Source organism: Tauraco erythrolophus, chromosome 1 (genome assembly GCF_009769465.1).
Source record: "Tauraco erythrolophus isolate bTauEry1 chromosome 1, bTauEry1.pri, whole genome shotgun sequence".
NCBI classification, from domain to species: domain Eukaryota; kingdom Metazoa; phylum Chordata; class Aves; order Musophagiformes; family Musophagidae; genus Tauraco; species Tauraco erythrolophus.
In genome coordinates, this window is record NC_141465.1 from 10,000,784 (window position 1) to 10,072,872 (window position 72,089).

The 72,089-nt window shown below is 41.2% G+C and overlaps 1 protein-coding gene across 1 annotated transcript; it reads left to right on the top strand.

The window, feature by feature from the left end:
• The first annotated feature begins 8,770 nt into the window (after positions 1 to 8,770).
• On the top strand, positions 8,771 to 30,612 carry ZPLD1 (zona pellucida like domain containing 1). The gene is made up of 10 exons (XM_086625457.1): positions 8,771 to 8,876; positions 14,128 to 14,348; positions 18,114 to 18,295; positions 18,952 to 19,024; positions 22,215 to 22,312; positions 22,939 to 23,019; positions 23,855 to 24,026; positions 25,419 to 25,527; positions 28,444 to 28,473; positions 30,437 to 30,612. Exons 1-10 carry the CDS (start codon positions 8,771 to 8,773, stop codon positions 30,610 to 30,612), a joined length of 1,248 nt encoding a protein of 415 aa, XP_086481583.1.
• The last annotated feature ends 41,477 nt before the right edge of the window (positions 30,613 to 72,089 follow it).

A 72,089-nucleotide genomic window follows, 5' to 3' on the forward strand; every position in this document is an offset into this window, starting at 1 on the left:
CTGAAATGATCTTTTCAGATCATTGCAATGGTCTCCGAATCTTGTACTGAATTTTTTTCCTCAGGTCTCTTGCTGATGTCAAAGATTTTCTGATGCAGTAGACAATATGTAGAGTGTGAAAGTGGGAGGAGAATTTGTCCAAAATTCTTTAATTCAAGCCCAAAGCTTTGACCATAAATCCCTTCCTTCAAACCTGTTTTCCTCTCAATTCTGCTCTCAATGACAACATTCTACACTTCATATCTGCACGAATGTCCTGTGAGAAACAGTATTTAGTTCATACAGGCTGGAAGAACAGAGTAGAAATGCATCTTTCCTGTGAAGCTCAGGAGATGTGATTTTTGTGCATTTTTGTGTCTGGAACTTTAAACTGATTTGTGTTTTCACATTTTATTGAGGTATCTGTGAACCATGGAGTCAGAAACATCATTTCAAACATAAAATTTTTAGCTTATCTGTCAGATACAGATTTAGGTACTTTCATTGTATAATATGATGGGCATGATTTGGAAAACACTAGTATTCCCTTAGGTTATTAAAATAAGTGTCTGGAAGAGTTTTGGCAATATTTTCTGTGAAATGAAGAAAGATAGATCTAAATATCCTATCGAAGTTATCTTTGAGACAGCAAAGCAAGTATTCTGGCAATAATTAAAGTAAAACCCAACTGTTCCATCACTAAGCATAACTACATAAAAAGAATATGGAACGGGGTGTGGGGAAAGTAGCACCTGAAGAATGTTAGTATTTCACTAGTGGATGTAGGAAAAGCTAGAATAACTGATATTTAGCACAGAATAGCAGGTAAACAGTTTACTTCATGATTTCAACAGTCTTAAGTGAAAAAGTTTAAATAAATCTAGTAAGTCAAGATCACTGACTTGGTCAACAAATAGTTGTTCAGGTTTTTTATGCTTTAATAACGGTATTTCCCTTATAGTCTGTCTCCTTGGAAGAAAGTATTACGCCACTTCGTTTAAATCTCTTGGAAATTTTTCATATAGTCACATTCTTCATTTGAGCAATGTTTCTTTTACCTTCTAAATACGCAGTTAAGTTCCTTTCTTTTCAGACCAGATTAAAAAAAATCTTAGTGTGTCCAGGGATTTCTTGTAACAATGAAGAAAAACACGTATACTAAAGTTTAATGTTTAAAAGATTATAATGAATGTTTTAAAGTGTTAAAATGTAGATTTTTGTTTTTTTAAACAGCTCGCTGGCAGCATGGTACACCAATTAAATTTCCCTAGTCTTTAAGAAGGCAAAAAACCAGTCTCAGCTAGAATTTTGCATCTCTAATTCTGTGAGCTGAAGCTCCTGATGGACCTATGCTAGTGCATATCTCTTAAACACACCTTTTGCTGATTTATAGGTCAAAGAGCACTGCATGGCTGCAAAGTTTCTATTATTTACTCAACATGCACATTTATTTCTCGCTACTTGTAGTAAGATTCACAAAAAAAGGCTGAGCTGTGTCTTTGGGAACTAGATCTGTGTTTTCAGCCTTTTGTGTTCAGCGGGATTTAGACTAGTTATTTCATTTTAATTCATAAGCAAGTTATGGATTTCTTCCATATAAATATTTTATGGTCTTGAATTTCAGTTGCTCATGTAGCATGCTGGTCAAAATTTGAAGTCTTTCAGATTTAAGTCTAGTGATTTTGGTCTGGCTTTCTTTTGTAGAAAATAATGTTTCTTTCTTCGTCCCTTTTACTTTTTTATCCTGTGAAAGATTCTTGCAAAAGGACTGGAAAATAACCCAGAATTTTTTAAACTTTATAACCAAATCAAAAGCTTAGTATATTATTTTGTGCAAAAAGTTGTTCCCCAGTCTCGTTTTCCTTGAACACTGTAGGCACCTACTTGATTCGCAAAACGTATTGGCATTTGAGACTTTAGCTATTATTTAGTCTTTGCCAGGTAAAGCTCCTGTTTGGTTCTAGTGGAAGTTTAATTAAGGAGGGGTTCCAAGCTTTGACCCAACATTTAATGACAAAACTGGTGTAGTATGGAGCTATTCCAGGACTTTTGTTTTTAAATCTCGAGAATTGAGTGAAAATATGACTAGCAAATAAACATAGGCCGTTCTAGGACCAAATAATTGATGCTGAAGGCAACTCCATGCCTGACTACGTGTGTGCGTTTAATGCATGGTCTGTCTTGTGTAGTCCACAACTGTTCTTTGTGTTCTGTATAGCTATGAGAGAGAGATTAGTTTACCTATTTAAAACAATGCTATTTTCCCATTTTGTGGGGAAAAAAGCATATCAGCTGTTTTTGTACATTCTAGGGTGCACTGATCTCTGATGTTCTTAGTTTTATTATTTCCTCATATGTGTTAAATTATTACATTTGCTGCATTTCCATGCTGCGTGTCCTCAAATACTGTAATTTTGGGAACATACAGCCTGTTCATAGCTTTAGCTCTGAGACTAGCTTTAGTCTTCCATTTAGGAAACTGCTGACCTTCAAGACATACATGTGTGCCTCTGTGTGTGTATGTTTGTCATGTATATGTGTGTGTGCATGTCTACATGCATATATTTTTTCAGCTTTGCAGGTTTTGCTTGGTGTCAGAAATGGGATGGCACTATGGAGTCTGAAATCAGAGAAATCTGTAAGAAAAGAATTGCTGTGTTTCAAAGTCTCAGTACCACATATTGTCCACAAGCAGAAGGAAATTTTATAGTTGAAACATGTCTTGAAGTTCTTCGCATCAGATGCCATTTTTTTCTATAACAGCCCTTTTGAAAAAAACGGAATTATCACTGTTCGGTAGGCTTGTCTTCAAAACAGATACTGTAAACATCCAAGTCCTATTTTATCTGCTTCAGAAGAGCCAAGGAGATAAAGTGGAAAGCAATAGTGAAAACATGATCTGGATAATTTGTTACAATGGGATGTACAATTTAAAAGAGAAAGTTCCATGGAAGAACTTGAGATAGGGAGGTATTCTTCTGGTTTTGTTCACTGGGTTACTTTTAAATGACGGCAAATGATCTAGTACATGGCTAGAAGAAAAGTGGTTCTGGAAGACCTGACAGCAGTACGGCTAATATACTTCACAACTATTCACAACTCGAGTGCAGATGCAGAAGCAAGTGTGACAGTAAGATAAATGTAAACCAAAAAGACATCCTTGTCTTTTTGTCATGAGATGACTGAGAAGTACTCATCGAGCTATATGATGATAATTTGAGAAGATTTTTATGAGTAATAGTAGTAATGTTTCTATTCCGTTACTTGTGGAGACTTAATGTACAATGGTAGAGAGCATTTAGGCAGTTGCTAGGTATGTATGAAAACACTTACAAATGTTCCACCAGCTTTATTATGTGCTTATCACATCTATACTTTTCTTTCAGAAGTTTTCATTGTTACTGTTAACTGGGTTTTTTGAAAGACTTATCCAGTCAGAAGGCATAAAGATCACCGTATTATTTTGCAGAACTGCCACACCCTATAAATGAAAAGTAGAGAGCAAGCAGTAGATTATGGGATGTTCTCATAAAATAGAGGATGAATATTTGAAATAAATGATATACTCAGAAGTCAGAACTGGCTCACAAATTAATTTCAATAAAAATGTAGGGCTGAATCTGTGTATGCTGTTCACAATGGAAAATTTCTGAATATCTTTTTAGAGAGGATGGGTGAAGAAGAGAAATTAATGTCAGTGGGTAAGAGTGGAAAGAAGAGGAACTCTAGATAGGTTAAACCACTGCTGCTCCATGAAACTAAATTCCTGAATTGACTGCAAAATGGCTTTTGTTTAAATCATAAACATCTTTATTTTGAAATTTTGTGTGAGTTTTCTGACATAGTGAAGTTTATAAAAGCAGGGATAAGGGCCTTGTAAAATGGTAAAAATTGATTTAAAGGACTGTGGGTTGAAACTTTTACCTCTTTGTACTCTTCAGTGATATGGAGCACAGAACAGCAAGACTTGCAGTTATGACTCAGTACTGAATATATAGACAACTCTGGTTCAGCAGAGATTCATACCCTGACTATTTAAGCGTTCTGAAAATTTACTTTAATTTTATTACATTGAAACCTGGATATATTGGGCTGTTTGCCCTTTGAATTTATTGTTTTAGAAGTCTACGTGAACCATGGTCTCTGAAATGATTTAATTAACCATATTTGTTGGTCTTTAAATCCCTGACTGTCTCTTTGTACCTGGCCTTTAATGCTCTTTTGTTGTAGTAATGCTTGAGATAGTTGTCATGTGAACTTTTCTTGTTAATGGAAGTCCTGCACATGGATTTTTACCTCCACCCTCAAGTCAAGGCCAAGAATGGTTCCCTTGCTAAATAGAAAATACCAGACCTTGTTTGAAGAGATCCTTAGGTGGATGGGTGGAGGCAGAAACTTTTGGAAGTAAAATTAAATTACTATGACAGGATTTTTTGAGGTGATTTGGGCATTTCAGTGAGAGTACGCACTACACTGTGAATATCATAGACAAAACATGGTAAATCATGCAAACATTAAAAACCTTGAAGATGCTTATGCAAGAAATCTAGAGCTGAGGTCTGAAGAACATGAATTGTAGAATCGTTAGGGTTGGAAGGGACCTTAAAGATCATCTAGTTCCAACCCCCCTGCCACCGGCAGAGAAATCCTCCACTACACCAGGTTGCCCAAAGCCTCATCTCACCTGGCCTTGAACACTTCCAGGGATGGGGCATCCGCAACTTCTCTGGGAAATCTGTTCCACTGCCTCACCACCCTCAATGTAAAAAATTTCTTCCTTATATCTAATCGAAATCTCCCCTCTTTCAGTTTAAAGCCATTGCCCCTTGTCCTATCACTACATGCTCTTGTAAAGAGTCCCTCTCCAGCTTTTCTGTAGGCTCCCTTTAGGTACTGGAAAGCTGCTATAAGATCACCTTGGAGCCTTCTCTTCTCCAGGCTGAACAGCCCCAACTCTCTCAGCCTGTCTTCATACCAGAGGTGCTCCAGCCCTCTGATCATCTTCGTGGCCCTTCGCTGGACTCGCTCCAGTAGCTCCATGTCCTTCTTGTGTTAGGGACTCCAGAGCTGAACACAGTATTCTAGGTGGGGTCTCACGAGAGCTGAGTAGAGGGGCAGAATCACTTCCCTCAACCTGCTGGCCACACTTCTTTCGATACAGCCCAGGATACGGTTAGCTTTCTGGGCTGCCAGTGCGCATTGCCGGCTCATGTTGAGCTTCTCATCCACCAGCACTCCCAAGTCCTTTTCCTCAGGGCTGCTCTCAATCCATTCTCTGCCCAGCCTGTACTTGTGCATGGGATTGCCCCGACCCACGTGCAGGACTTTGCACTTGGCCTTGTTGAACTTCATGAGGTTCTCACAGGCCCACCTCTCCAGCCTGTCAAGGTCCCTCTGAATGGCATCCCTTCCCTCCAGCATGTCCGCAACACCACACAACTTGGTGTCATCTGCAAACTTGCTGAGGGTGCACTTGATCCCACTGTCCATGTCTCCAACAAAGATGTTAAATAGCACTGGTCCCAGTACTGACCCCTGAGGAACACCACTCGTTACAGGCCTCCATGTGGACATTGAACCATTGACCACAACTCTTCGAGTGTGACCATCCAGCCAATTCCTTATCCACCGAGTGGTCCATCCATCAAATCCATGTCTTTCCAGTTTAGAGAGAAGGATGTTGTGTGGGACAGTATCAAATGCTTTGGATAAGTCCAGGTAGACGATGTCAGTTGCTCTTTCCCTATCCATCAATGCTGTAATCTCATCATAGAAGGCCACCAAGTACGTCAGGCAGGATTTGCCCTTAGTTGAAGCCATGTTGGCTGTCACCAATCACCTCCTTATTTTCTATGTGAGGTATGTGTTGGCATCTTTGGAATCATGAAAGTTGTCCCAACAACCAAACACGTTTGTTACTAGACCAAAGAAGCACTTTTTTTTTTGAAATCACCAAGAGCTGTATTCCTCAAAAGGCTTGAAAAATTGCATATTAAGTTGAAGAAAAAAGGCAAATATCTTTCACATAAATTTGATTCCTGGATTATAAATCACCCTATTCTTGACACTTGTATATTACCTTCCTTTTTTTTGTACCTGGAATTTTCATTTCATATTCATGTACAGGCTATAAGATTTATGATGTTTCTGTTACTATTTTGATAAAAGTTTTATGCTTCTTTAGTTGGATGAAATGTTCAACAGTATCAGTATGATACAAATATTTCAGTTAGGACACCTTATATGTTTGGGGGACTGAAGTTTTAGACATTTCTGTAGAGAAATAAATTACCAGAGGCCTTTAAGAACCAGCTGGAAAAGCAAGAATGGCTGCCTTGATTCTTGGTGGGGTGGGGAGATAGGTGAGGTTGTCCTCTCAGGGTGCTTTCTAGCCTTGCAATTCTCTCGAGAAATGAATAATAATGCATGCTCCTAACTTGTTTAACTGAAGTCAGCGTTAGTCAGCTCAACTGGTGATGTGGATCTGCATGTTGATCCATACGCGGATGAGTCAATAGCCAGAAAGCAAGTAGGACATTATTGGTTGTGTTAAAATCTGATTTGTTCTGAATACAGCTAGAGAACTAATGCTATAAATACTTAATGCCTTAATTCAGTTTTATTCCTTAGCAATCATCTCTCCTTCCTCTGAAACACAGCAGCAGAAGTTAAGTTTAATAATTAAGATTTTAGAATTTATTTTAAGTTCTGCTTTTCATCTAAAATAACAGATACAGCTTTGTCAGTGTCATCTTTCATTAAATTCTTTTCAAACATTTTTTTTTTTGGTGGCAAAAAGTTAGAAAATTGAAGTCAGATTTAGGTCTTGGTAAATTGCCCTTGATTTATACCATTGTAGCGGACATCAGAAACCAGCTTATATACAACAGAACAGTAATAGCCGTTTTATTGATGTAACTGTTGTACAAGCAGAGGTAAGGCTCCGGTACACTGGAGAAGTGCCAGTTTTCCAAAGGGAAAAAATATTTCTTTCAAAATAAAGTATGAATTTTCATAGTAAACAAACAAAACACCGCCTTACTTCTCCATCTGAGTAATGGAGAGGGTGAGGAGATCATGAAAACACAGAGGTTTCATAGCAACCCAGTTAGAAATTTTATTTTCTTTCATATGTTTTCACAATACTTCATCGGCATTAGCGGCAAGTGCTGTTGACCTCCACAGGAATCTAATGGAAAAGGAGTAAGAGGGTCAAAGAGTGCTTCCATTTAGGGTTTTGTATCCACTTGAAACTAAAAGGAGGTTATATTGTTGCTATAGGGCACACTTTGAAGAAGCTGTGCAGAACTTGCCAGCGAAAGTGCTTTTGGATATGATAGCAAAAGTTATACCTGGCTTACAAAACACACATGCTTAGCAGGAAGCTAATGGTTCCAATTCTCCATTTTTATTGCATGTACTTCCAAGCAGAATCACACAGGAGAGAATGGCTGGACATTTGGACATGCTTTTGACTTCTTAGTAGAATTTGGCTCAGTGTTTTGCTGTGGTTGGTTTGTTTACTGACAAAGAGCACTTGAGAGTGTCCTCTATGGGTCTGTCTTTCAACACGAGGCTTTAAATCCCAAGTTTGTGTACTCTGTAAGCTTGGTTTGAAAACTAGTGGAAACCTTTCTATTAATTTGCACAGACTTTAGCTCAGACTGCTTTGCAGCTGTGAAAGATCCAGTTAAGAGTGAGGGTTTGTCTCAAATGTTCTCTCCGTGTGCTGTTGCCAGCTCTTCTCAGCGATGCGTGACAGCCGCTTGCCATGCCAGATATGGCTGCGTTTTGGTGTGCTGCTTCTATGGAGTTTACAAATGTTCATTGTCCCCTTGGAGAAAGGTGACGATCAGCCTCTCTGTGTTTATAGAGAACGCAAACCTCGTAAACCTTAGAATTGCTCAGTTCCTGTCTGGGAAAATGGAAGACATTGCTGCATTTGAGGTCCACATCAGCAGAGATATCTTCTAGGATTACAAAACCTTTTATATATCTATACACATATGTGTATATGTATTAAAAAAAATAACCAGTGATTCTTGTATTCATGGACAAAAATTTAAGTATTTTGGGATGTTTTTGACAAAAGCATGAATTGGATTATTTTTTTTTTATTGTGCTAAATACCACAAGTATTAGACCTTGGAGTTTTCCTCCTAAGAGGAATAATTTCTCAAGACACTAGAAATTCATGTGTTTTGATCTTCTGGTCTGGTTGCCAGATACAATTCAAATAGATGCAAGTGTCTGTGCCAACTCTGTACATAAGCTCAATGCAATTGCATGTGTGCTTCAAAGAACAGTTTTTTGGCAAATAGATATGAACTGATCTTTATTCTAGGACCTCGAGCCTGAGAATTGCTCAGCAAGCCATTTATCTGTACGGTTTTCACGGACTTGGCTAAAATAAAACTATTGTTCAAAGATGTCTTTCTCAAAGAATTTTTACACTGAAATGTCAAAAAACCTGTTGGAGTTTAAATATTTAAGCAATCTTAATCTATGTTTTAGAGATTTTTTTTTCTCTTTTATTTTATATCATCCTTGAGTACCCTTTTCTTTTTCCACAAGTTTATGATTAAAAGCTGTGGAAGTTAATAGAAATTACACTTTACTCAGAAGTCAAGAAATGTGCCGTGCTGCCTGTGGCCTCTTTCCCATAAGCTTTATCCCCACTTCCCTTGCTGGAGACCATCACCTCCCGAGTGGTTAAATGTCTGCAGTAAGCATTTTTAACACGATGAACAGATGTGTGTAATAACCACCTAATGTTTTGCTAGGTTTTGCAATGGAACAGGTATGGTTACTGCTCCTGCTGACGATCAAAGTGCTTTCAGTGACGGCTCAGTTCAATGGATACAACTGTGACGCTAACCTCCATAGCAGGTTTCCTGGTAAGTGTTTAATAGACTTTTTTCTAATGGCTTCTTTATTATCTTGGTTCGAAGCAGTGCTTATTTTTAAATACAGAACTTGAAATCTGTCTGAAGCCTGGGGGTAGGACTCCACTTTAAGTGAGCGGTAACTATCTTGGTGACAATGAAACTCCTCTAATGTTGCACTTTACTTTCTTCTTAATTGCACAATGGGTCAAATTCAGCCTAGTAGTGACGAATACAATTCCCCTTATATCAGTGGGGTTTGACCTGCATTTGCCAGGGCTCTATCCTGTCCAAGAAAATCACCACAGATTGTCTTGTTGGAAATGTTCTCTATAGGTTTAAGAGTTTGAAACTTCTAACTGGGTTTTCTTTCATGTTTTATCTGGGTAAGAGAATATAATTACGTCCTTTTAGTGAAATACAGAAATATATATCTGTTTTTGAGCAAAATGATGTTGATGGCAAAATTCAGTGCCTTGCTTCAATGTTAAGTGCTTGATTAGGGACAGGTGAAACAATGGGACCTATCTATCTATGCATGAGGTACACTCATGCCTCCAAGAAAACGGGAATTGAGTAATTTTGAGGACATCAGATGTCCAGAGCTGTTAATATAATGAGAAATAGAAACGAAATTTCAGTCTTACTAATATGTATCAGGGTTTACTCAACTAAAGAATGTTTTTAGTCTCTGTTATGTTGCTTATCCTTCTTGCCTCAGTTGTGTCTTGGACAGAATAATAATAATAATAAAGGCTGTGAATACTGGCTCGCTCACATCTTGTGATTCTGAGGTAGCTATTGAATTGAACAGTATAGTGATGAACTCCCAGTATAGTATTATGCTGTAATACCTTTCAGTGTTGGTGCTTTCTGACTAATAATAGCTTTGACGTTTTTCAGGATCAGCTCTTTTATTAAACTTAAGTCAGCAGAAAGCCCACAGTCTGTTTATTGCTTCCTGTGTTACCACTGCACTGCTAGGTGCTTTGTTGACAAAGACCAACAGTGGGTTTGATCCTTTTTCACTTAATCGGTGTGAATATGGAGAGCAGGGAAATAAGACATGCAAAGAAGAGGAAATATGTTGCCTCCATCCCTGACAAAATCACTGTTTAACTGAGTATTTCACAAACTACTTCTATCTTCCCGTTCTTAGGTAAAAGTTTTACAGGCTTGCCTCAAAAGCGTGGATGAATTGTGCCTACCTGCATCATATCTACCCTTTGTAGTTTTTCTTGTAATTGTTTTTCTGTTTCAGGCTTCTTGAGAGGATTGCAGCAGCTAGAGGGAAGTTTAAATTCCTCCTTCTGTGCTTTTTAAATTTTTCTCTGGTCATTTTTTGCACGAGCCCTGTGTCAAGGTTTTATATTTGCAATGTGATACCCGTGAATTAAATCCAGCTTATTGTGGGTATTTAGGGGCCACTTGCAGTTCTACCTTGTAAAAAAAGAGTCGTATCAGATTCCATGTCTGCCAAATCTCAGGGACTCAGGAGAAAACCTGTTTAGGTTACAAGTAAACAGGTTTTTTAAAAGTAAATGTTAATCACCCTGCACTGCCTGTAGGAGCTGAGAGTTGAGTCCTGCTCATTCTTGTTTGTGATCTCAGGCAGTAAAGATTCAAAGGTTGGAATTTAATCAACAGTCTTAGTGCTGATTTTTCGAGCTAGAAAAGAAAAATAATTCTGCTTGTTAGCTGTGCATTTGAGAGAGAGGTGAAAACTAGAAAACCCTTTTGTCCTACAATTTGGCAGGTATTATTTTCAGTATGCAGAAGAGACTGCTGTGTAATGGGTTGGGGCTAGTGGAGTTGCGTGAGGCAGCTGGAGCTCTGTTTTCTGAGGTCAAGAATCCCCGAAGATGGGTGAGAGAGGAGAAGGGGCTTGCCCTCACTACGCTTGATTCCACAGTGCTTGGCTCAGGCTGTGGCTTTGAGGGTGCTGGCTTCACTGCCTTCAGAGTTCAAATAGAAGGGCAGTAGTGAGAGACAGAGGTCAAAAAGGAGAGCGTTTCAAAACAAGCATCCTCCAGGCTGAGATACTGCTTACAGAGCCCGGGTAATGGATGTGACTTTATTCCTGTTTCTTGTTTGTTCCACACAAGAAATCTTCACTGTTGTCAGCTGAAATTCCAAACATGGGGTGAGAATGGACTTTCTTGCTGAGGTCTGTGGTGTGCAGATGCCAGAGAAGCCGTTGGGTTTTGAAGTTGTCTGCTCTTTTTATTTAAATGCTGCAAAGAACAGAAGTTGTCTTCAGCAAAGATGAGAATTCAGCCTTCCTAAAGGAACCTTGGAGCTCATCCATTTTTCATTTGTTTGTGCTTTTGTCATTCATTGCTTAGGTGACTCTTGCATGGGGATAGTGCTGCATAAATCAGATGATAAATAATCAGGCAGGACTTTTGTTTCTGCAGTTTGTAGATTTATTTTGGAGTGTAGGTATGCAATAGTCAGCAGGGATGAAGGAAAAAAAAAACATATTTGGTAGATTAAAAGTTCTGTGACGTTTTATACCAAAAGCAAGATGTGTTCTAGAGAGTATGTAATAAGGTCAGATCCTGTGGTCCTTCAGAGAGTTGCCTGGAGAAAAAGCTTTAGTTCTGCATTGCAGTAAAACACAGCTTTTAGAAGGCTTTTGGGGGATGGAGCCACAGCAGTCTGGCTATCTTCAGATGGGAAACACACAGTTTTGATTCAAGGGACTCTTGCTGTAAACACATACTGAGAACTTGGTAGAAGCTAAGAAAATATTGCAGCTTTTTCATGTACACTATGCGTTTTAATTCACTATCAAAGCAGTGATTTGATCAAAGAGAAGGCTCATGCAGAGAAGCTGATTTTGAACTATAAATGTCTTTGCATGCCTCTTCTGGTGGAATGACTTTTGTCAATGGTGTTCTGTGGCAAACTTGTCCTTTACAGGTTTATCGCTGTCTGCTCTGGGGTGAGTCTTGGCAATGTGTGGAAGGGTGTCAGAGCAGAAGGAGGCAGTGGAGCTGTCAGCATGTGGCTCGTGTTGCCATGGGTCTGTCCTTGACTCGAGATGGTCTCTGTTACTGTAGTATCTATGTACCTCTAGAGCTTTACTCCGTTTTGCATGTGACGCCTCTGTGAGTGCTGTTGGATATAGGTAGTTTGTGTGATTTGAGTCAGAAAGAGGCCAAATGCTTTGTCTGCATGGAAACTGAGTAACAGAGGTCCTTATATTTAAGGCCTCATCGGCTGGGTGATGTAACCGTCAAAGCATTGCTCCTGCCTTACTCAGAAAACTAGAAGCTTTTACTGCAGGAATGCAAATATTTTTTTCTTTACACTTATACATATATAGGAATAATATTTACCTTTCTAAATTCACAGGAAATGAGCTAGATGTTTAGCATCTAAAGGAACATTAGGTCTGTTTGCACCTGGTTTCAGATTAATTTCTGGGCAAATAATGTTGTTTTAATTCCAGAATGGACTAATTTGGCAACAATACTTCCTTGTAAAGTAGTGGGCAGAAAAGGTTCAATCTGGAAAGGTCGTTTATCCTCCTGTTTAGCACAAAGGTTGTTTTTGTACTGTACAGTCTCATTTCCCAACGTGTCAAATGAGAATTTTGCAAGTGGGAATGGTACCTTAACAGGTGAAGTGATATCCTGCTTTTTAAAGGCTTGAAGTGAGTTATAAAATTAACTGAGCTACTTTATATTATATCCTGCAATTTGTTACAATCTGGCTGTTTGTGCATTGGTCCAAGTAAGTGTAAGGACGCACTTTCCCATTTGCCTTTTTGTACTGTTCCCTCTACCTTAGTAGATCCATTAAATGGATCATAACAGTCCTCATGTAGTGAATCCCAAGGCGTGCTGCTTCGTGATCTTTATATGCTATGTTAGTGGAATTATGTATATGTACAAACCTGGAGAATTTCATGCCAAATCACTTCAACTCCTGTCTTGCCTCCAATACCTTTCTGCCCAAATTTACACCCAGTGAGTAACATTTATCATCACATTAGCTCAGGACTGAGTTTAGCCTGTTATTTCCTGCACTCGATTGTTTTGGCTTTAAAGCCACCATTAAAGCTGTCTAAATTAAACTGCTTGTGCTCCTGTACCATGGGGGAAGAGCTAGTTCATTGTAATGGAGATTTCATTTCCTCTCTGTTGTGACAATGCAGTGAAACAATTCATTTCAGCAGGCTTAATGGTATAGTATCGACTAAAGTTGTTTTTTTCAGTTTTTAATAGCATTTAATCTTTAAGCAGATGTAATAAACGAGTTGTTGTATAAAGGAGCAATGTCTGTTTAACACGATGCACTATATCTTTTTGTAAAGCACTAGAGGAAAAAAACAGAATAGTCCCCCAATCATCTACGGGTGAAGAAGAGCTTCTAAAAAAGTTATGTTTTGGCTCTAAAGCAGAACAAACTGTTGCTTGTGCCTATATCCTAACCTGATGCCTTTCCATTCAAGTACATAAAAATCTTCAGAACTTTCAAATAGAAGGTCAAATTCATCCGAGAAGGTTTTTTGCTCTTGTTCAAAAATTGATCAGTTGCAACAATCGCTGTTTTCTAGGTCTTTTGTATTGTCATAACATACAGAATGAAAGATTGTAAGATGCTTTGTAGTATCGATCATCGTCTTTCAAGAGCCAACTGATTTTTCATTAAAGCTAAAGTTGATGATTCTTAAAAAAAAAACCCCAACTTCAACGATATCATAATAAATTGCTCTGACATGCTGTTGATAGTACTTCAAAGTCTGCACAGCCTGAGACTGCAGTCTCGTACAAAGCAGACTCCAGACAACCTCAGACAAGCACACCCAACTTTCGTGCCAAAGGTGGGCTGGAAGGCAGAGCTTGGCCTCCTGAGTTTCTCAAAATCGCTGGAAATTTCTGTTCCAGAAGGGGACTGTTTAATCAGACTCCAAGTATTTAAGCACTTGCTGTTTTCCACTTCATTACAGCGCTTTAGTTTATAAATGTACCACTGAATGATTTGCTGGGGAATTTTGGAATAATAGTTTTGTTGCATGGTAGACTGTGTTACCATATTAGTTCTTGTTTTCTCTTTAGTGATGTTGTAGAGTCAAACCTTTTCTTCAGAATAATGCAATTCCAACCTTTATATTCCAATATTTTGCTGTGATTAGGATTTAAAAATTGATTTCATCAGAAGTTGCCACAGTAGACTAACTGCTACAATAATTGCATGTAGATTAGTTGAAATATGTCTTCTTACAATGTCTTTTCCTGTATCTTTCTTGCAGCTGAACGAGATATCAATGTTTTCTGTGGAGTACAGACAATTACTATGAAGATAAATTTTTGCACAGTTCTTTTCTCTGGTTATTCTGAGACAGATCTGGCACTGAATGGGAAACATGGGGATGCCCACTGCAGGGGTTTCATCAATAACAACACCTTTCCAGCAGTGGTCATTTTCATCATCAATCTGAGTACTTTGGAATCCTGTGGAAACACTTTAGTGGTAAGAGAAAGTCAAAGTGAAAAGGTAGCATGGCTGTTTATGCATAGGATCAGTGAATGGCCTTGACAGCGTTGTATGTTTTACACATAATGTTTACATTGTCTTGCCCAGCTAGCAATGTACTGCATACATCTAAGAAAACTAAAGAAAGTCGGTAATTTATAATCTTGATTAGTAATGAGAAAATGTTGTGGGATACATATTTGTCCTCTGATTAGAAGGTGTATTTTTCATTGTAATATTTTTTTTTCAGCAGGAAAATGAGATTTTTCCAAGCCATTTTTAAAACTCTTGATGAAATGCCTTTAATTTTGCTGAAACTTTGAAAATACCCACTTTGAAAATGAAAGAAATATTTTTATGACTGGTTTAGATAGATGAGTGTTACAGTGTAGGCACCTACTTCTCTGGTCTTATATTGAGAGGCTTGCTGACTGATTGACTGATCTTAAATGTTCTGCGATAAGGCAGTGACTGAATGTCTTAGTGGAGATAGTCTGGCTGGTGGACCTGACTCACAATAAACACCTCTGCTGGCAGTGTCTTGAGGTCTTGCACCTCCTTGGAAGTTCTCAGCTCAATAAGGAGCTGCCTGGCAACAAGCTGAAGTTTTCAAGCAAATTTGAATGTTTGACATGCGGGGGAAAAAAAAAAGGTTACCTGACCTATTACACTCAGTTAACGACAAAAAAGTCAAGATGTGGGACTGAAGTTCAGGTTTATATGTTCAGCACTGATCTCTTACTGCAGAGCTGCTCTGTGCCATGAGATGTTTTGCCTGGTTGTGTAACTTCAGTGTCTACATTTTATGTTGCTGTTTCATGCATGGATAATTCACATCTTTGTACAGCTAATGACTAAATCTAACCCTTGGCTGTGAGTGAGATTTTTAGAACCAGAATCTGATTCAGGAGCTCATTTGAAGTCTGTTTTGTACTGGTATGATTTCATTTTCTTCAATTAAGCTGTCTCACTGAATAGAGGAGGGGGAAAGTCAAACCTTCTAAACCAAGGGAAAGTTTGTGTGTATATAACACTGTACAAGCAGTGATCACAGTATCTATGAATAACTTAAAAAACCAAGCATTAAAATGTATTATTTTTAAGGTGCTTATTCTATCTGGAATTTGTGCTTGGATTTGATGATACCTGCCAGTTTTTATAACAAACTCCGTTTTCTGTTGCTAACAACTTTGTGGAACTGGGCTGAAATGTTCGATGTGCTCTGAGCTATTTGCCTCAGGCTGAGTTTTCTTTTAAAATTTCAACAAAAAACAGTCCAGCAAATTCAAGATTTTCTTCTCCCATTTTTCCTGAAAAGCTGTGGCACCTCCATGACTTGCAGTAGAAGAATTTGCCAGGAAGCAACTTTTTCCTGTGGAGTCAGTCACATTGTAAACTCCCTGAACTTGCTATTTGATTATAATTGTAAAAGCTTGATGTTTTTTTAAAAAACAAAACAAACAAAAAAAACAAAACCATGAACCAATACACACACACACTCTGGTAAGTAAATAATTGGAGCTCCCTGTGAAGCCCTCTACAAGGCTGTACAGGATACAAAGACAAAGTAGCAGCTGCTAAAAATATAACCAAAAATTCCCCTCATTGTCTCAGTTTATGCAAGCTGTGCCACAAAGAAAGAGGATAAAGGAGCAGGGAACGTTTCTTATCGTGTTCCCCACGAGCAATCCCATGCATTTCTGGGCTGTGTTTCACAGCAAAGACCTTCAAACATTTTCAATAAAAGTAAAAGATAGACAGCAGTTCAGGCACAACTCGAATAAAACCCAGGTCTGTCTGTAACAGGCAGACACAACTTACTATTTTTTGGGGGTGGGATGGTGAGGAAGCTAAACAAAGCTGTATTTAGCTATTCTACCTTAGTGCTCTAGCCTGTGCTTTTTAGGCAAGGAATAGACCTAGGAAACTTGATTTTCATGATTTTCCTGCCGTTTAGTGGGTGATTAGGTATGTGTTGTGGGTTAGGTTGAACCGCCCCCCCCCCCCCCCCCCCCCCCCCCCCCCAGCCGGTCACTCCCCCTCCCCCACCCCCAGGAATGAGGGAGAGAATTAAAGGATAAACGTGAAACCCGTGGGTTGAGATAAGAGTGATTTAATACAGATGATTTAATACAATGTAGGTGCTCACCACCCCCTCGTATGCGAAGCCCGTCTCGTCCCGAAGCTGCAATCCCGGATGAACGCGAGGCCCCGAAATAGAGAGGGGCAGAGAGGGAGAGATAGTACTCCAAGAGTGGGAGTGCTGGGAGAGAGAGAGGAAAGAAAAAAAAGAAAGAAAAGCAATAGAGCGAAAAAACACAGCAAGCACAAAAGAGCAAAAGCGGCAAAAGCCAAAGCGCAAAAAGCCCTTCTTCCCGGCTGACCCTCACTTTTATACTGGGCATGACGCTGCATGATATGGAATACTAATTGGCCAGTTTGGCCCTCAATCTTAAGTTCGCCACAAATCACAAGGGGAATCGTGTCCCCCTTGTCCCAACTATGCTCCCCCCTTATCCTGCCGTGTTTTTGCACTCCGGCACACTGAAAAGTCCTTGGCAGCTTGCTATCAGCGTTCTTCTCAGAGTGAGCCTCTGAGTAAAACCAAAACACGGAGCTCTTCTAGCTGTTAAAAAAAAAAAAAAAAAGAAGAGCTAACACTGTCCCAGCTAAAACTGGAACAGTATGCTATTGGCAAAGTGTGTGGCTGCATCTGTCTTTTAGCTGGTTTTTCTGTAGCCAAAGGAATCAAAATACCTGCTGTATATCCTGCTGTGTATATGTTACAACTTATGTGCACCTCAGGATGATTCTTCCATAAGAAAATGTCTTTTTAAGAGGCTGTGTCTTCTAAAGCTATTGAAAGCATCTGTTTTGCTAATCCAGTTATACAGAAGAAACGCTAGAGTGGAAGTCCAGTGCCATATTAATTGGCCCATTGTGTACGTGCCTACTGAGGAAGTAATTTGTGAAACTTATCTGCTGTTTCCAAGCCACTCCCTTATTCAGATCAGTAGCTGCAGATGGAGTGGGACTGGGCTGCTACCAGCAGGAAAGGATGTCCTTCAGTTTCTGGGAGAGCTGCATGTTATTGCTGGCTCTGCACACTCTCTGAGCTGGAGCAACACAGGGTAGCACTTGTCCAGGGACTCAATTAAGGTTGCTTTGGCATTAAGGTTGTATTACTTTTTAGCTCCTGCGTTTCTGACTACTTCTTGGCACACAGTTTATAACTTAGATTGAGATGTATAATGTAGACAAAAAACAGACTCAAGCTGTTTGACGCGTACCCGCTTATGAAGTATATTGGTTTTGACGTGTCAAAAACAAAGCTCAAGAGTGAGTGTTGTTTCTGTGAATGAAATCGCTTGTGTGTTGACTTTATTATTGTATATGGAAGCTCATTTTAAGCTAATATTTTTTAACTGTAATAGAAAAGTTCCCAGTAAGTCATGTGAATTCACTGGGAATGCCCAGAAAAGTACCGACTGAAAAAATGCTTCCAGGACTCATCAGGATTTTTCAAATGTTGCTGAAGTCTGCGTTTTAAGAACAGGGATATCACTTGTGAACTGTGTATGTGTGATTTTGAGGAGGTGAAAAACAGAACACAAGGAATATGTTACTAAACTAAATGAAATTTTGAAAGATTTCCTGAAGATATCTCTGGCTACTTTATGGGCTAAAGCATCAGTGTCCTTAGGTATCTTTTGTTCAACAGTCAACTTTCTGGTAATAGTTGTTTTCTGTCTCCCTCAATAGGTATCCTCAGCTCAAGGTATCAATGCTTATGGAAATACCTCAGTGGTGCAGATAGGTAATGTTTCAGGCTACATTGATACACCAGACCCACCAACGATTATCAGCTATTTGCCTGGACTTCTGTACAAATTTAGCTGTAGCTATCCACTGGAATACTTGGTTAACAATACCCAGCTTGCTTCGTAAGTGTGCTTTTCATTTCTGTTTCATTCCCATGTTTATATACGTCCATGTATATGTGTATATACGTATACACATCTAAATAGATGTACGCTATAGCAGTGCTGTCAGCACAGTGATTTTTAGCTGTGCAAGAGTTAAAGGGAAAGTAAAAAGCAAGGAAAGAAGAGATGATGCAAAGAAAAAGAGTTTTGTAACATCATCGTATGAGATAAAATAGTTTATGAAGAGAGCCTTAGATAATGTAAAACTTCCCTTAAAATCCACGTGTTCTGATGACAAAATGGTAGCAGCAAAAGAAGGGAAATCCTTCATTAAATAGTTTGTAAACGTGTGAATATACAGTGCAAGAGAAAATATTTCAGTGACTAAACCTTGTACCTCATGAAAAGTGGGTTACTTTTTGTCGCTTTACCTCTCTGCTAATTATTTTTCTGATTCATGTTTTTCAACAGTATCCACTACTTTCTCCATAGTTAAAGTTCTGTCAGTGTTTCCACTTATAAATTCCTATTTCTGAAGTTTATAACCCAAATGCATAGATTAACTCCTCATGACATCACTCAAGTTTTTTAATGATAAAAACCACCGAAGTATGTAAACACAAAAATAAGATATCGTTTTTCGTGATGGTTTTTGCTTTCCGGTTCTATTGTAGGTCATCGGCTGCTATTTCTGTAAGAGAGAACAATGGTACTTTTATCAGCACTTTGAATTTGTTGCTTTACAATGTGAGTATGAAACACCGTAGTATGACCTGAACTAAATCCACCTCTGCATTATGTGAGCGCAAACTGGATTAGCAGAGCAAAGTATGGACTCTTCTTCATTATTTGCTGTTCCCTTCCCAATCTTCCCATAAAGAACCAGGCCTTTCACCTGGACATCTTTCATCTCCGAGTTCCCTTGTCCTTTTCATTTGCATGTGCCTGTTGTCTTGTACTTATATGGCTGGTCTTTGAGAACACACAGAGTCTTTTTGTCCTGTGTTTATACAGTTCCTCAGTTTACAGCTCCGGCTTTCTGGTTGTGGTGCCATGTGAATAATCAGTTGTAGTAATAACAATAATACTACTCCAGAGTGCATACTACTGTTTGCATTTATTAAGTATATGCGCATGCACGTGTATTTCCATATATATGTATATGTGTATAGGTACATTGTACTGATACGGAGAGTACTCTAGAATTCTGTAAAAATATTCTAGACCTGTTCTACTAGCAACAAACTGTAGCACTTTTGCTGGGGTATTTTTATGTTTAAGCCTCATGAGAGAATTTTGATCATCTGTAATCATAGTGAGGGATATGGGATGTGTTCCAAGTCTATAGCCCACTGTACTTGTTGCCTCATTGTGGGGATTTTCAAGATCTTAAGGGTTAATTTTAACAGCTTTCGACTCACACTTTTTCCATATGTTTTAGATAATTTAACTTAAATATGCATTATTGTATAAACTTTTACTGTGTAAATATGGATAGTGACAGTAAAATGTGAAAAATGCAAGGACCTCTGCTTAACAACATTAATCCCTGAAACGATGTTTTCGTGTTGATTAAAATTTTTATTCATACATTTTAAATACCTGATTTAAATATCAATTTTTCAATCTATCAAGCAACATTTTTGTAAATTATGAATCTGATTTTTTTGCATTATTATTCATGCCATCATGATGTTGAGTTATAATTCATGCAACTGATTTAAAAGTCAATGCTTTATGCTTTGAACATAATGAGCTATAAATATTGTAACAGGACATTTTCCAAAGGCATGCCTTAAAAAAATCATGTTTATTCGACAGAGCAGAGCTCCAAATAACAACTTATCTGTTAAAATGAAGATTATACTTCTCTCAATTTTAAATAAAGCTATGACCAAAAGGATGGGGCAGAGTGAGAGTAGCCAAAGTCCTCAGTCAGGACAAGCATTGACCACCACGTTTGCTGCCTGTCAGAGCCCAGTTCTGCACACAGTCAGGTATAAATGCTACTGATGCTTATACTGAGCACGTTTTTTTTCTCAAATACCACATGCTAAGCTGGGCTTTCATTCTCCCTATCCCAATGAGTTTGCAAGTCAACCATGCGCAGTGGTGTCTTATCCTTCTGATTTCAGTTGTGTTACTCCCTCTAGTGAGTAGCACTAGCATGAATAGTACTGCAAAGGCTGGCAGATTCAAGTGATGGATGCGCTCTTCTGATTCACATCCTGGAGCTGGGTGTGTACAGACACCTTGTGCATTGCCTGCAGTCTGCCTGGTTGGGAGCACCTCTTGGGACCCTCTGGTCTTGGGAGCTCTGATCCTGTGGGCTCACTTGGTCCCTGTTAGAGAGTCCTGGTTTTGGGAGGGGCCTTGAGGCTTCTGCCCACCCTTGGTATTGGTGAAGAGTCGTGTGCACATGTGCCTCTTGACTGTGAGCGGCCACACTTTCAAACTTCAGCTGTAGTGTTATTTCCTAATGTTGACTCTTCATCTTCTCAGCTTGCTTCCATCTTCCCTCACAAAGCGGTGTTTACTATGATTTTTACCTTTACTTTGTGGTGTCAGTGTTAGGAAAGACAAGAGGAGCCATTAGGATAGACTCAGAAAAATTTTAATAGCAAAATGTTTAATGTGCTTTCAGAGAGCCTAAGTGGCTATGTGCTTTTAGGCCTTCCTGTAAATGTCTGTCTAAATGAATAAAAACTACTCTTTAAGAAAAAATGAACAACTATGGAACGTAATAGTTAGGGACTTGCTGTAGACTTTTTAATCAGTTTGTAAAATGTGACAGAGCTATGTCTTAGAGAAATATAATTAATTCTAAAGAAGGCAGACTTACCTAATCTCACTTGAATGGATCTTCAAGGACTTGCTCTGTGTGTGTCACTGAGCTGGTCTGCGTGTCCGTGTGGACCTCCCAAGGCCTCCGATGCTGCAGAGATTGAATATTGGGTGTGCTGTGAATTTCAGGGGTGTTCCCTCTGGAAAAAATACACAATTTATGTGTTTAATCCTTCTTGTTGCTGTCAGCTGCTGCTCTTGGTCTTGCCTGCCACACTGAACCTTGTCAAAATTCTGTTTAACAAAATTTTTCTTACATGTTGAGTGTTTCAGCCTCTCACAAGAGGTCTCAATATGCTGAGTCCCTGTGCTTTGTGGATTAGCAACCTATGTGACATAGGTGAGGTTACCAGTAAATCCGTTTTGATGTGCCAAATCAACGTCTGTCACTCAGATCTATTTTGTGACATTGTTCGTGAAGTGACATTAATGGTTCAGCCTTTGAAGAAGAAATCAATAAAACAGTTATACATATGTATTAGTATGTGGGGAATTCCCAACTTTTGTATTATGTATAGCTTTCTTGAAACAGCATTTTTTACGTATTAGAATTTAAATTAAAATGTTTGTTACTTGAAGCCTTCAACAAGCCAACTTCCATAGAAACTACGTTTTGGGTAGCAGAATGTGTCTGTTCTCCCAGACTCCAGCTTAAGACATATAAAATCTAGTGGCACTGCTATTTGCACTAAATCAAGTAACCTTAACAGCCTTTCCTGGGAAAAGGTGCACTATGGCAACCCAGTTAAGCTTCTCCTTTAGAAAACCACAGTAGGTGCTATGTTTCCTCGTAGGTGCTGGGAGATGTACTGAGGTGTCAATGAATGATACTTTTTCTTTAATCACCGATCCAGCCACTCCATAAAATCACAGATTCCCCAAAATAGCTGCATGGATAAGGCCAGTCAAGTGTTGTTGATCTTTACAGACAAATGCTCTGGCACTGCTTTTTGCTTCTTCCCTTACAGAGGACAAAGTAAATGACTGTCCTACGTAGAAAGGTTAGAAAAATTAGATGGAAATTTAGTCTGTGGATGCAGATGAGTTGTTACAGTGGGATTTCTGGTACACTGAGGCAATGTTTGTTTTTCAGGATTCAACCTACAGCCAGCAGCTCCTTATTCCAAGTACAGGTTTACCTTTGAAAACCAAAATATATGCAGCTGTAAGAGCAACCAACCTCGATGGCAGGTACATAAAGAATGTTATTTCTTGTCTTGCTATTTGGCTCTTGGTGTTGCAAGTTTTTCTCATTCAGAAGCAACTGTTTTTCCTCATAGCCTTTTGTGTGTTAGAATAATGGTTGGTGTTTGATAATCACTGCCCCCAGCTGGAGGGTATCAGGTCCTTGGTGGCAAATGCGTACCTTGTTACTGTCACCATTATGGCAGTTTTCCGGAATTATACTTTAAATCCTATATTGCTGTTATTTAAGAAAGGGCCTCTGTATGATCAAGTGAGAAACTTCAGGGCTTTTAAGAGTGAGATGGTTTTGATTTCTAGTCCTATGTGGTCATGACTTCTGAAAGGAGGTATATAACGTGTGTTGGCATGGTGGTTGACTTGCATGAAACCAAATGATTTTATACAATTATGCTACTGTGCCATGCTGCTTAATTTTGTAAGTCATGGGAAGAAACAGGTGATTTATTGGGAATGCAGGGGCGCTTGTACATGACCTGTTAAATACAGTAACTGAGCTTCAGTGTAGCAGTCTGCATTATCAGTTTGTATACTTGCCTATACTGTCTTTTAATCTTATCTCACTACTCTTACATTGCCCATTCCTCTCATCTATCATTTTGCTCCCTGTGCAGGTGGAATGTTTTGATGGACTACTGTTACACCACGCCATCTGGTAATCCCAGTGATGATCTTCGATACGATCTTTTTTTCAGGTAGGTCCTGTGCAAACCCAGTACTTTGTGGGTCCTTCCTTTAAAAAACAGTTATAAATCTCTCCAGTAGTTGTGTTTTAAACTGCCTGGAAAGTCTAAGCACTATTAGCAGGGAGGACTAAGGGCTGGGCTTACAGATAACATGCCAGGACTATCTTGTTTGTGAACATAAACATAGAACGAAGTGCAAAGTCTTCAGAATTATGAAGGAAGACAAGCATATATCTAAATTGGCTCTACTAGAGATACCGTAAACACCTGAACTGAGTGGCTAAACTGGCCTTTGTTCTACCAAAAGTACCCTTGTGGTGAATGGCAGTGATAGAAAACATCACAGACTACAGTTCAGGAAAGTAGTTAAGCAAATGATTAAAGATAAATAGATGCTCCTCCTGCGACTCCCAGTAATAACATTTATTTGAATTGGAACTTTGAAAAATATCTTGGCAGTATCTCAGATTAAATTTTATCAGTGATGGTTGCTGAAGAGATACTGTCTTTGTTTGGAGTTACCTGTCTATACTGGTTAACGTACCTGATTATTTTTTGCTTCAGGTCTCAAGTTTCTTTGGGCATTGGACTTAAAGGATACTTTGGTTATCGCTGCGATGTTGCAAAACAAAACATAATGTTTTTGTAGGAATGCATTTCAGCACAGGACTGTGCCTAACAGGCAGACTGTGGCTGCCCATGTTGGACGTTAGGGTGCTCTGCTCTTTTCCAAGGAGCTAAATAGTGAACTTGCTGCTTCAGTTACCTTATTCTGAGCTAAGAGCTTCAAAATGCTAATCATACAGCTGCTCATCCTAGTTTTAATTTTCTCTACAAAAACTAGCTGTGACAAGGACCCACAGACAACTATAATTGAAAATGGCAAGAGCCAAATGGGCCGGTTTTCTTTTGAGGTGTTTCGCTTTGTGAAGCACAAGAACCAGAAGATGTCTACGGTCTTCCTTCACTGCGTGACAAAGCTGTGCAGAGCAGATGACTGTCCCTTTCTTGTGCCAGTAAGTTTCAGTGGGCGGAAGTTACTGTTAATTATCTGGATGTAAAATAGACACACTGCATCCAAATGCTATGGAAATTTGGATGGCACAGAATGAAGTTGACTTGTAGAGTCTCAAGTAAGAATGCTTTTTATGTCTGAAGGAATGTAAAACAACTGATGAAGAATAGGGCAATGAATATTGTCACCTGGAGAGAGAATAATACTAGACCTGCAAAGCATAGATTGTTGAACGTGTAAGAAATGACCTCTTCGCCTTTTGGACCTTAATTCATTTTTAACAGTAATAACTCTGAGACAGCTTCAAAGCTGATATTCTTAGTATAGCATCTAAGAAAAAAGGTATCAACAGTCACAGTGGATGAATATAAATATCTTAGAATAGAATTTATGGAAAAATTAAAGCTATAGTAAGTGCAGTTATAGCGACAAGGGAAACGTGAAAGAGTGACTGATAGTGAAAAAAACCCAATGTACTACATCTCTTATAATGTATTACTGCCTGCTTTATGGTTTGGAAGATGCTGTTTTGAAGTTCATGAAGTTGTGACAATTCAAAAATTATTTCATTTTAGGCATGTTAAGAACAACAAATATATTTTGGAAATTGAAACATTTAAATAAACATATAAACACAGAATGTTCTGTGTTGATATCTTCAGAATGCAGGATCCTTTCCTATTGAATGACTTTCCATTAGAATTTTAAAATGCTATCAGTTCAGCATACTTCTGACATGTTGTACATTGTTTCGTATTTTTATGTTACAATTTTAAATAATTCATTCTTTCTATTTATGTATTTATGTTCTGAGGTTTTTGAAGTTCTTTTACAAGAAGTTGAAATTAAAGAAAGGCTCTTGGTTGAAGCATACTTGAGTAGCCAAGATTGAGGTAGATGATAAGTTAGATGTTAAAGGTGGATTCGAGATGACAGAGTGCTGGGAGTTGTTTTAACGTGGGTCATTGCTATTTAGAACTCCATGGAAAATGTGCGAACTTTAACTTGAGAAGCTTGCTAGAATAGGGATTGTAGCATGTTGTCTATCCCTAGTCATGCAAAACACATTTGTTGGGGAAAAACTGTCTGTAAACAAAGCTTTGGGAAATTAACTACTGAAAATTTAATATCCTATAAGATGGATCTTGTACACAACAGCAGTGTAGTTCTGCAGACGAAGTGAGGCAAAATACAACAGGAAGCCAAGCATTTATAAGATACACTTCTAGCGAATATTGCAGATGTTTTTATTGTGAAGTAATTTAATGCATACTAAGAAATAAAATCAAAGTTGTAGATTGCTTATAAAAGAGTTTACATTAAAGCAGGAAACACAGAAGGGCAATAATTCCATTCCACTCTGAAGCTGTGATTGTTTTGATTAACCGCTCAGATTTGCAGTAACAGAGAAAGAAGAGATGCTGGTGGGAGGACAACTTGGAGCCCTCAGAGTGCCTCTGGCAATGCTGTAATCTCTGCTGGCCCCATCATTACAAGGAGCGGTAGGAATGAGCAACTTTTTTCTCTGGACTGATGGAATTTCAGAAGCCTGGGGAAATGTTTTGCAGTTTAATGTAAATTTGCAGTGACTTAGAGAAAGGGTGGATCCTCCATGAATTTGGGTATTTTTTCCCATACTGTTGGAGTCTTTGGCAAAACTTTTGAGCTAATGTTTTTGTTCGGCTCACATGCTTCCTCCCTACTCCAGTGGGAGGAAGTTATCACTGTGGTATACTGTAATGCATATAAGGCCATTATAAAAGCCCACACTCAGTGGGTTGACTTCATTTTTTTGTTTAATTTCACTGAAGATACTGGAATTTAAGGTGCTGTGTTCAGTGTTGCAGTTTAATTTGGACAGCTAATGAATATTCACTGTCACTTTCTATTCACCATTTCTTCCAGCTTCACCTATGGGTTTTTATCTAAGTGTTACATAAAATTAATACATGCTATGCTTAGCCTTCAGCTGTAGGAAAGAACTAGGACAAACACATTGTAAATTCTAAACTGTGGACCAAAATCTGCTCTTTTAAATCCAAGGTGAAACTCCATGATTTCCATTTTTGTTGCCAAAGCGTGGTTTGGTTTTTGGTTTGTTGTGGTTTTGTTTGTTTGTTGTGTTTTGTTTGTTTTTTTTTTTAAAAAAAAGCTCTAAATGAAACCTGCAATCTCTGAAAAGAATTTATGTGGCTGGCTGTTGACAAAATAATAAAAATAAAATATTTGAAAAATGTTTAAGAAAATCCATGTACAGATATTTGTAAGAAGCTGCTGTTAAGCAACTGATTTCAGCAGTCTTAGATTTAGGAAGCAGAGAGCAGGACTGAATCCTGTCCAGGAAAAATAATTGAAAGAGAATAAAATCCTTTTTTATGTGCAAAGTGATTATGCCTGCACATACAAAAAGGACAGCTGACCCTCCGGAATAGGGAACCATCTAGCAATAGACCATTTTTAGAACAAATACTCTGTTGTATGCAACACTTCTGCTATGAAAATGAGTATTTTTTTTTCACATTGTACATAGTCTCAATTGAGTTGCTCCTGTCTGATTAGTCAAGAAAAAGTGAAAAGAACTAACTTCAAAGTTGCATGCGTAAGTGCTTATGGGAAACGAATGACAGATTTGCTCAAACATGTATGCTAGCGAAATGCTGCCTTAGGCAGGGAATGGAAACTAGATAAAACTTGTTATATGAGCAACCCCTATTAGGTAATATAGTTTGTTTCAAATGCTGTGAATGCCATTTTTACAATTAATCTCAACAAACTCATTACCTTTAAATACTGCATAACTTCAAGCAAACAAAGATCTGTCCATGGATGTTTAATGACCGCAAAGAAAGGATAAATTACTTTATAATTTCTTGACAACTCTTGAGGTTCTGTTTTAAAATGAAAACATGAATAAGGCTGGAAAAGGAAAATAATAAATTTTTAGGTGTCTTCTACTTGAGATATGTGGATAAAGCTTTTTAGATTAGACATATTTCTACATCTCCATAGTCCGCTTTTGGAGCATCCCACTGCTGCTGACAGAAGGATGATTTGGTGGAAAGTACTCTGAGAAAAATGGAATTCAGTTCTGAACTCTGCCACGAATTTCCTGAGTGGCAATGAGCAAGTTACTTCATCTGACTTGCACCTTGCTTTTCCTTCTGGAGCAGAAAGAGGGAATTAATATTTCCTCCCACTGTCCCTTCCCATTGTGAAAATAAGTGCATTAAAAATGTGAGGTTCATGAACACTATAGTCAAGGAATCAAAAAGGGGAAGGTTGTGAGAGAATTTGAAGAGAAGTATCTGTTTTTGAGTGCTGTGGTGCAGTGCTGGGTTACTCTGGTGCGGTGCTGCCTGGAGGCACTTACACTGTTTTCAAGGCCAACTCCGGTCTGACTTCAGTACAGATACATTTGTACAGAGCCCATCAAACCTGCTGCACCTGATTCCCCTTGAGTTAGCCAGGTCTCCCTGTCACTCTGCTCACCAGCTGTTCTGGAAACAGAGCTGGTTATGCAGTTACCTTCATAGGAGCTGAATGGTGCTACTGCAAATGAGTAATGGTCCTTCTCCTGTGTGCTTCTGAACTCTTATTTCTAACGTTTTGTTCTTTTTAGAGAAACTTTATTCTTTGTCAATCTAAAACAAATCATTACAGGAGACATACACAGAAGAAAATGTTTTAGTCTCTGTGTATAAAACCAAAGCAAGTACCTACTTTTGAAGGTGAAATTGTGTAGCTTTTGATGGATGTCTCACTTAAACTTAGAAGACAGCTGCTCAAAACAAACGTATACGTGAGCTGTGCTTATAAATTGTCACAGTTTTTGCTTTTTTTTGGTGCAAGAAATGTAGTTCTGAGATGGACAATGGTCAAAGTAAAAACTGAAGAGAAAATACTAACGTTTCATTGAATATAAGGCCACTGTATAACTGTCAAAAGAAAAGTGACCATGGGAAAAGGGCATTTTTATAATCGTTTATGGTCACTGATGTATTTTTCCTTGAAAAAATCAGGTTAATTTTTTTCCTATATAGATCTTCCTGTGATATGATTAACAGTGAAGGGGCTTGCGTATAATACTGTGCTTATGGTTGTATTTTTTTTGAGGGACAGAATAGAACTGGCTGTATTTTCAATTAAGAGGTTCCTGCACTAAGGTGTGGGTTTTTTGGTTGTTTTTTTTTGCCACAGAATACTAAGTAACTTCATATCGGTGTACTCACATTAAAAATGAAGTAATGTCATGTAATTAATGTTGTTGTCATTATTCTGCCAGATGTTAAAATGTTGCAGGTATAACTGATGTGCTTTGAAAATAAAGCTAGGACTCTTGGCTTTTGTGTTACAAGGAGGGGAGGAGGTAGGCAGAGGTATTTGTAGAATATAATGCATCCCGCTTTTGTTTTATACAGATGAGACGCCAACGAACAATTCACAGCTTGGTAAGTTAATCAGAATTCCCAGAAACATAAAAGAGGGTTTGAGCAAAACAGAACTGAGGAGATGAACCGTTTCAATTGAGATCTATGCACTGAGCTGGAATGTTTTTTTCTTTTTGTCTTGTTTTTGTCATTTAAGTGAGTCAATACTGACATGCTATAAATAAAGCAGTGGGTAGTATGGAATGTTCAGTTTAATTTGTGTACCTAGCCCCACTAACATAGCAACTTCTAATTCCCATGATGCAATTGAAATGAAAATCTGCTGATATGACATGTGAGGCTGAGGGAACATTGCAATTGCTAGATGCAAAATCAGACTTTAGCAGTAATATCTGCTCATGCCATGCAGGAGGAGAGTAGCAAAATGGTTATTCTTGTGCAGTCCAGCTCAATTCACAGCTCAAAGTCAGGAGAGCTCTGCTTCAGCTCCTGTTCTCCTGGCATTTAACCACACAAAGAGAGCCTAAGTAGAAGCTGGGATAGAACTTGTGGTCTGCTAGGGCAGCGAAGGAAAATGGACTGCAGGGGAGATCAAATCTCTTAAGTTTTAGGGTGCTTCTCCTTTGGGTAGTTGGAGGACTTGTTTCAGCCTATCTGTTACTGTTCTCTGCTGGTAACAAGGAGTAGCTAATGACTAAGAAGGGATGGTCAAGGTAACCAGCTGATCCTTTGGACCATTCTACCTCTTGTTCATAACAGGACTGAGTGGCACAAGAAACCTATCCTGTCCTCTGAACTCTAAAGCTATTTGTTCCCTTCTTTTCTTAACTTAGACTGCATAAAAAGCAGGTACCTTTATTTTCTGGCATGGAAACAAAGTTCTCGCTGTAATAAATTGCTCCCTGGTGTGTTGCAATGTCATTAAAATAATAATAAAAATAATGGAAAGAAATTTCTCCATTTGCTGCACACAGCTTGCTGTGTTAATGGCTGCTACCTTTCCTTCCCACCCAATGAAAGCAGCAGCCCTCTCTTTCCATCCCAGAACAACAGCCTTTCCTGTGCCCGTTGCTGTCCCAGTGGACAGCGTAGAGGTAGAGCAAGGCGGGATTACTACTGTAGTGGAGAGAAGACAAGTAAGGTCAGAAGGCAGCATGCCGTTGAGAAGGAGAGGGCAACCTGATTAACAGAGCTGACTTTTTCAGTTTTGGTGAGGAAGGAGGGATTGATAATGTTGAGGGCAGGTGGCTGCTTCTGGGAGGAGCAGTCTGGTTTCCCACGCAGAAACTGTGTTGTCATTTCACCCCACTCTCCAGCACTGGTAAGGGTAAACACAGCTTTTAGGCAAACATACATTTGTGCTTTGAGTAGCACCTACCACTCAAATGTGGGTGTTTTTCCCCTCCTGCTGGAAAAGATGGTACAGGCTGGATGTGTGTGTTCCAGTATCTAGGGATTGTTCTATGAATAGCCTGTTGAGCTACACTAAATAGTAAATATGTTACCTCTTCTACCTGAGAATTGATAAATGTGTAAAGAAGCCTTCTGTGGAGATGTCCAGACAAGCTTAGAGTAGCTCAAATATCTGGTGCCAGATATGCCTGCTAAGGATTTATACACACTTTCAGATGTGGATAATGATATCAGGGAAGAAATCCTTTCATTAACTTGATTAAGCCACAGATCCTTATACCTCTGCCTTGATAGTTCTGAACAATGACAGCCTTGCCTTACATAGCACAGGTCAAGGTTGGTCACTAGCATATGAGGGATTATGCCTTTGAAGTATCCTTACTGTCTTTATTCCACAGAGTGATGGATATTGAAAGAACTAGTAACTAGTTTTGAAGTCTATTTAGATAAGCTTTATCCGAGTTCCTGGGTGCTCATTCTGAAGTACGATTTCAGTTTCTTCATTGCAATTATTCTGTATATAGGATGTCGTAATGGAAAGACAGAAGTGTTTGGCACTGCTGACAGATTGTAACCAGATCTTATATGTGCTTTTTTGTTCTCCTTGCAGCTCATCCAAACGGACCTCCTTTCCAGCTGAACTCAGTCACCAGTGCACTGATTTCAGGCATTGTCGTCCTAGGAATAACAAGCATTTTGTTTTTTGTATGTTCCCTAACTCTTCTGCACAGAAAGTGGCCCAACAGCTCAGTCTTGAGTGGCATCCAAAACCCAATTTTCAACTGAAAGTGATGATTTACTTGCACTTTTTCTTTAGGGTTGCCGTTCTTGTTCATGAAATATGATTCCATTAAAAAATAATATTAAGGCAACACTCCAGCTGTATCCAACTTCTATTCCAGCTATTCTGTATTTATAGATTTGCTAGATCTTTTTGTGTAGGTAAGCAGCAGTGATATTGGTAATAATCTTAGAAAATTATGAGAATCTCAGTTGTGTTTGTGATCAGACTGTATGACATTATGCCCATGGGTGTGCTGACAATAGAGCTTGTGTCTCCAGCTTCCCGGTGAGGTCTCAAAGCTGAAGATGCTGAAGGTGAGAACCTTTCCAAGTATGCCATTCTTACACAAAACCTGACACACTCAGAAACATTCATAAGTTCATAAACACTTACTAAGATAAGGATCACTTCTATTTTGTCATGGTATTTTTCACAAATTTGAGAAAACAATTGTGTCTCAGGAAGAAGTTGTTTTCATCTATCTTGGCTAAAAATAACCCCACAGAGACTTAGAATAAGATGAGTTTTGCTTATTATCCATTTGGAAATGTTTTCTTAAATCTGTCTTCCAGGGAATCATGGTGGTATCATGTGAAGGACACAATTTGACTGGGTATCTTTCAGTGAAATAGCTTAGGGCAAACTGCAGTTGATCCCAGGGAACAATGCTTCAGTTCTTGAGGTGGAAAAAAATCTTTTTCCAGCAAGATCATTGAGTAAGAATCAGTGAGAACTTTAAATCTAACTAATGTTCAGCAGAAAGTTAATTCTGCATGGAATAGCTGCCATCTGTAGCCTTCAGTCAAGGTCTAACCCCAGAAACAGCTCCAAGGGGAAACGTATTCCTTTCCCCCCTGACTCTTTGAACAGGCAAGCTAATACAAGCAAATAATGCCCAAACTCATCCAAAATTATTTTTGGAGCACAATTTGACTGTTGAGTAAAACTCTCATTAACACCGTAATTTGTAAGGGCCAGTTTTGCCCCATGAGTTTTGCAGTTCTCAGATAAGGCTTTCCTTTCTACACAAAGAGTTGTAAATCACGCTTGTTTCTGTAGATTTTTTGCATGGATTAGACTTCTTTACTGCATGGATGAGGGGAAGAGGGAAACTAGAAGGATAACAGGCCACAAGCAGTTCTGTACTGTTGACTCTAGTTAATCTTATCAGACTTACCTGGAGTGAGTGAGAGTGACCAGATGCCCTCAAACAGAAGCACAGGGCAGTGGCAAAGCTGTGTAGAATAGACAAAAATTTCTGATAGTAGAGAGGCCACCATAGACACAACATGTATTAAGCTGAACTGGATAGACAGTTGGGATTTTGGTCACACATACAGCAGTCAAATTTCATTTTTCATGTACTGTACATATTGGCCTAGAAACACCTCAATGATATTTATCATCATCCTGTGTTAACTGTGTCTGTTTTCACTGATGTGACACAACTGGCTAAAGATCAGGGCTTTCTGGCTCTGAAGACTAAAGACAGATACAGATTTGTTCTGGGTTTTCTCTGATCCTACAAATGCTGTGTAAAGGCCTGTTTTTTGCAAAGTCCACTGTGCTGTAGTGTGGTATCCCTAACAAACAATACTGTGCCTGTTTCCCTCCGGTCTTAATACCTCAGAAACATTTTTGCACTTCAGGGGTTAGGTCTGATGACGTGTAAAACATGATTGTTTAATAAAATTATTTGAAACATTTCGAAACGGATGCTTTGTCTGATCTGTTTTCCCTCTCCCTGTCAAATGATTACAGTTTTGTATGTGCTTTCAGTGACCTTATTCTACGAAGATGAAAACTGGTCATGCTTTTTAAAGTTGGTTTGGTAAGAGCTTTCAGTATATAGGATAAATTAATGTAAGTATAGATTTACTGGCCTTTAAAGGAGGGTGATAAACTCTGGAGATTTATATTCCAGTCTGGGGATAAATAAATTCAGATAATCTATTTTAATTTACTCATAAAGACAACCACAGAAATTCCATTAATGTAATTACTACTTCATAGCCAGCAGCTGTAGCTGAAGGTTTCCAGTGATGGAGATAGCCATTGCCATCCTCAGTAAGTTGTTCCAACAGTTAATTGCTGTCTTTAGTACTTTTTAAAAGACTACTTCTAATGTGAATGTGCCCAGCTTAACTTGCCAGACATTAGAAACTGTTGTGCCTTTGTCTGCTAGACTGAGAGACCCTTTTTCTAACACAAATCTCACATAATTTGGTTAAAACCGCAGGAAAAAAGAGTGAATGGTGGGAGGGAACAACACAAAAAAACCCAAAACAAAACAAAAAACAAAACCAAAAGCTGCTGATATAATATCAAGCTTGTCCGATTTCCATTTCTTTGTATTTCTGGAAAGGCAGTTTGTTGCTTTCGTATGAAGAAAAATAATTTACAGTAATTAACAAAGACTTGTTAACCAAACTTTTTGAGGCTTGGGTAGCCTTTTACAAAAATGGAGTTGTTACTAATAATGTAATTGCAAAATATTTTTCTTTTGTTAGTTAAACTTTCTGGAGTGGCTTGTTTTTTGAAGAACCAGATAAGATGATATTCATAGAATCATAGAATGGTTAGGGCTGGAAGGGACCTTCAAAGGTCATCTAGTCCAACCCCCCTGCAAGGAACAGGGATATCTCCAACTAAATCAGGTTGCTCAGGGCCTCGTCCAACCTGGCCTTGAACGTCTCCAGGGATGGAGCATCCACCACCTCTCTGGGCAACCTGTTCCAGTGTTCTACAACTCTCATGGTAAAAAATTTTTTCCTAATATCCAATCTGAACCTACCTCCCTCTATTTTAAAACCATTACCCCTTGTCCTATCACAACAGGCCCTCCTGAACAGCCTCTCCCCATCTTTCTTGTAGGCCCCCTTGAGGTACTGGAAGACCGCTATAAGGTCACCCCGGAGCCTCCTCTTCTCCAGGCTGAACAGCCCCAACTCTTTCAGCCTGTCCTCATAGGAAAGGTGCTCCAGCCCTCTTATCATCTTCGTGGCCCTCCTCTGGACCCTCTCCAACTGGTCCATGTCCTTCTTATGTTGGGGGCTCCAGAACTGGACGCAGTACTCCAGGTGAGGTCTCACGAGGGCATATTCTTTGTGTAACTTTTCTTCCCGTGAAAATTTTTGAGCGCCAGAGGGTGATCCCACACCAGTTAAGTTAGTGAACAGAGCGCCCTCAGTTATCTGTAGGATTCATTACTGAGCTCGCTATGGATTTGAATGTATTTGTCTCCATTGTTCATTAAGTGAGGTTAATACCTCTTCCTGCTTGATAAAGGGACACAGTCACAGGTGGAAAATGATGTCTAAAACCAGGCTTATTCGTTTGCAGATCTGCCATGGGAATGCTTTATGAATGATTTTTAGGGGAGGTGAAAACTTGAACCAGGCTGCCCAAATGTTTCTAGCAGAGAGAGGACTGACTGTATTTGTATAAAGCATCCCCTTCCTGGTTTATCTGAAAAAAGTATACAGGTATTTAGGAACACGTGGAAGCCATAACTCGTGACCTCATAAGTTTCGACAAACAGGTTGGGTAAAAGTTGGGAGAATGTGCATGAAGGTTGCATCCTGCTTTTTGAAGGGCAGGATGGTTAGGTGAGAGGGAAGGAGGAATGAATTGAAAACCTAAATTACATACAGTGAGCAGGGACTTTTGGCACTCGAGATACCGAGTTGTAAATGGAGCAGTGAATTAAGACGACACTTTGTATTTTGGATGAAGGAACTCTGGCCAGATACATAATGGGGGTCTCACAAGTGTTAAGTGAAACTGAATTACTAAAAGAATAGTGGCTCTGCTAATGAAATCACTTCTATTAGGGGTGCCTGGTACATGTGTTTAAATGCTCTTTCTGCACAGAAGTCAGGTTTCTGCAGGTAAGCACAGTGTACTGAAATATTCTTATGTTTGTGACCCAGATTGGGGGGGCAGACAGGAAAGAAATTGAGCAAGACTTTAAGCTTAAGTCTAAATCCAGTAGAATTTAATAAATCTGTAAAGAGGAGAAATCGCTTCCTAGGTTCCTGTCTTTGGAAGCAATAAACGACGTATCCATCTGGAGCTGTGCGCACCAGTGCTTGGGATAAATTCGGCTGATATTTGAGAAATAGACCTTGGCAAGGCAACCTGGAAGTAAATAACATTTCCCACTTCATTCAGCAGGCAGTATTTCTTATTCTTGATATCTCTTAGGCTCCACAAATATGTCAGAAGCAGCGACTTGCCTTGTTAAGCTACTCATCTTTTCATCTGGAAGAGACATAGGCAGGAATATTATGATAAACTAGGAAATATTCCAAGTGTGGCAAACTGGTCCTTCCTCAGGTTACTCCCAGGTTTCATTTCAGTGCCGCTTGGGCCTTCCCCATGTCTTTCAGGAAGAAAGGTAGGATGGAGGTAGAAGAGACAGCCGGGAGTAGCTCTCCACAGTCATCAGTGGGCGGACTGGCTTTGATACACTGGCAGTTTCAGGATTGTGTCACAGCTCTTTTGCCATAATGTCTCTTTTGATAAGTTCTTATAACTTTTCTGTCATTTGCTAGTTAATTAACTCTTTCCTAGTCTTTCAAAGAATACTTTTGTACAATTAGGAAGCAGATCCTTGAGACAGTGAAGTGGAAAATGTAAGGCAGAAAAGTTGTTCATTTGTGTGACTTAACTTATGAAGAAGTTATATTAATTACTGTTGGTGAGCTGAGGAGGGTTGCTGGCCAGCCAGGTTTCAAATGCTGATAATTGCGTTTGTAACCTCTGCTTTTGGACTTCGTGGTGTAGTGTGAAAAGTGCTATGTGCTAAAGCAGGATCCACACCGGTCCTTGTAAGCAAGAAATGCCACTTAGCAATAGCTTGAATGTTTTCAAGTTCACTTGCAATCCTCTGCTAAACTCTTAGTGCTTTGGACCGCTAAGGTGGTGGTTTTTATAGATGTATGGTCTCCTAGCCTGAGCAGACAACACGTTCTCCATTTACATCCTGAACTGGCTTGCTTAACTTTAGACTCTAGATCTCTGAAGTGTGCTTATCAAACTCAAAAGAGACATTATGTTTTGCATAAATAAAATAACAATGGCTTGCTTCAGCATGTTTTCCACCTCTTTCCCTGGACTGGAGAACGAACTGGGAGAGGCCCTGTGTTCCTGCCAGCAGTGTGCTCTATTTCCCGTCAAGATGCAGGGCTGAACGATGTCCATCTACAGGTACTGCTCAGAGACAGTGAGGCAATATCTGCTCTTGAGACTCTCTTCCCCCTCAGCGCTTTAATCCCTTGTCTCTTGATTCAAGCTGAGGTCTGCCTCTATTCAGTTAATTTTATTGTTTGTAGCAGGTGGTAACATCTGTCTGCTCAGGACCTGTTTTGAGGGACAGGTATAGTTTTAGGGTTTTTTTAAACTGTGTTTTAGAACTTTTTTCTTTAACCTTATGAAGGAGAATTAGCGAACTAGATTGATCAGTGTGATCACAGGTTACTTTATATAGCAGATATTCCTGATTTATTTTTTTTCCGTCTCCAGATGGCAGTGGATAAAAATAGTGATCCTGTTAATTCGAATGTTAATCGCAAAATAATGTAAGGGCAGAAGTTTGGTGTGGGATATGTAATGGATGATTCATTTGGCACATACAAGTGTGCACGTTCACCAGGTGTGTATTGTGCACAGGTTTGCATTGATTCTGGAGCCAGTGACTTGTCAGGAGGTAAGTACTCTCTGTGTACTCACAGTTACTATCTCACTTGCAGGGTCAAACCCTGCTTCTGCATGTCAGGGGCTGCACAGCTGAGTCAACGCCATGTGATGGAGTAATGCCTGTGGGGTTTCCCTCCCTTCCTCCCCCCTCCAAACAGGGACCAATGGGTTGCATGTTGTCACCACAGCACTGTAACTGGTGTGGCCAGAGCTGTGAAATGGGTGGCCAGGACAGCTGCTCCCAGTCAGCCTCATCGTTGTTTCCTGGTGCCTCCTGGGCTCTGGGAGCACCCTGCATGTGTGTTGTCCCTTGGCAAAGCGAGAGCATAGCCTTGGCAGTGCTTCTGCTCGTTGTTTGTATTGCTGCACATTGATACTGCTGAGTGACTTGTTCTACTACACGTGAACTCCACACAGACTTGCTCTGGTGGGAAAACTGATTAAATACACCAACAGAAGTGTATGAGTTAGTGGGAAATCACCGAGTAACCTTCTTTCTAGAGAATTCCATTTTCTTCTGCAGAAGAAGGTAGAGCAGCGAGAGAGGGAGGTGGCAGCGTGGTGGCCTTGGGTGGCAGAGCAGCAGCCCCTGCAGAGCGAGCGGTTGAGATGTCAGGTTGGGAGGAAGAGACAGACACAGCTTTATTCCCTGTCTGTAGCTACCCGGGCTTCAAAGGCCAGTGAACGTGTTATGGGGCAGGAATTGATGATGTTTAATGTTATCTATGGGGCAACCACATGTCTATTCTCGTCCTGGAATATTCGCGGGCAGTTAGTGCATAACGCAGACTCTGTAGCAAAACTAGGAAGGGCTGTGTCATTCCAGGGAAATCTGCTTTGATACTGAGCCTGCAACAAGATCACAAGTGGACAGAGCAGAAACTTAAGCACTTGCATAGTTTCCTCTTGTACAGATCACTTCTGCAGCAGGAATGGGCTTTTTGCTTCAGTGATGCTTTGATGTTCTCAACACAGCTGGGAAAATCGTATTGGTGCAGAGGACTGGACTGGTACTCTGCTCAGATAGGAGCCTTTAATAAATTAATTGCACTTATAAAGGTGGTTTTGGTCTGTCAGACCAAATCTGTGGGTGTGTGGCTTGTGCCTTGGCTCCTACATTAGTTAACGTTAAACTCAGACATGCTTTGAGTATGGTCCTGTTTCAGGCACTAGTCCTAACTTTAATCCTTTAGAGAAGGAATTGTCATGAGCTTGTGATGGTGCTTTGTCTTTTCTTAGTGTTTTCCAAATCTGCAATTTTTTTAAGTGTATCAGGTTCTCTCTCTAGGCTGAAAAAAAAATCCATTTCCTCGGAATTTCCCCACAGGACAAGTGCTCCAGCCCCTGACAATCTTGGTGGCCCTCCATGAGACTTGCTCCAGTTTATTGATGTCTTCCTTCTATTGGGGACACCAAAAAAGGATAAAGTATCTAGATGTGGTGCAAGAAGTGGTGAGTGGTGGGCGATAATTGCTTCTCTGTCTGCTGGCCATGCTCCTGTTCATACAGCCCAGGACACTTTTGACCTGCCTTACTGCCAGGGCCCACTGCTGGCTCCTGTGCAGCCTTCTGTCCACCAAGATCTCTAAATCTTTTTCAGCAGAGCTACGCTTCAACAAGCCAGTCCCCAGACTGTATCACTGAGGGGTTATTCTCACCCAGGTATAGGACTTTGTAGTTATTCTTGTTGAATTTCATGAAGTTCTTATCAGCCCATTCCTCCAGCGTGCCCCGGTTCCTCCGAATGGCAGCCCTGCTCTTGAGTGTATCAACCAATCCCACTAATTTGCTGTTATCTGCACACTTGACAAGAGTGCACTCTGTCACCTTCTCCAGGTCATTGATAAAGGCATTAAACAGGACAGGCCTCATATAAACTCTTGCAGTACTCTATTTGTTGCTGGTATCTGGGTAGACAATGACCCATTAGCCACTACTCTCTGAACTCAATCATCTGACAAAATTTTTAATACCTAGCTATTCACCCATCCAGACCATAATGCCCTAACTGGGGTAGAATAATGTTATGGAGACCATGTGGAAATCTTGCTGAAGTTGAGGTGAATGGTGCATGCTGTGCACTCCATCACAGATTAAGTCATTTTATCAGGTTGGTCAAGCATTGTTTTACTCTTGGTAAATCCATGCTTGCTTTTCCCAATCACCACCACCTCCTCTGTGTGCTCAGAAACGTGCTTTAAGGGCATTTGCTGTGTGATTGCTCTAAGTGCTGAAGAGCACTTGGGATTCAACCCAGGAGGCTGAGTGTTGCCACCTGCAAGTAGCTGAGAAGCTGGTGGTTGAAGTCTGTTTCCCATTCACCAGTCATCACACTGGCCTGTGGTTGCTACCATTCCTCCATTTGTTTAACTTGAAAGAGATGGTTGCTGTCACTTCAAGATTCATGTTCTGCTGATAGAATCATAGAATCATAGAATCGTTAGGGCTGGAAGGGACCTTCAAAGGTCATCTAGTCCAACCCCCCTGCAAGGAACAGGGATATCTCCAACTAGATCAGGTTGCTCAGGGCCTCAATCATGTATAATAGGGACAATGATAATGCTACACAGTGAAGGTCACTTTATATGTTTATTTTTAATCAGGAAATTACATCAGAAATCCAATCGTGACGGAAGGCTAATGTTACAAAGTAAAGCACTAAGAAGCTTTGCTTAAGCATGGTGTGTTTTCTTGGAAAGGCTCTTTTTTTCCACCAAGCCTCATTTTGCAAAGCACAGGATGCACAGTTAACTAAGGTAGTTTCAAGTAGTGCATGAAAAGAAGATTACTGCCTAGTGGAGCTCTGTCTTCTCTGCCGAAGAAGGTTACAGTTTCCAGTGAATGAGACAGGGAAGTGGTTTAAGAGATGATGGTCGTGTGATTACACTGGTTGATTCTGGTCTGCCAACTTAGTGCTTCTGAGTCTAATCTCTCGCTGGGCATGGCTGGGTTGAATTGGCAGGTTGAATTGAAGTCATGCTCTGTACCTTAATTCTTAATCTTCTCTCCGAATCCTGTCTACTCAAGCCAAAGCCTTAATCCTTGGCATCGTCCCCGGTACAGCTTTCCACCACTGTGGACATCTGATGTTATTCTGATCTTGCCTGCTTCATTAGAACTCCTTCGCACTGTAACTTCAGTGCTATCCCATGACTGAAATTCTTGTTGGTCCCTGGATAGATTTGTGCCTGCCTTCCCTCATTCCTGACCTCAGCCTGCCTCAACTGCAACTCTTCTGCTTCTGTCCAGCCAGCCTGGCTTAACCCAAAGCTGTGACCATGTGGGAGCCATGTCAGCACTACCCACACTATGTTTCTGGCTCTTAGTGCCAGTGCTCTCCCTCCTGGAGTGGGGGTGGTTAAGCCAAACTTCTCTTAGGTGGCTGTTGCCTTCTCAGTTTCTGTTTAGCTGGGATAGGGCACATGGGACCTCTGCTTACAGTAATGAAAGTATACAGTGACTAGCAGTCTAGAAAATGAGTTCTTGTTTTGGTAAATGTCAAACTTACTGCTCCTCTGGGTAAGTCTTCAGCAAATAAATCTTGATGCTCAATATATCGAGCATACTCTGCTGCTGTCATCATACTGGAGAGAAGAAATATTAGCATTCAGAGCAAGCAAAAAATGGTAAGCAACAGCAAAACCTTACGCTAATATTTTTGGACTTACCTCATAATTAAAAATAAACTGAGATCAATGTGCCTCAGCAGCTTGCTTGGTCTATCCTGTTTTGGACTGGATTTGTGCAAAAACGTCACTGATACACTCTGATTTACATGCATGTGAATCCAGCACGAGGGCCCTCTACGGTTAATAAAACAGAGCAAGCGAGATGCTTGTGTTCTCAGAGGGCATCCCTCTTATGTACTTCCTCAGCTGTTTGTTGGCATGATTTGTACAGGTTTGCTCTGATGCTGCAGAGGCTATTTGCTATTCTTATTGTTTTATGAGTTTCGTGGCAGAAGAAATCCGTAGAGAGACTTATATCCTGCATCTTGTTTCTGTTTCTGTGATTGACTGGGTTAATTCTGCTTATAGGTGTGTTGGGGCTGCCAATAATCTCTTTTAAGGTGGGTATGGAGAACACTTGTCTTTGCCCACCTGCAGACAAAGCAGCTGAGCTTTGCTGTTTGTGCTGTCTGGAAACAGCTTCCCCCTGTGAGAAATACTTCTGTGATGATTACCAGGCAGCGAATAGACCACAGAATAGCTAATGGTATCCATATCCATTGATTCAGTGTGGCCTCTCACAGAGTCGCCTCACAAACAGTTCCTGTTTGAATTGCTGAAAGAAACATTGAAATGGGTGTATTTTATAGAGAGATGTAAATTTTGTGGTGTAAGCTGTATGCTGCCTTTTCCTCTTTCGAGTCGTTCTGTACACGGTTCCCTTTTCTTTGGAATTTTTGTTTCCTACCTCAGAAGCTCTCTAATAACCACTTTTCTTCTCTAATATTCACCTTTCAATGTCTTCCTCGGCATCACTAGAGCAGAGTCCTTTGCCCTCTAACTTCTGCTGTAACTTATTGGTGTCTATTACAGTTACAGTGCTTCTGTTTCCCCACTATTTTTAAAGCTGCTAGGAACAGTAGGAAAGGTATCTACCAAGAAAAACAATAAACAGCAATCTGGATTTTTTGTCTCTGTTGATTTTTGCAAGATATCCTTGACTAAATATTTGCTAAGGTGTAGCAATGAAAGCCAGGATTAGCCTTTGGGTAGGTTTTCCTTTGGAAAAAATCTGTGTATCCTTCCAGCTTGGGTGAAACATCTCTTCTGTCTTCCTAGGCTTTAGAGCATGCTTTATCTGCATTTTATTGTAATTGGGTCATTTGGCTGGTCAGAGTTTCTTCCAGGGATATATAAATGTGAGGTACTGGTGTACTGAGAACACATGGACTGTGAAGGTTGTGAGGAGAGCTTCGAAAACAATTTGTCTGTTCCCATTCAGGCATTTGAAGAGTTATGCTACTTTAAAATCAAGGAAAGGGAGAGATGTTCCTGTGAGATAAAGCACACTTCTCAACATCATGTGTCCACTTATTTTGAGGTTACAGAAGCTGTTCAGACGTGATGGTGGTGGTGGTCAGGTTTGGTTGATATCCAAAAGGAAGGTTGGGAAGATGAGTTAGCTGGGTCTTGTGCATCTCCTTGACAACAGGATCCAGGATCTGGTTTTGTGCTGAGTCCCACTCACTTGAGATGAGCCTGTGCAATTCTCAACTGAAGCATTATTTACTGATATTGTACCATCTGCCTTGAGTAAGCTGAGGTACAAAGTTGAAGTTTGCGTACTACACTGTTGTAACTGGCTGCCTTCACCTACTTCCAGGGTTGAGTAGAAGACTTGATGTGGGGTAGCTACCAAAAGATAACTCAAATGTAAATCCTTGCCCAGCTTGAGCACTGGGAGGACCACCACCCACTTTTCAGAGTGCGAAGTGCACGTCTCCTGCTATGCTGGAACCACACTCGTGTGTCTTGTAGAGCATCTTCCTCCACAGCGTATCCTGAAGGGAGGAAATGCTTAACATCGTGGGTTGGATAACGACAGAAAAGCAGGAAGAAAGCAGAATTAAGATCAACAAGCAAGAACGAAGAGAGATTTTGCAGGTGAAAGCTGAAAACATGTTGAGCCCAGATAATTTTCCTGAATCCAGACTGAGTTGATGTTAAGGATGTATTGCAGCACCTTCCCTGTACGAACACATCAACTGGGTGGATTATAGCCCCGGACAACAACACTTTGAAGTTCCTTTATTTTACTGGCTAGGGAGTAAGGTGTAACACAAGTAAGCTGGCAAATATTATGATTGATACACAGCTATGATCAGGTTTTAAGTTGTGCTATTTCGTTTCTGAATCAGCAGGTTTCCAAGTCAATACAAGCCAGCACGAGAGACTTACTACCAGCTACTGTTAGTTTGTGGTAACATTAGTAAATTTACTGAGGCGTCACATAATGGGAGTCATTCAGGTTAGTACACTTCATGCCGCGGTGTCAGCACGTCGGTGTAAGCTCATGTTAGCACTGCTGATAGCACTGGCTGTGTGAGACAGATTCTTGGAGTAGTGTTGAGGAAAACATCTCTCTTCCAGTTGTCACACTTCAGATCTAGCAGTAGGAAGAAGGCATATAGTGATATTAAAGATCAATATTAATAAATAAAAATGTACGGCCTATCAGGAATTTATATATCTCTACATAAAGAGGTGACCTAAAATTCTTGACCTTATCTCTTGCCTTTTGTTAAAAGACGTGAAGCTGCTGTCCTGTGGTTTCTGATGACAGCTCAATACCTCTTTCCTATAGAGACCGACTCATCCCATGAATGGTGGGAGAAATCGGAGCCCTGCAACTCGTATTATCTATCCTGGTATTTTATATCGTGTCTGTCAATCATTAGAGTATTGAACAAGGCCATTTCACATTACCCAGATGAGTTCCGAGAAAATGACTTTGTGCTGCAGAGTAATATCATGTTTTGCTTTTATAATGCTTGTACATTGTACTGCAATATGATGAGATTCTTTTTTCTTATAATATGGCACCATTATTTGCTTTTTCCATGGGCAAAGGCCAAGCAGATGCCCTTTGTTGCCTGAGTAATAAACTCCTTGATGGTGGCAAGAAAGAATAAGTTGCTTTTTCAAGGGTACTGACTGAGCAGTTAAAAAGCCAGCAGCAAGTGCAAATAGATATGTTTCCTTTTGTATTAAGCACTTTTATTCTCTGTAGAAAAGAGGGAAACACACTGAGGAAACAATTTGCAATTTTGAAGTGAATAGCACTCTTTTTTAATCAAAAATCTTGATATGTCTGTACCTAGAAAGTCTTTGTGCTCAGGCCTGTCCTTCCAAAATCAGCCCTGGAGTATACTGCTTTCAAGGTGGGGATCGCCCCTGGCTTGGAGGAAAGGCAGGAAAGCCTCTGCTGGAGTTGGACCGTGGAGAGTAACTGTCAAATACCAACAAGTGACTAAAAAAGAAAAAAATCACTTTTGCTTCAGTGACCTCCTAGTCTGGGTTTGGCTCCCCTCTGCTCGCAGGCAGGCGTGGGTAATAAATAAATCATACACCGCAGTGGTGCTGGGGTGTTAGAAGGCAGCGAGGCCCAAACAGTCTCTGCACTGTCATCTGAAGGGATAAACCTGAAGGCTGTAATTTCAGACTTCATAATATCCCTATCAGCCAAGGCAAGCATGAGTTCCTTGACAGCTCTCACTCAATGAACACAGGTTTATGGTTAATCAGATATTTCATTTGTTTTTTTGACCATCTGCTGTCCATCACCTGCCGGATACCTGCTTTGTATCTTTATCAGTAGCGAGTCATGACTTGTCGACAGGCTGGCGTGCAGGATGGGCTGTGGTCTGCCTGGTTTTGTGCCCTCAGTGTCAGACTTGGGAGTTGCCCTTGCTGTGCTTGTTCTACGGTGAAACAGGTCCTTCTCGCAGAGCTCACGCCTGGCCACCGTTTTTCGGGTCAGGCACCCTGCCTGAGGGCACATGGGGATGTAGCATCACCGTTAGGTTAGTGCTGTTTTAGAATTACTGCGGTGCCATCAGTTAAGAACAAAACTGCTGGAAGTCTGGTAGCTCCAGTAGCTTTTTGACTGTTCCATTTCAGATTGAATTCCTATAACTGTCTCTTGGCTCTGTTGGTTTTCTCTGCTTTATGTTCTTGTGGCTGTTCAGGACCCGTGAAGTTTTCAAAAGAAGCAAAGAAAGTTCTTTCCTTCTCAGAAGGCAGCCCTTCTCTGTCCATTAAAAATTTCGGTTCACTGTTTTTGTATGAGATTTAAGCAGTTGTTCTTGTCGATGGCCTGATTTTTCAGATGATTTGCTAAGCACCCAAGCTCCCTTAACTTTAGAGGAAGCTGGGGAAGATGGCATCTCAAAACTGTCAGACCAGTAATCCCCTTGTACTCAGATTAAAGGGATGGTCACTGCTGGTGACCTAGTGACACTTTTAGACACATTGGAAAGTTCTGCCTGGTCTCTGGCTTCCACTCCATGAAGACAGGTGTCTCCTGTAGGTTGTGTGGCAGATGTCTTGTTTACACTAGTGTACTGTAAGTCTCTGTTGAAGTGCCTGAACTGCTCACCAGCGCTTTGTTCATATGATTTTGGTTCAGTGGCTGAAGGGCAGCATGAGCAGATACTGGGAGTACAGAGCTTCAGCTCAGTGAAGGGTGCTGATGCTATATAGGTTTTTCATCCCTGAAAGATTGTGAAGACAGGGAGTGTGGGAAGGGCTATGTGTAGTAATGTTAGAGGACACAGAAAGCGCTCATTATTTACCTTGGAATAGAGAATGGGAGATAATTCAGTGCCAAGCACTGATGACATGAAAAAGCATGGAGAGCGTTCCTGAACTCTTCTTGTCTTCCATCTCATACTTATTTATTTCAGGCCCAACTAGAATGCCTTTGGCTCTTCAACCTGTAAAGTTTAAAGTAGTGTGTTGTAGAGCATCTCCAGGAGCAAGGAGATACTTGAACCTGAATAGCAATGAATTTTTGGCTGGTAAAGTGTTACTGCATGTGACCTGACACAGAGTCAACTCACAGAAGTTTCTACTGTGTTACCAGGTACGGTTGTAGGAAAGATGTTCTCCAGAGTTGTCACTGGACTACCCAGAGCAAGTAACTGCTAAACCTTGAGCTCCTTAGAATATAAGCAGAGAGCCTCAAGGGCTTTGGGTAATAACCTCTAGTTTGGCTTTGTTTCTGATGTTAGTCTGCCCTACCTAGAAAGGCAGTGGATGACCCACATGTGAACTTACTTCATTTCACATTTTTCTCATATTCTTGGTGTCCTGTGTGAGAACAGCAGGGGGGAAGCAGTACAGTGCAGAGACCTGTTAATATCAGATGTCCTCTGCTAAGGAGGGAGCAACATTTCTCGCCACACAAGAGGAGACAGAGATATTGTTTTATTTGTAAGGTGGTGGGAGGTGAAGGGTTAGAGAACAAAAAGCTTCAGCGTGATACCATGGACTTAATCCATGTTTAGGAATAAAAGTGAGGGTATTGTATAAGGAAAAAGAAAAACATCTTAGGGGTAGCGACTCAAGCCAAAAAACCTCCCTAAACATTAAATGATGTATGAGAAACTCAGAAGTGTTATTTGAAGAAAGAGATCTTCCCAGTTACACCCCGTCTACTTCTTATAACAATTATCTATCAGCAGATACCGCAAAGTCAGTATCACTTTTGTGAGGAGCCATTGATGTTTTAGGAAATTGCTTTTCTCTGGGTTTCTTTGTGTGTTTCTCCCCCCCCCCCCACCTTTGCTGGAGAGTTGCCTTTTATTAGCCACGACCTAGCAGTGATTGATTCTTGGAAGGAAGGAGTGACATTTGAATAGTCGGAACTGCAGTGACCTACTTCTCGTAATAGCTTGATAAGAAGCTCCACAATGGGTTGTGCTTCTGAACAGCTGTATCTTCCAAAAACATTTGCTTCATGGGAATTTTAATCTCATCTCTGCCCCTTTGTAGCTAACTCAACATGTGAAAATATAAAGATTTCCCAACAAGCAAGTTTGAAACGAGTTAAATGGTGCAGAAAGTGGGTCCTGGCTGATAAGTCAAAATGTGAAAAATGCTGTAATGTCACAGCATGTTAACTCTCTTTAGAAATGGGGTGTAGAGGTGGTTGACATGCTCTTTTTGCTCAGATTGCTTGTTCATCTCCATCTTCTGACTCTGCTTTGGAAAAATTCCTTAGCTGCTAGCGCTGCTCCTCCCTGCGTTTGTCCATCCTCACACCCTTCTCCCCACTCCCTAGTTTTCTTCCTTTTTTTTCTCTCTTAATTGTTATGCCTTCCCTGTCTTCTTCAAACTCAGAGTAAAGACAAATCTATATAACTTTATCCATAACTTTAAATCATGTCTTAATTTTGAGACAAAAACTGTGTTCTAGCGTTTGCTCTGATTAAACACACAACATAGAGAAACAATGTACTAAATGGTGGTTTACGGGGAGATTAAAAAAGGAAAAGCTAAGTATATAAAATCTTGACTTTCCCAACTTCATGATTTTCTTTTTTTGATCAAATAATGCTCAATAGATCTTCCTAGAGTTAACTTTTTAGTAGTTTAATATTGAGGCTGTTTATGTCAATAACTTACTGCTATGTAGCAAATTTGCAAAAGGCTCGAGACAATGATCTTTTGGCTGCTTTTCAAATCGATAGGAATAAATGAGGCATTTCAACAGTTATTTTTCCATTGAACTAAAACTACATTTCACTCAGGAATAATTTCATGGAAATAGGCTGCTCCAATTAGAAGTAACTTAGATTAGTGTAGATTCATTTCACAAAACCTTTCCCCAAAACAGAACAAAGTAAAATGCCTCTCCCCAATAAAAATACTCCCGAAAAAAATATTTCTGTTTGTGCTTGTTTATTTGAATAGAAAAAAAAAAGTCAATTTGGTGTTAAAGCTTTTTTTGTTTAGAAAAAATCCACCCTCAACAGAATCAAGTTAACTAATGGAAAAGCTATTTTTCTGCCAAGAGGCTGCATCATTAAACTGGGAATTAGACAAATGAGATCCTAATGTGTTTTAATAAAAACAATATATTTCTCCCTTTGTTCTAAAACCTTGTGGTCTTGCATATTTTTTGTGCTTTGGCTACCGGCTATGTGGAGCTCAGTTATAATTGCTCACCTTATAACTCCTTCTGACACTTATACCTAGAGCAGATTGCGTTACAAGAATGTAGATGTGTTCTGAGTGCATGAAATATTTTGTAACTTTTCTAGAACTATGTTCAGAAGAAATGAAGGTAATTTCAAACAGTTCTTCAACCACTGAAAACATGAATCTGTTATGCATGTTATGCATATCTTGCTCTTCTGCATTGTTCCATTAAAAATGTGCATTTTGAAAAGGAATGCCAATACGTAGAAAATGCATTTCTCTGTGTAACAGTTCTGTTCCTTGAGTGTACCGAGCCATATTTATTTCCCTTTGTGAGTAAAACTGAGTGTTATGACTTCTATTTCTTTTACTTACAGCTAACGTTGAAGAAGAAAACATTGAATTCTGAGCCAGATCCTTGTCTCACCCCTGCCCCATTTGTTTGGCCCGTTTCACTGCATTCAGTGCTCAGGATCCTTCCTGACGATGCGTTAACCCAGGACAGCTCGCTCGCCTTTGGGCCTTGAGCTTGGATGCCTACCAGTGGGAGGCTGTGAAAGGGAGGGAAACTGGTGAAAGGGGAGCTCTTCCACCTTGTGAGTAAGTCATATTTAATTTGTGAATCGTGTTCAGACATGAATGCCTCCTACATAATTTTTAGAAAAGTTATTTTTCAGTTTTCCCATCCAAATGAGAGGTGCTAAGCCACTCTTCCGAGCTGTGCGAATCTGTATGTGCCATCCCTTTCATCTGTTTGAAGTTTCCTGCTGTTTGTCTTCTGTTGCTTAAGAAAAGCAGCTGTTTTGAGATCCCTGCCGGATTTTTGACTTCCCTATTTAATGTGTTTTAGCTTTTTCCTAATACACACAGCTCATGTAAACTTGGGATTTGCTTCCTTCTGTAACTTTACTAGTGTTTCATGCAGAATGAAATTGGAAAGCTTTCAAGTAGAAAACAAGTCCATGCACTGACAGAGAAACATGGGTATTAAATGCTGTACAAGAAACTCTAGTGATTTTTTTAATTCCTCTGCGTGAGTGGGCTTTCCAGTGGGAGGAAGGATTTAAAAAGCTGTTGCTGAGTGCGAAACGAGCAAACGTTGTGCAGGGGAAGCTTCGCCACTGCTCTTTCCCACTTCTTGTTCACGGTTTTCACCTTCAGAGTGCTTTACACGTGGTAGGTCAAACACACAGCAGCTCCTGGTTCTGTATCTTTCCCTACCGTGTCCACTACGAGCAGTCCTACAGCAGAGACCTCAGCCACCAACTCCCGGCGTGTTACTCCAGACTGTGGTGGGGGGTCATGGATGTGCCCTGCTGCTCCTTTCCTCAGCAGGCTTGCTCTTTTGTGGTAGTTGCTCTGAGGGAATGCACCGAGGCGGTGCCTTCCAAAAGCCCTGCTCCTCTCCGGCTGAGAGGACTCTGGTAAAGAGTCCTCGGCCAAGCATGATGGAGTGTGCTCCTCATCACAAGTGCAGCCAGAGTTTGGGCTGTGAAGGTAAGCAAAGCGTGCCAGCTAAGAGGTTATTGAGTGCGTTGATTGGTCGTGTTGGTAGGCTTGGTCAGGCAAAGTCAGGTGGTGAATGTGGTGCTGGTTTTTCAGATGTTTGTCTGAGCTTCACGGTTTTAAATTTTTCATGTTATTCTATATGGTGATGAGAGAAGGTGATGAATTACAGATGAGCAGAACTGGACGGGAAAATGAAACCCCAAAGTCTTTCCTGTGGTCCTACTGGTAGCATTCATGGATTTGAGTTCATGTAGTACTGGTAGGCGAGAACATGCATGGAGTCCAATGAAGGGAAGTATTTCCCTTTATTCATTGGAAGGCAAACCCCAAAGACCAAGCGTGCACTCAAACCACTGCCTGTCAGGGTAATCAAGGCACCGAGCGCAGCCTTCGGCTCTGCCTGGGGTGCCTGTGCCAGTGCAGGCAAAATGCAAAGGTGAATTTTAAAACTTCCCCCCCTTCCACTTCTCCCTGCTCACGGGGGCGGTGAAGGTCAAAACCAATCTGAGACTTCAGGCTGGGTTGCCACAGGGCTGCTCACCCTTTTCTTACTCATCCAGACTACAAGTGCTGCAGATTTGATTACATCATGGCTAAAATAAGCGAGTCTTCGTGATCAGCATGTACCAATGTGTCTCTCTCTGGGTGTTGGTGGGCAGGGAGACTCCTCCAACACGATTTGTAGTCTCTATGGTCTTTTAGAATCTTTGCTACCTTATTCCCCAAAGCTGTCGAATTGTATAAAGTGTACTTTGTGCAGTGAATTGTAGAACTTTTGTCGCTTTTTATATGGGGTCAGAGTTGAAGCTCTTGACTTGCTTTGTCTGTCATGCTTCGTTTACCACAATAGGAACAAAAAAAAAAATGTTTCATGGTCTTGATTCAAACCAAATATAAGCATGGAAATTGCCCACTAATTACCTTCAATGTCAAGTAATTTTCTCCCATACAGTAGTTGTATTTGTTTATTATGCATGTTTATTGCAGTCTTCTGGCCAGTGCTCATGATCAATACCCATAAAGGAAGAGGATGTAGAAAATTCAAGGTCCGACTCGCAAAACCCAGTCAGAAGTACCATAGCTTAGTTCAGCCTGAGAAATAATACATGGTACTGTCGTCAGTTTTGTTATCCTGTCCTAGGTTCTCAGATACAAAACTGCCTTGAGTATCTGAAGGCCTTTAATTTGTGAAATAGTGTAAGTATATAAAATTGGTATAGTTGTTGGGATAGCGTCGTAATTCCTATTTCGCTCTTTGTCTTCTGGTGCAGTTCTGAATATGAAGCTCCCTGTTCTCACCTAGTCTTTACCTACGGACAGTTTTGCCAGCTCTGTGTCACTATACATCCATTGATTCTTGTTACTGTAAAAAAAAAAAAAGTCCAGTTTTCTGGAGTTGCATGATTGACAGATTCTCGTGCTTCATTTAGAAAGTTCCTGATCTTTTTTATTGGTGGCAAGGATTTTGAAAATGTGATCCTTAAGGGCTCAAAGGCTGAAGGAATGAATGTCAGAGGTATTATTTTCAAATTTTATGCATTCTGACATCTGATGTGGCTTTTCATGGCTTGAAGAAGGCATTACAGCCTTAAAGTGCCTGACCCAGTTCCCATTATGATGAAAAGACAATTGTTTTGCTGCACTAGCAAAAAAGATAGCTTGGCACTGAGACACCTAAATTTGTATTTTTGGTGCAAAATGGATGTCTGCTGCTGTTGTGGAACCACACAATCCTGCACCAGTGTGGAAGCCTTTTTCTCCCTGCTCTATCGGTTGCTTTGCACAAACCCTGTCAGCTTTGGGAAACACTGTCTTTGCGTAGGTGAGCCCTAGGACTGAGATGAGGTGCCTTCTGTTCTTAAGACCTCACGCTGTGATAGATATGGTGAGATATATCCATTTAATTGTTAGCTTGGTGAATCTTGATTATATTTTCTTGTCTCAGTAACCCAACGATTTCCCTCCCCAGTGCCTCTCAAACATTGTTTGGGAAAGTGTCCCAGACCAAGTGAAATTCTGACCTTTGGTCACCGAATTGATGAGCAACTTTTTGTGGCAACTGCCTGGTGCTAGCAGAAGAGATTCAGGGCCCTGCCTGACTCTTTGGGAGCAGGCTTGATGTGGAGATGAGGTCGAATGTGGGCGTTCCTTTTTGTTTATTCACATGTGTAATGGGGTCAACAGCAGTTCCCCATAGTTCGATGTGTGGTTCATACTCTTTTCCATGAGGTGGGTCTTCTGTGGCTGGAGTCCAGTTTGCTTAAGAAGGTTTCATATGCAAACAGTTCAGATCCTGAATTGGTTTAATCTACAACATTCAGAAAAACTTCACTGAAGTCCCCTGAAACTTCAGAATCTGAGCCCTTACAGAAGGTAAGTCCCTACAGCTATTGAGAGCTGGCTAAACCTGCCCCTTGAGGTGGTAGAAAGAGGGGATGGCCTGGTGTACTGGTGTAGCAGAGGGTGTCCCTGCCCATGGAGATGGAACTAGATGATCTTTGAGGTCCCTTCCAACCCAAACCGTTCTGTGATTCTATGAAACCATTTAGGCACAGGGTGTAGCAAACAAGTTCTGTTTAAAGACTTCTCACTCAAACACAGTCGCACAACAAAGCATCTAAAGAGTTTCCAGAGCACGGTGTTGTACCACAGCCTTGGAGTGCAGGCAAAGCCACCCCTGAGCACTGTGCAGCTGCTGAGGTAGGTATGCCCTCCGCTTCCTTTGAAATCTCAACTTTCGGCTTTATAAATCCCTTGGCGATCCTTGTAAGAAAATGCCTGTGTCAGAACGAATTATTATTACTACTGACATGATAATGGAAAGTGAAATCAGACATTGCTTAGAAAATTGAATTCCTGCTATAAAACGCCACTGTGAGGGCTACGTGTTACACAGTACCTGCGTTTGCTCGTTCAAAGCAGTACGTCATCTTCAGCTCTACAGCTGGCTTTCGGTTCTTCCTCCCCTCCCCCTAATAATTGGCAAATGATGGGATGTGATTACATGGCCATTTACAGTACTTATTAACATTTCATTTATAACATTATCATATAAAACTGACTTAATTGCCCTCTGGGTGTAAACATTTAAATTTTGTAAATGGCAGCTCCATTCACTTCTCTGCCACTGAGGAATACAGTATATTACTTCTCAGAAAAGAAAACACAAATTTGTCACGGATGGCTACATCCACTGTACGTGAAGAAGAAAGAGCTTAAAAGATGCTACGGCTCCTTGGGAGTATAGACAAGGATAACAACATAATTTGCATTCAGATATTTGCATATATGGTACAGTAATTTGGCATGGCTCCTTTGGTTTTTATCTCATAGGAGGGAAGAATTGTCATTTTTCTATTTAGTATCCTCAAAATCACAAAGTGTAGTGCTGAAAAAAGTCTTTGTAAGAGCATCCATAGCCTTGTCACTGTAGAATTGTTCCCAATAGAGTATGTATTGGTGCTTTGCCAAATCTGCATTTAAATATACCAATTGATAGCTTGGCATTCATTTCTGTTGGAGAGTATTCCAGAAGCTAAGCAACTGTCCGTCTGCGGATTTGGTTTTTTTTTTTCATGGTGTTCAGTCCTAAATCTCATGCCAGTTCTCCTCCTGTTCTTACCTGGTCTGTCACCTATGTGCTTACTCAACCAAGCTGGACATACTTTTAGCCATGCTATCCACATTTCAATCTCCTTGCAAGGGATGTCTGAACCACTTCAGGGAGCTGCTGCTTTCTACCTCACGGTGCTTTTTAAATTCCCACTGCTGGTGTCTTCCTTAACACTCTGCCTGGCCCTCGAATGTGACTGGCCATTTTCTTCTGAACTCCCTTTAGGTAACAGCTGGCTCAAACCACCAAGCGATGTGCTGGATGTGCTGTGCTGGGGCTGAGGGTCTGATCCAGAAGGCACTGCAGCCGGAGGAAAGCCTCCATTGATTTTTTTTTTTTTTTTTTTTTGATCAGGAGCGTAATGAAGAACCAGGGAATAAGATAATGGTTCATAACTTAAAGCACTGAAATGTGAGCCTGTGTCACAGTGCAGAGGTGGAGAAGTTGAAGGCTAAGGGTCTTTCACAGCTGTAATTGAGAGGCAACAGCAATGAGATAATAATCCTAAAAAAAAATAATAAAAAATTACTAGAGTCATTTTTCACAGCCAAGGGAGACTTGAAGGCATTTTGGCAGGATGGACTGGGAGCAGTGCAACAGGCAGTGCACCCTGTGGGCACTGGGGTGAGGGGAGGGCTGTGGGCAGTGTGGGGAGTGGAGGGGCTCCCTAAGAGGGTTGCTGGGAGGATTTGGTCACACACTGACAGTGCGACAACAGTTTTTTTTTTTGTCGGAGTTTGGCGGGAGCAACAGGAGAAGATGGTCCACAGGGCTGGTGGGATGCTCAGTAGTTTTGGGAGGATTGTGCCCGTGACTGGAGTCAACGTGGGTTCTCTGCTCCTGCAGCCAGCCTCTGCTCCTGCCTTGAGTACGGGGAGGAAAAAACTGTTTGGAAAGGTGGATGGTCAGGGCTACATCTGAAAGACAAGGTGTTCTGCTCTTGTGGTGCTGGGAGCAAGAGTGACCCATGTGAGTCTCTTTCAGCAAAGGCTGTACAGATGAGAGATGGGGAAAGGCTGCCTGCAGTACAGGAGCCATGCCTGTGCTGCCTTCTCCCTCCCCGCCACGCTGCTGTCTCCAGCAGTCTCATGCTGTGCCTGCTTGTCTGTCCGTGGGCTTGGCATCTGATGGAGGAGGGGGTGGCTTCTTCCCCAGTGCTGTGGGCTTCTATTCTGGTCTCACCTCTCTGTCTGGACACCCCTCTGCTCTTGCCACATAGTCGCATGTCATTTCTTCTCCTGTTTGTGCCTCGCTTGCTTCCAGCACCTTCCTGTTCGGGCACGATCCCACTGGCCTCCTCCAGCCCCTTGAGCAATCTCACCCCTGAACTGTTGCTCCATCTCCTTTGGCCCTTTTCTTTCAAGTCACTGGCCCGGTGCTCGAGCATTCACTTCCTACGCTATAGCCAGGACAGGGAAGGTGAGGAGCAAGGTGACATAAGGAGTTTTTTTGGTGTCGCTGCAGTCATGTAAATTGTGGATGGTGTCATAAGCTGCTCAGTCGTCTGCAGCTGCCCTAGGCTGGACTGAGGGCAGCAGGAGTGTCCTGGGTCTACAGCCCTGCCCATAACATGCCTTTCAGCTGACAGTCAGGTTTTTCCTTATCCCACCACCCAGCTCTGGGATCTGAGATTGATGGTGGAAAAGTTCTGCGGAGCTGCAGTGCATGGGAATGGTCTCTGCTTCAGGAGATGCTGCTGGGATGCCCCATCATCCTTCCTAAGCAGCCATCTACGTTACCTGAAAGAGGACTGCCCTGCCTGCCTGAGGTGAGAGAACACACGGATGGTATCAGCATGGTTTCTCTCCTCTCCTGCGGTGTATTCAGTCTCATCTGGGCTTCCTGCAGAAACCAGATAAGTTTTTACTCTTTTATCAAAGACCAGCAATGCATATTTCCACAGCAGATATCCTTCGAATCAGCAAGATCATTAATTTGGATTTGCTTCTCCTTTCAGCTTTTGTCCAAAATAACTTGATTCATTTCGATGTCTCTGTTACTGACCTGGCAGGTAACTTTTTCAAATGTCCATTTGAAAATGGAGAGAGCGTCTTTAGGAATAAACTGAAAATGGCATTATACCTGAATATGTGCAGTCAGGATCTGAAACACTTTTTTTCTAATGGTTTTTCATAAATGAACGAAGGAATACGGAAAAAATTCTTTGAGATTAGAAGGAAAATAGAAATATGAAAAGGGAGAAATGTGAAACGAAAGAGGAAGAAGAATAAGGGGCCAGCCCCCCATTCAACAAATGCTAAAGAGCAGTTGCAGTGGCCACGTTTTCCTAGCTCATTCCTAAGGACGCACTGCCACCTGTCAGCCTTTAAGCAAAACGCATTGGAAGAAAAAGCGGGTCTCACCCCTGACTGTACTGGTCTTTATCCACCCGAATCGCCACGTGGCCTATATATCCATCTCAAAAAATACATCTGCAGTCAAGGATTTACAGATGCGTTCATACCCTTGCATGGCACGTTATGCGAAGAAGCGGAACGCGTTTGCCATGTGAAGAACCCTGAACCGGCCGGAGATGGCCGTGACTGGGAAGCAGGGCTGCAGTGAGGAGCTCGGAATGGGGCACGATAAGGGAGGTGTTGAGAGGGGTCGATTTATGCTACTAGAAGAGATTGAAACTACTGCCTGTTAAGGGATGGTTAAACAGGAGCGGGAGGAGCGGGTTGCGGAAACTTGAAGGTGACAAATGACAGAAGGAAAAGAAATATTGATTTAGGGTGGGTGCCCAGGAGTAACGAGATGAATTTTCAAAGGGAAACATGAGTGTCGTGTATTAGGAAATGCTTCCTCATACTGAGATCTATCAAGCTGTGAATAATATCCCAGGGGAAGCTGCTTCGCCCTGGGCATTTTTAAACTAGACTAGAATAAATGATATGAAATTATTAGAGTGAAATCTTATAGCGATAAGGGGATGAAATAGATAATCTAATAGGTTTTTATTTCATTTCAGATTTTTTTACTCTCCATTTGCTTTCATTTTGCAGCATGCACTAGCTGTTCAAGTTTGCATATCAAGCAGCATACTACTATTACTATATACACAAGTGTCTGCTAAGCATCATGTCCGTTGTACAACCCCTGATAAAGAACGTGTGGAGTACAGCGTGGTCTCGAACTTGTCACAAGTGGCACTGTAAATGGCATTTTTGATCTCTCAGCCTCTTAGTCTTGTTTCAGATTTAGCTTTTCTTTAGCACTGTGTAGGGTCAATTACTGTGAGGAACCTCATATATGCTTTGCTCAGTGTATTTCTTAGAAAAAAACACTTCTGTCATTTGAGGCAGTACATCACCTTAAAACCGTACTGAGTCAAAGCATTTTAGTAAGCACAATCGAGTCACCACCTCCTGAAGTGTCATTGTCTTTTCTTGGTAGGGTTGTGTGGGATGTAATAATTCAGAAATGCCTCTGGAAATTAGGCAAGCCTTACATCTCCCTGTGAGACTTTGAATGCTCCTCTCTGGGTTGGGATTGAGATCAGAATAACTGTCTTGTGTTCACGGCTGACTGAATACCTGTCAGGCTTATTCTTAACAGAGACCTTGTGACAAACGGCGAACAATTGAGGAAATGATTATTCTCTTGAGTTTGATTGTCTTTTTACATGCAAGGGTGAAAATTAGTGAAAATGATGGAAGGACATTAGTGGAAAAGCATGCTGAGAGCAGAATCAAAAGCTGATTTTTATCACCTGGTTAACTGAGTTCATTCCAAAACATTGACTAAGTAGTCGTCTTTTTTTTTTCCTGTTTGCATGTATCCTGAAATATAATTTAAAAAGAATCTCTCTAACTTTTGTCAAAAGCGATCCAAGCTGACATAACAGCCATTTAATAATGCCTCCCAAAAAAGCACCACATCAGTTGAGCTTGCCTTTATGAGGCTCATGCATTAGCTGCCATCGTTATACTGCGAGTTCAGCTTTCCTCTTTCCTTGTGGAATTGACTGTATTTCTTTCACTTTTTCTTCTCTCTGGCAATAGTTTCCAAACAAGTTAGCTCAAAACTAAGAGAAGTTTTAGTTTGGGAATGCAGTTACCATATGCTTAAAAGTGAGCGTATTTACTTCAAAAGGATATTGAGAACACATGCATGTCTGTCACTGAACTTTGGGAACTGAGTTGGTGGATTTATTCTTGGGAAATGTGAAGTTTCTTCTGCACTGAATATAAAAAGAAAAATAGTTGTTATTATCTACATAGTGACACCCAGGGCTACACCACTCTGAAGACCAAAGTTGGCCAAATGCGTGTGGGTAGTTCCTGCACTAAGAAGTTGCTTTATCTCTGGTAAGACCAGCAAAATATTCAGTGCTCTGGCTTTCAGTCCTCTGGCTGGACCAGAAAGTGAGTTAGGGTGGGCATGTGATGGTCTTTTCCACCATGAACTCTCTTGAGTTTGGCTTTTTCTCAAGTACAGCATGGAGACCTGAAGCACCTTGTTGAGTCCCCACTACAGATAGGTTAAAAGTCAGAAGAGCACCAGTCCCCAGAGTTCAGTGTGTGGAAACTCTTGCTTCACCTTGCAGTTCAGATGTAACCCATGACCAACCCAGAGGATGGTTTAAGGGTATGACAATGATAGTGTGTTCTTCTGAACAGGTGGGTCACAAAGCACAGTGTTGTGGCAGAGCGCATGAAGGTTTAAGGTGGGCCTGAGCAGCAACTCATAGAATTTCATAGAATTTCTAGGTTGGAAAAGACCTTAGAGATCATCCAGTCCAACCGTCCCTAATCCTCCATTAAACCATATCCTGAAGCAGTTCATCCACCCTTTTCTTAAACACATCCAGGGATGGGGACTCAACCACCTCCCTGGGCAGCCTATTCCAGTGACTGACAACCCTTTCAGAGAAGAAATTCTTTCTAACATCCAACCTGAACCTCCCCTGACTAAGCTTATACCCATTTCCTCTTGTTCTATCACCCATCACTAATGTAAAGAGCCCTTCCCCCACCTCCCCACCATCCCTTCTCAAGTATTTGTAGGCTGTAATCAGGTCTCCCCTCAGCCTCCTCTTCTCCAGGCTAAACAGCCCCAATTCCCTCAGCCGCTCCTCATAAGTTTTATTTTCCAGCCCCTTGACCAGTTTAGTCGCCCTTCTCTGGACCCGCTCCAGGAGCTCAATATCTCTCTTAAAGCGAGGGGCCCAAAACTGGACACAATATTCCAGGTGCGGCCTCACCAGTGCCGAGTACAGGGGCAGGATCACTTCCCTGTTCCTGCTGGTCACACTATTCTTGATACACGCCAGTATTCCTCGCAATCTGCTTTAGAATCTGTTTTGAGAACAGCAGCTGGGAAACAAGGTGGTTCCTGCTGCAAACCAGTTTCCATTAGCTTCCCTTTGGGACAGAGGGGCTAGCTGGGGAGTGGTTTGACAGGGAAGGGTGAAGTTAGTGCCTTGTGGATAAGGGAGAAAGGTGCTGCAAAGAGGGTGGGAAGAAGGAGTTGGGTGAAAAGCAGAGCAGCTGTAGGGGCTGGGTGATACACTGGAAGAAAGACCAAATCATATGGACTGATTTATCTTCATTATTTTGCCTTCTGGGCAGAGTATGCTATGGATCGAGATGCCAGGATAACGAATGCTTGATAGAGTATTTGGTAGGGCTTTCTTCTGACTTGGTTATGCCAGTGTCAACTTACACAAGAGACTAGTCTACTTGTAGTTTCTGAAGAATGGGAACAAAAATAAATACCCACCTCATTAATCCCTTTTAAAGTAATATATGAATGGGCTAACCAATCTCGTATAGTTCTATTTCTTAATAAACACGGAAATAATTATGAAAAGTTTATTGACTTTACATTGGTTAATCATCTCCATTGTTTTACTCCTATTGCATGGTCTGCAGGAATAAATTAAACTAAATGAGCCCTTATGAAAGTCCCTTTTAACAATGTTTTTGTTTAGGATTTTCCCACCAGCTCTGTAAAGCTCTTTACATTTCTAGGGTCTCAGACTGATCTTCCGGCATCTATTGTGTTTTCCTAAATGTAGAGATGAAAAGGAAAACCTAGTTCTCTTAGATATGCCCTCTGGGACTAATTACACTCATTTGAGTAGACTAGCAGTTAGATCTGAATTATAGTCATGAATAAGTTAGATCTTAATTAAAGTCATGTTTGGGTGCAAAAGGCAATGTCATACATGCAAAGAAGCCGCTTTGTAATATGAGGAAATTAGTGTTAATAATAATTTGTGTATGAGATTTGGATTTCAATTTATTCTTCATATTGCTCTCTCTGGCAGTTTACCCATATAATAGTACATCCTGCTCCCGTTTCCATATTTGAGTACTCTAAAAGTAATAAAAGATAAAATATTGTTAAACCAAAAAATAAAATGACCATGCAATTCACATCAATATTTAAGTAGCTTTGTAATTGTTAAGGCTTATCAGGTGTTTAACAGTATCTCACTTCTATGTGGAATATGTTGAAAAATTAACAATATTATAATGTAATATAATTACTTTCTTCTAAGACTAGTAGAATTTCCCAGGAGGACAGCCTAGTCTCATGTTTTTTCCTGTTCTGGTCTGCGCTCATCTCTCCCATAAACTTACCAATAACCCATAAGCACGTGTACATACACAAGTAATAATACAGCACACTTTAAAACACTGTTGCATTTGGGTAACCATCAGCCTTTGCTTTGCATGATGGTAGAGATTCTCAGGGAAATATTTACCCCACACAGGAGATAAAGCCAACTCTAAAGAACAGAGAGGTGGTGTTGACTACACAGGGCTGAAAGATCACATGGAAATACCATCTAGACCACAGAATGTCTACATGGATTAACCAAACAACTCCAGAACAACAGTGACTGTGGCTGGTAAGGCTTTATGTCTTCGTGGTCTGTTCATCTTGCTGTTCGGTGATATAGGTCTTGAAAACGAAGTGTCATTCTTCAGAATGAGCAGGTAGCCTGAGCCACAACATAGAAGCTTGGCACACTTCTTTCTTATGACACGTTTTCTGTCAGATCCTTTGTCACCAAACATACTCAGATGAAGCATCTTCCATGTTTTTTGTGACCATTTTGTTCTTCCTTTTTATTACTGATCAAAACGTACTGAGAAACTCAAGGAATTTTCTCTTGATATTCTCTAAGGAACATGTTGCTTCTTGAAAGAAGATGCTATCTTTTCCTAATCCCAAACAACTTCTTTTTTTGACACTTTGATCCATTCATTTAAAAAAATAAGGAGGAGTTGAAGAGATGGAAAACTTAAAATAGAAATGATCCTTTTTGACACCATCCTGAACGAACTATTTTTGCCTTAAGCTGAGACTATTTTTTGCCTCAACAATTCTGCTCTTTGCATTAGGTGCACTATATAGGCTGAGAACAATCCAGCAGGCAGGATGTACTTGGTCATAGAGGAGGACAGAGACACAATGTGAATTTTCTGTTTCACTGCTCAGGTCAGTGGTTGAGTCTGGCTTTCCACTGAACAGCACTGAAGATACTGGGTTTGGCCCTTGCAAATGCAGCGTCCAGAGGGTGTGGATCTCAGGAGATCATCTTGGAAGATGGATCTGGTGCACAGAGTTGCACTTGGACTGAGGACAGGTCATGGTGCGTATTTAACTGCAGCTGTCACATGGCTGCCAGTGCCGTGCTTGTGGACACTGCAACTGTGTGGGCAGAAATCACTCTGTGCTGCTCACTGTGCTTTTAATGGCCACTGGAAATCATTCAGTGGCCAAAACACTTAAGGCAAGGGTGTGCAAATCTGTTTGAGGAGTTTTTTGCACTACAGCTATGTAATGACACATGAACAGGGCAAATCGAGGTGGGTTTGAATTGCAGCAAGGGAAATTTAGCCTAAACATTGAGATAAGCTTTCCAGTGGCTAAGCACTGCAGTTGTTTATCCATAGACTTTATTAGATTATGCCTCCTAAAGATTTTAAGAACAAATAAGTCAGATAAGTAATGATTTTGGTTAAATTGATCTGTGCTTGGCTGGAAGATAGATTAGAGAACTTCCTGAGGTCTTGATGCTTAGTTAAATCATTTGAGAAAATTACCCATGAGATACCAAGGGTAGCTCTTTACACAGGTTTAGATTTAAGATGTAAAGTATCTTAGCAAAGCAGTAGAAATTTTAGGACTTGATAAAATAGATTGTAATGAAAAATACAAGTATATAAAGGGATAACTTAGACCTTGCTTTTAACCTTTTATTTTTATTTCAGAAATGAAGATAACTTGCTAAGGAGGGAGGAAATAGTGAAAATTTATATGAAAATAATAATTTATTTATTTTTCACTGTCTCTTTTTCAACCTGTGAAACTCACTGCTTCTGGAAACTATTATGGAGGTATTGAACTCAACTGGAGAGAATTCTGCTCAGGTGAATGTCTGTAGCTGTGCTAGCTGGGATAAAGTAAAATATTGAAGATCTGAGCCCTTCTGCTTCAAGACATTAACCAATCTTAAATGCCTTGGTTTTGGAAGAAAAATCCTCTGCAGGAACATTACTGTGACTGACTACGAGGATTTGAAGCCCCTGTTGTTGGCGGCTGTCAGAGACAAGATATGGGCATTATGGACTTATTGCTTGATTCAGCCCAGCAATTAATTTCCTCTGTAGGAATTATCCAGTAAAACACCGAGCAGAGCAAAGTCCTGCCACTTTTCTTTTGTCTTAAGCATTGCTCCTTTTCTTCTAGGAGAAAAAGTAATAATTGCAACTGGAGAACTTGAATTCCAAATACCGGTAGCATTCCTGTAAGTGAATGACTTATTGTCTAAGAACTACTTGAACGTATAAAATCTCCATAATTTAGAAATTAATTAAATGGCATGGGTGCTCTAAGATGCAAAAAGTCCTGGGCATTTGCATGAGTGCATCGTGCTGTGAGGGAAGTGCAGCTGGCCCTCTTCCTTGTCCTTGCATGAGATGATGTTTACACGAGTTACTCAAATTTGTTTCAAATTTACTTTTTGTGCTTATTTGTGGATTGTCACACAGTCAGTATCAGTAATATATTTACTATTATTTAGCTAGATATATCCACGTCTCGTTCAAGGTGCTTTGTTCCTGTTGGCAAAGGCAGAAGCACTGTAATTCCTGTTCATGTGAATAAACCAAAAACACGACTCAGGGCCTGATATAATTAGAACATATTTATGCTTGTTTTCCAGCCTTGGTCTGCTGAACAACAATTATTTTGAAAGATAGGTCTTATGCCTGATTTTTAATTTATTTTTTTTTCTTTTCCAGTGTTCCTTTTATTCAGCTATGAGCTTGCAGCAGAAAGATGGAGGTAGCTGAGAGGTACATAGCACTTTGTGCATTTGTCAGTGAAATGAAAAAGAATACAGTGTACCTTCAAGTATACAAAGATAGCTGTAAAGAGTAAGGACCTTGGATGGAAAAAATTATTTATGAAAGAAGACTGGAAATACCAGCCATATATTTCACTAAGGGAATTTGAGATTGGATATCAGAGAAACTCGTATTTTGTACAAAATAACACTTCTTGAGGAAGACGTGGGCTTCTGTCACCGGAAGTCTTTAAAACAGGTTAGACTAACTGGTTGGGAAACACTTACGAGTACTGCACACAGTGCAGAGCGGTGGACAAGATGACCTCTCAAAGTCTCCTCTAGCCTTCAGCAGTTGTTGAAGGCAGATGTACACCGTTGTTGCACTGTGTCTCAACCGTATATGCACAATGCTCTTAAAACTAGTTGCACAGCTGCGACAGTGCTGGAAGCAGTGTAAGCGTATGCCACCAAGATACACTTGCTCCCATGGAAATGCCAGCCCCTACCAAATGCTGTCAAACTGCAGAGCTTGCAGGAGAGCAGGAGATGACTCTTAACTAATTATAACAGTGATGACTACAGGGTTCACACACAAACAAGCGTACCACATGCCATCTGCTTCGTTGATGGAGGTATAAACGCTTCATGCTGGTACAGAGCTTTCATCTGAGGATCTCAAAGTATTTCAGAAAGTGGAAATAGAAAGTGACATTATCCTAATTGCATAGTTAGATGAGCAGGATTACCATCTTCCTTAATTGCATGCCGATATTGTAGCCTGGCACCTTCCTGAAGAGGTGTTCCTTATTTAGGGCTTGTCCATGCGTGACGGTTGTTTTGCTTAACCCTTCTGGGGAGACTTGGAGGTAAAATCATTCAGTTGTGCCACAGGCCATATACATGTGTGTCTTTATAAACACATATTTATTTTACTAGCAGAAATTGTTTACATAGTGGATGTGATGTAGTTTTGTGAGATATCTCTTTTATAGAAGATCATGTGCATTCAGTATAGCTGTTTTCACATGTCTGCGCCACCAGCAATGCCACTGAACTGATATATCCACGTCAACGCGGGTTAGTTTTTGCCCTGAAGAATGAGTGTTACTCCCAGCCAATAATACCTGGAGATACTCATGTGAATAGTTCTGTGTGAGGCACCACCATTACTCAACTTGTGTATTTTCACCCATTCTGCACAGAAGCAAATGACTGATGATGCTAGGAATGGAGAAACAGGCCTCCTTTGCCACATGATTTCTACCAACACAGGTGTAGCATACTTGGGAACAGACATGTGTGCACCTTCTCCCCGTGTCAAATATTTATAGAAATAATTTCCTAGCCATTTCACTGTAGGTTTAGGACTCTAATACGGAGAGAAGTTACCGTTTTACCTGGGACCAAGTAAACATGTAGCAGAGATGTCATGACTGAGTGTGTCTGCGACGAACTTGCAGCCACTCCAGTTCTTTTTCAATATCTGTCTGAGCTGAAGTGCATGTAAGATATCAGAGTGCTGCATAGAGGCCACATAAATCCATATTTGGACCCTAATGATGTCCTCCAAAACTTCCTTTCAGCAAGTCATTTCTCTTCCTGCTCTCATTTTTTAAATCCGCTCTGCAGGTGAGATAAGAGGATTCTTTTTGCCCTTAAATTATGGCAGTTACAAGTAATCTTTGCCGTCTCTGCACATGCGGGGCTTTTTTGTTGGTTTTTTGTCTTTATTTTTTTTCCCCGAGGAAAGCAAGTATTTTGTGCTCATGGAAAAAAAGGAGATTAGCTGCACCAGAACACCAAGTACAAGTTAACGTGAGGCAAAGCGCAGCTGAACAGCAGCAATGCAAACTTCCCCTCGGCTCCGGTGCCAAACGTCTCCGATGATAAACCTTCAGGGGCTATTAAGTGAAAACCAAGTGTCCTTTCTAAAGTTTCCTTTTTTTATTAAAAACAGTAAATATAACTGATAGTAAATAATTTCCTCCCACCTCTCTGCAGCTAAAAGGTTTTGAAGGGCAGCGGATACTTGTTCTCTGCAGAAACAATTTCGAGATGGTTTGAGGCAGCAGCTGTGCTTGTGGTCAGACAGGTCAGTGACATTAATATTGTTTCAATGCATATTTAAAAACCCTCTGACCTACATACAGATGCTCTCAGGACATGCACATTCTTATTGTACCTGGCATCTTTCAGGTGACTGGAGTGGCCCAGACCTTTCTCTGCAGACAAAGGTGCTACTCCCCCCCCCAGCCCTTGTTTTGAAAATGGAGAGGATTTGGAAGATGCTCAGACAAATTATTTTGTGATGGATTTTAACGGGGAAACACCAGTTCAATTGTCTTGACGCAAGGCACAAACTTGAGTTAGGTTCACCAAATACAGGAATCTGTATTAAAAAAAGAGAGTATGTTAGGAGAGAAATGCCATTCAGAGAAGGACAATAATGGTGGCAGTGTGTACTCTTCTTTGCTTTGGTAGTGTAGGCAGGAACACTTGGGTACAGAGCAGAGAGATGGTTGACTTGCATGTGACTGATTTAGCTCAGAGGCTACAGGGTAGCCTGGAAGAGGCATCCCTGTTGCAGCTATTCTGCTTGTACAGAGATATAAGCAGTAATTAGGCTGTTCACTAGGACACCTTTGTTATAGCCTGTGCTCTGCGTTGAACAGAGGGGAGCTGCTGAGACATCTCCAGCAAGCGCCAACTACTAAGCTAGGTGAGCAGGACCATATAGTCATTTTTTCGGGCAATCTGTGTTGCTCAAGTCTTTCTCTTATTAAACATGCAGGAAAACTGTGGTGACTTGCTAAAAAATTTGGAAAAGAACTGAAGTTTTCCAATTCAAGAGGCTTATTTTTTCCTTCGTCAGGAGAATGGTATTTTGACTGCAGTGGCAGGATATGGGTTTGTCTTGAGCTTGTAGGGTAACAGGAGTATGTAAACTAGCCTGTCTACCTCTGGGGCTAAGAGCAGTGCTGGTAACTCTCTAATCATTATCTCCAGGTGCTTGGGGATGTATAGTAGGGATGTATGTGCTTGTTCAGATGAAACAGGAACTTCTCTTTAAAGTTTGCCTCTGAACTATGCCAGAGTCAATGTTTTTCTAGAGTCACCGTCCCTCATTGTGACTCTGCTACAGGATTGCCAGACATTTCAAACTGGAATGAGGACTGTTGAAGCTGGCATGTTGTATCAAGAGGCTCTGCATGTGCATGTTGATCGTAAGTCTGAGGAAAAGCAGAGCAGATATTTTGGTTGCCTTCTGGGACTTGTAGGTATGAGGATTTTTGGCTTGGCCTGGCAGTCATCTTGTTAATAGTGAAAACAAGGTGGCCAACGTAAGATTTAGGGAGTGTGGAAGAGTTATCCTCTGCTTTATGACAGCTAGGAGGGAGAAGGAGTGGTCACAGAGTCACTTACTTGGAAGAAAACTGGAGACAAGGTTGGGAGAACTTGAAGAATGATGAAGGGAGAATGAGAGACATCTTCAGGGGTATGCAGTGACAACTCAAGGGAAGACATGAAGTTTCTTTTAGTTGTATCACTTCAGGGAGAATTTTACTTATTGTTTATTTGCAGGGCTGTTGATAGAGACAAGGGTGGAAATGAGAAGACTCTGAGTTTTTCCCTCTAGAAACAAAGGAAATAATCACTGCAGTCACTCAAATCTCAAGCAAAGCAGAAGTTGTGCTTCTGATGACCACTCCAAGGGAACTTGGCAGTCAGAAGCACAGAGTGACTCTGTTCCCCTATTGCTCTGGAGTAGGTCATGAGATTGCATTGCAAAATAACCATGGAAATGTTAATTTTACAGTATGTGGGAAGTCTGAAATGATGATACATGAGCAGCATTGTCCAAACATCAACATGTGCTGTGATTACCAAGGGCTCAGGCAGATCTCTTTACTGCTGAGGGAAGTTCCTCTGCCTCCCTAAGTATCACATGAGAGGCTTTCCCTCTAGGTGAAAATAATACTGCAGGAAGTTGTGAAGTGTTCATTAAGTACAGTAAGTGCAGGAACTTTGTAAGCGACTGAGTGTCACTTTGATGGATAGACTACAGTAGGTTATACTCAATAAATCCTCATGATCTCTATGTGCATTGTCGTTCAAAATGAATTATTACTCCTAGCTAAGGAGCCTGTGAAAGTATAAAAGGTCTGCATGATGTACACTGTCATGCTCTGGGTTACTAGACCATGTAACCAATGCCACTCAAGTCAACGCAGAGATGGGGAATTACAGAATCACAGAATGGCTTGGGTTGGAAGGGATCTTAAAGATCATCTAGTTCCTACCCCTCTGCCATGGGCAGGGACACCTGCGACTAGACCAGGTTGCTCAAAGCCTCATCCAACCTGGCCAAACATGCTGAGGGTGCACTCAATCCTACTGTCCCTGTTGCCGACAAAGACGTTAAACAGTGTCAGCCCCAATACTGACCCCTGAGGAACGCTGCTCATCACAGGTCTCCGCTTGGACATCGAGCTGTTTACCGCAACTACTTGAATGTTATCATCCAGCCATTTCCTTATCCATCGAGTGGTCCATCCCTCAAATCCATGTCTCTCCTATTGAGAGACAAGGATGTCGTGTGAGACAGTGTCAAATGCTTCGTACAAGTCCAGGTAGATGATATCAGTTGCTCTTCCCTTATCCACCAACACCGTAATCCCGTTGTAGAAGGCCATCAAATTGGTCAGGCATGATTTGCCCGTAGTGAAGTCATGTTGGCTGTCATCAATCACGTCCTTTTTTTCCCATGTGCCTTAGCATAATTTCCAGGAGGATCTGTCCCATGATCTTGCTGGGCACAGAGGTGAGACTGACTGGGGAGTGGTAGTTCCCTGGGTCTTCTTTTGTTCCCTTTTTAAAAATGGGGGCTATATCTCCCCTTTTCCAGTTAGTGGGAACTTCACTGGACTGCCATGACTTCTCAAATGTGATGGATAGTGGCTTAGCAACTTCACCTGCCAGTTCCCTCAGGACCTGTGGATGCATCTCATCAGGTCCCACAGACTCGTGCACCTTCAGATTCCTTAGATGGTCTTGAACCTGATCTTCACCTACGGTGGTTGGTTCTTCATTGTCCCAGTCTCTGCCTTTGCCTTGTGACTTGGACAGTGTGGCTAGAGCACTTGCCAGTGAAGACTGAAGCTAAAAAGTAGTTGAGTCCCTCAGTCTTCTCCATATCCCAGGTAACCAGGTTTCCTGTTTCCTTCCACAGAGGGCCCACATTTTCCCTAGTCCTCCTTTTATCACTGATGTACCTCAAGAAGTTTTTCTAGTTGCCCTCGATGTCCCTGGCCAGACTGAATTCTATCAGGGCTTTAGCTTTCCTAACTTCATCCCTGCCTGCCTGAACAATTTCTCTGTATTCTTTCCAGGCTACCTGTCTTTGCTTCCACCCTCTGTAGGCTTCTCATTTGTGCTTGAGTTTGTCCAGGAGCTCCTTGTTCATCCATGCAGGCCTCTTGGTGTTTTTGCCTGACTTCCATCTTTGTTGGGATGCACTGCTCCTGAGCTTGGAGAAGGTGATCCTTGCATGTTGACCAGCTTTCTTGGGCCTCTCGTTTCTCCACAACTTTATCTCATGGTGCTCTACCAAGCAGATGCCTGAGAAGGCTAAAGGCTGCTCTCCTGAAGGCCAGGGTAGTGAGCATGCTGTGCACTCTCCTTGCAGTCCTAAGGATCATAGAATCATAGAATAGCATAGGCTGGAAGGGACCTTAGAGATCATCTAATCCAACCTCCCTGTCATGGGCAGGGACGCCTCTCAACTAGATCAGGCTACTCAAGGCTCCGTGCAACCTGGCCTTGAACACCTCCAGGGAGGGGGCATCCACAACTTCTCTGGGCAATCTATTCCAAAGTCTTACCATCCTCGTACTGAAGAATTTCTTCCTAAGATCTAATCTAAATCTCTTCTCCTTCAACTTAAACCCATCTCCCCTTGTCCTATCAGTGGACACTCTTGCAAAAAGTCCCTCCCCAGCCTTCCTGTAAGTTCCCTTCAGATATTGGAAGGCAGCTATTAGGTACCCCCAAAGTCTTCTCTTTTCAAGGCTGAACAATCCCAGCTCCCACAACCTGTCCTTGTAGCAGAGGTGCTCCAGCCCCTGGATCATCTTTGTGGCCCTCCTCTGAACACGCTCCAACAGATCTGTGTCTCTCTTACGGTGGGGACACCAGAACTGGACACAGTATTCAAGGTGGGGTCTCACAAGAGCAGAGTAGAGGGGGAGAATCACCTCTCTTGACCTGCTGACCACAGTTCTCTTGATACATCCCAGGATGCGGTTGGCCTTCTGGGCCGCATACGCGCACTGCCAGCTCATGTTGAGCTTCTCATCTATAAACACCCCCAAATCCTTCTCTTCAGGGCTACTCTCAACCCACTCTGTGCCCAGTTTGTATTTGTGCCTAGGATTGGCCCGACCCAGGTGAAGGACCTTGCATTGACTTGTTGAAGCTCATGCAGTTTGCACTGGTCCATTTTTCAAGCCTATCAAGGTCCCTCTGGATGGCATCTCTTCCCTCAAGTGAGTCCATGGCAGCACACAACTTGGTGTCATCGGTGCACTCAATGCCGTCATCCATGTCGCTGACAAAGATGTTGAACAGCGCTGGACCCAGAACAGACCCCTGAGGAACACCGCTTGACACTGGTCTCCATGTAGACATTGAGCCATTGACCACAACTCTTTGAGTGCGACCATCCAGCCAGTTCTTTATCCATTGAGTGGTCCATCAGTCAAATCCGTGTCTCTCCATTTTAGACACAAGGATGTCATGTGGGACAGTGTCAAATGCCTTGCACACGTCCAGGAAAATGACATCCGTTGCTTTACCCACGTCAACCAGCGCTGTAGCTTTGTCGTAGAAGGCCACTAAACTCCACTGTTTCATGGTCACTACAGCCAAGGCTGCCCTTGAGTTTCACATTAGTAAGCTTATTGGACCCTCACAGGGATGGAGCTGGGTCAGATGCACTGGAAGTGCTCTCCCTGGACTTGAGCGTCTTAGTTTCAGCTGGGATAGAGCTCATTTTCTTCTCAGTAACTGGTATACTATTATGTTTTTGAATTTTGTATGAGAACAATACTGATACTACACTGATGTTTTCAGTTGTTGCTAAGCAGTCAAGGACTTTCAACTTCCCATGCTCTGCCAGGTGCACAAGAAGGAGGAGCATAGCCAGAACAAATAGCCCAAACTGGCCAATGGGATATTCCGTACCATATAACGTCATGCTCAGTGTATAAACTGAGGGAGTTGGCCGTGGGTGGGTGTTCGCTGCTTGGGAATGGGCTGGGCATGGGTCAAGCAGGTGGTGAGCATTCGTGTTGTGTGTCACTTGTTTTGTATACTCTTTTATTATTGTTATGCTCTTTTTTCCCTTGTCTTGTTAAACTGTCTTTGTCTCAACCTATGAGGTTTGTGTTTTTCTGATTCTCCTCTCTATCTTATTGGTGAGGCGGGCAGAGTGAGTGGTTGCATGGTGCTTGGTTTCAACTGGAGTTAAATCACGATGATGAGGTCCAGAGAGAGCTGGACGGCTGTAAGTGCTATCTTTAGGGCTTCCTAAGGTTTGCTCAAACACTAGTTTCTAGACCGACGTACAGTCATTTTAACATGTATGAAGGGAAGAGAGAGAAATAGAGAGAAATGACATTTTTGGAAAAAATGAAGGATTGAAAATGCTACAGGCTTAAAGCAGAGCCCAGTTAAAATTTGAAAAATTCACCAGGCTTTCACCATATTAAAGCTTAGGTACAATTAAAAAGGACTTTGAAGAACTGGGGGATTCTTTAGCGGGTGTGAGAGGGTAGGAGGATAACAAGGCAAATATGCTATCTGCACTCATTCGTAAGTGGAACCGAACTTCGTTAGCTTGATGGTATCTGAGAATAAAACTAAACTTATTCAGCTTTGAACCAAGACGTTGGGAGTCATGTATGGTCACATTTAAGCATTGTCATTAGTTTCCCTACCTCATCTGTCCCGATGGGCATGACTAGGATACAAATGAGCTTACTAATTTTCTAATTGCTTTCGATGGACCATGGATGGAGAGCAAGCAGAACTGACATGGGTGCAATATTCCAGGGCCAGAAAGAAATGTTTTTTGATCATGTTACTGTATAATATATATATATGTATATATATTTTCCCACCTGGAATACTGCATTCAGCTCTGGAGTCCCCAATACAAGGACATGGAGCTGCTGGAGCTAGTCCAGAGGAGGGCCACGAAGATGATCCGAGGGCTGGAGCACCTCTCCTATGAAAACAGGCTGAGAGAGTTGGAGCTGTTCAGCCTGGAGAAGAGAAGGCTCCAGGGAGATCTTATAGTAGTCTTCCAGTATCTAAAGAAGCCTACAGGAAAGCTGGAGAAGGACTTTTTCCAAGGGTGTGTAGTGATAGGACAAGGGGCAATGGCTTTAAACTGAAAGAGGGGAGATTTAGATTAGATATAAGGAAGAAATTTTTCACTCTGAGGGTGGTGAGGCTCGGGTTGCCCAGAGAAGTTGTAGGTGCCCCATCCCTGGAAGTGCTCAAGGCCAGGTTGGATGAGGCTTTGGGCAACCTGGTGTAGTGGAGGGTTTCCCTGCCCATGGCAGGGGGGTTGGAACTAGATGATCTTTATGGTCCCTTCCAACCCTACCCATTCTATGATTCTATGATAATATCACACCATATAAAAGCATACAGTATTGAAAAATCTAGCCACCTAATTTCCTGGAGTCAGTACTAATTAAAAAATAAATTGGAGTGAGGAGTAGCTGAAGAATATCTAACTATTTCTATGATCATAACTGCTTGCAGTAAAGGACAGATGAGTAAATGTTGTATTTGAATAGGCAAACATTCATCAAACAGCTTCAAGGCTACTGAGAAAAAGAAATTCAACTCTTTCTTTTCTAAACAAAGATGCATTTTTTTTCATGTTCCTGCCGTTTAGTACACAATAGCCTTAATAGATACGATGCCATAATAAAACTGCTGGATCAAGTCCAAAATAAACCTTCAGTGACCAGGTGCTATAATGTGAATATCTGAGTGTGATGTTTTAGTTCACCGAATTGCCCTCCTTGCTCCATTTTCAATGTTTATAGACAGTGGCCCTGCAAAGTGCCTATGCTGAGACTGGCATCAGAAGAAATTGGGGAAGGATGGCTCTTGGCCGAGGGGAGGCTGGGTTCCTGTCTGTAACGCTGTGTGTGGCACAAGAGGTTTGGGGAGGAATGGCGTGGAGCCCTGGGTTAGAAGTAATGTGCAGATATTGTGGAACATGCCTACTCTGAAGCCTGTGCTGTTCTGGAATCACCACCTGCTTTGGCTGATGCTAAAACTGTGTGGAAAAGTATCACCCACCTCTTAATAGTTGTGTCTCTGCTGAGGTTAACAGTGGTGGAGAGTGTACACTAGGATAGCTGTTTAACCTGGATCTTTGACTCTGCAGAACTGGTTGTGTTGTCTTCCTTAATCTGCTTCACATTATTTTTAGGTTGTGACTGTGAAAAAGCTAGCAGTTTGCCGGAGTCAATTTTCAAGAAAAGCCAGTGACAGAGTAAGAATGTCTGCCAATCTTCTTAACTTGCACTGAAAGCCTATAGTTTCTCAGATGGCAAGAGCACGATATTGAGGGAAAAAATGGCAGTCATCAAAGCATGCTTTTAACAGAAATATTCCACTAGCTCTTGTGACTCCTTGTTTCACACAAAAATCCTCAGATTCAGAAAGCATGACTTGGGCATATGGTCTTATGCTTTACATTGTCAGTCGAACTCCCCTTGTTCACTTGTCCCAGTCACTGACTTTGTGAGAAGTATTTTCAATAGGTCTCTCGGCATGGTTATTCCTCTGGTACTGCTGCTTGTTGCTCCTTATTGCTGAAGAGGTGGAGAACTGACATGACCTATCATCGTGTTTGGGCTCCTTCCCAAAGAGGGACCTTCCTTCTTGCTTTAACATGCAGATAGAAGAAATTGGAGGAGGAATGTGATCCTGTACTTTTGGTAGCTTTGTTCAAAAAGAGGGTGAGGGAGGGCTCTAGATTTCTTTCCTGAAAAATTCTTCTGTTCATAGCCCTCAAGAGAGGAAAGAAGGAAAAAACAGAAAATGCTGGTCCTACAACCATGCAAAACTTGTCCCAGGAAAAGCATTTCCCATAGTTTCAAAAGTACTTTTTTTCCTTCTTGCCTTACCAGGAATTTGTATAATGTGTTGTGAACTGTACGCGAAGTATGGTGCTTTTGTGGCCCTAAACATGCCCTATAGGTACTTGCTACATGATTGGTATGGAGTACATGTTTGAGGATCAGAAAAAAAGGAGCATGTATATGAGAAGTAATAGTTCTTCAGTAGGATGTGACCGTGTGGGATCAGGTTTTGCCTTCTCTTACAGGCAAATCTTTACTGAATTCAGTATGAGTTGACAAGCGCTGTTGATGTTGGGAATTGGCCTTGGCTAGCCCTGAGACTGCAATAACTCATGGCACGGTGATTTAGCCCCCTAGTTGCAGCACGTGGCATAGAAGTCTATGCTTTGAGAGTTCCTGCATAGGGGGCACAGATGCTCTTGGGCCAGCATAACATGGTCATAGCTGTTCGAGAAGTCAAGACTTGCTTCTAAAGTTACTATGGCTTCTGCAAGAATTTGCCTGCAGTGTGCACAGGCTCCATGCT

Bases quoted from the DNA above. Each gene is read 5' to 3' on its own strand.
- ZPLD1 (XM_086625457.1), top strand. From the start codon at position 8,771: ATGGAACAGGTATGGTTACTGCTCCTGCTGACGATCAAAGTGCTTTCA. The intron at 14,349-18,113 runs GTAAGAGAAAGT...CTCCCTCAATAG, and splicing joins CCTGTGGAAACACTTTAGTG to GTATCCTCAGCTCAAGGTAT. The intron at 24,027-25,418 runs GTAAGTTTCAGT...TTAACCGCTCAG, and splicing joins ACTGTCCCTTTCTTGTGCCA to ATTTGCAGTAACAGAGAAAG.